The sequence below is a fragment of the Rousettus aegyptiacus genome, unplaced genomic scaffold (genome assembly GCF_014176215.1).
Source record: "Rousettus aegyptiacus isolate mRouAeg1 unplaced genomic scaffold, mRouAeg1.p scaffold_m13_p_3, whole genome shotgun sequence".
Taxonomy (NCBI): domain Eukaryota; kingdom Metazoa; phylum Chordata; class Mammalia; order Chiroptera; family Pteropodidae; genus Rousettus; species Rousettus aegyptiacus.
In genome coordinates this window covers 42,546,625-42,607,572 of record NW_023416306.1, presented here as the reverse complement: position 1 = coordinate 42,607,572, position 60,948 = coordinate 42,546,625, and the positions used below count along the sequence as shown (strand labels likewise).

Below are 60,948 nucleotides of genomic sequence, written 5' to 3'. Positions count from 1 at the left end.
GAATTGAATTATACATGATAAAATTCCTCATTGTTTTCCTGTAGTACATGGGCTAATACGATACCCTTTAACTTTCCAAAGTTTTAAGAATTATTGCCAGTATGCCTTTATAAATTGAAGGAAAAGGAATACAAATAATATCTGCAGGCTCAGGAGGAGCCAATATAAAACAGATATTTTACGTTTAATCCTGTAATATTTATATAGTGAAGATTTAATTTTCAAATATTTGAGCTTGCGTCTGGCTTTTGTCTTGTTCTGTGTTCAGCTCTCTTTGTTATACATTTAGTCAATGTTCTGGTGTGATGCCATTACAATATTAACTTGTCTACCTATTAATCTATTTATGCATGATCTTAAACACATCTTTTAAAAATGCAGACACTGTCTGGTTTTGGGAAAATACAACGTCCCTCTGTATTTGGATATTTTCCCTTCTCAATGTCCAAATATTTTTCAGGTCTCCCTAAGACTTTGAGTCTTCCAGTTTTCAAAATGGTAATAATGTCCCCAAACTTGCAAGATAGTCTAGATTGCAAATCTTGTATGGCTGCACAATTTTGAGAAACTTATAACCCGAGTTAAAATTATTTCAATTCTAAGAAGCTAATGAATTTCATTCATTCACACATTGTTGCACGCTACTGTGGCAGCTATTATAATGTTCTAATAACATTTCTACTGAAGTATCTATTAATGTAAAATGCCAAACTTATTTATATAAAATCCAGATCTGGAAAATGTTATCCTAATGATTACTTACCTTAAAATTTAAGCTGCCAAACTAAGAATAGTTTAGAATATGCATGAATACAAAAAAATGATTCACTTATTTTGCTTCCTACATAGCAGCACAGGCAGAAGCTCTTTGAACGAAGGCATAAATATGTAGGTATGGTCCAGTTAGTTTTACACAGAAAATACTGTTCCAGCTGCTCCCTCTTGATCTCTGGATCTCTTCTCAGAACACTCAGTGCTCCTTCATTGCATAGAAGAATATCTTCGACATGGTAATAATTGGTGTTAAATGAGGGTGGGGAAAAGGCAAATTCTCTGGTTAAATAAATTTGGGGGAAAAAACTATATTAAACAAAACTAAACAGGTTATATAACTTCTCAGAACCTGGAATATGCCATGCGCAATTGAAACTCCAAGAGGGGAAAGTAGTACACAAATAGAATTTTTCCAAAATCATTTCCAGTGGAACATTTTCTGAGAGACTGTGTTGTAGAACCTCTCTTCCCCTTATTCACTACAAATCAATCATCAATTAAGGTTCATATCCAGTCAAATTTCATTTATGAGACCATTCCCAGTTCCCTCAGTTAGAGGTTATCACTACCTTGTTGGTGCTCTTGTGGTTCTTAGAAATTTCCATTATACACTCACTTTGTCTTTCTGTCTGTCTGTCTCTTTCTTTTCTCCCTCCCTCTCTTCCTTCCTTGCTTCTCTCCCTCCTTCCTTCCTCGTTTTTGTTTGTATGGTGTCTTTGTTCTCTACTAAAGCACTTTGAGATAATGGGGCACCTACTATTCACCAGTTTCCTGTAACACCTAACACAAAGTTCTGTGTTCTAATTCTAGAACTTTGTAGGAACTCAATAAATGCTTGCTGAAGGACTGAAACCATCTATCTCATATGTTTGCTATTGATTTCAAGAATTCTTCTGGAAAAATAAAATATATTTCTTTACCTATTCGAGAATGACTAGATTAGACTTTTATTTTTAAATGCATCTTTATGCTTAATACTGCTTTTGAGTGACAGAGAGATCACCATAGCTAAAATTTCTACTTAAAAAATTCAAATTTAACAAGAATCATGCAAGGTTGTTTTTATTAAGCTTTATGTTTACATTATAGCTAAGTATTTCAGACAGTACTTAATGTGAAAAGCACACATGACATTCTAGGAAATATGTCAATAAACTCCAAGGACTTCACAACTACTCTAAATGGTACACGTCTCTGCAGTTAACAGGTACATTAAGTATTTCAAGGCCATTATTGAAAAAACATGGAGTGACAACTGGTCCTCTTCTATAAAATGATTATCCTGAACAAGTAGCTACAAACAAAAGCACATGATTATTAGGAGCTAGAGAGATCTTCCATCTAAATCTATCCTTTTTATTACAGATAGGATTTGGGGGTTACATATCAGAAGGTAAATGGTTTGGTATCAGCTATACATCAAGTTTTCTATGTATAGTATTAATGCTAATATGATTAGTTTAAAAAAAATCAAGAAAAGAACAATTTTGTTTTTAAACACTATCATAGATTAGCGACTGTAGGAGATGCTTAGCCATTGAGGATTCTTCTCTTCGTTTTTGTAGTTTCTTTATGAGTTCTTCTGAGAAATCTTCATTGTGACTGTTTTAACCTCTGTGTATTCGTGGAAACCATATTCTCCCCTAGAGAGAGCGGGGTGAGGGGAGGAAACCCAGAGAATTTAGCACGGCAGTACAAATGTACTATAGTTCGTGATTTGGTATAAATTTGTTCTTGCTTATCTGTTTAGGGACAATGGAAGATATTTTCTGTGTACAGAAGCATTTCAAAGAGTAGCTAGCCAACCATAAGATATTTGGTCTTATATAAATCTCCATGTGTGGAGAATTTTCAAAAATTGTTTTTGCATTTGAAATAATCATGTTCACTCAATTGATTTTTACAGAAATTGTCCATTTTTGCCAGTATTTTACTTGATTATAAAAGAAGTCACCACACATCCACACACACAAACACACGTACGCACACACACGCACACACAAAATTCAGCCTAACACAAATTTTATTTCTCGTTTAGGTTAAAATAAATAAGACATATGTAGTACAAAGGAAAAGTGGTAATAAATAGTCACTCAAATAGCATAGAAAAACTAGCAAATTCAAGTATAGCTTAGCTTAGTTATCATGTGTTATTGGCCCAGAAGTGAAAAGGAGGCTAAAAATGACCATGCTGCCATTTTCATTCTAACATTCCCTAATAGAGCTTAAAGTGAAATATTTTCTAACTGTAGTTTTACAAATATCTTTTACTTCTTGATTCTTGGCAAAATTTTTTAAAAATCTGACCTCTTGTTAGAGGTTTTTCTTTCTTTTTTGTCTATTTTGTTTTTAAGAATGAAAGAGAGTTCATTAGCCTAAATTCAAGCCTTTGGACATTTTGTGGTTTTTCGGTTTTCATATTCATACAATGCCTGCCATTTCTTTATATAACTCTTAAAAAAATAAATGGTCAGGAATTAGCTGAGTCAACCAATTAGGATCATGGTATCTTGTTATAAGGCTTATCAAGACCTTCTACCAGTTTTGAAAACTGACTGATTTATCCTTTGTTAAAAAGATAACTAAAAAGATTAGTCTAAGTTATTCTTTATATTGTTTTGAGGAGAAGATTAAATTACATGTACCTAAGAGTACTCTTCAGATCATAACACTAATGCACATGTAGGCTTACAGAGGAATAAGATCTTGATCTTTTTCTACCTCTCTTGTCTGATGATGTAGGCAGGTATGTAGAGAACATCTTTTTCTCCTGGGTAACCTAATCCTCTTACACTGATTATTTTCTTGGGCCATTAAGCTTCTGAAAATGCCTTCTAAAAGCTTCAATGAGCATGTTCTTCAAAGTAATTAAAGGGTTTAGCCTCAGTTATCTGAAACCCATTAAAGGATAATATTTTAGTAAGTATTTTATCTCACAAAGTTAGATATATTAACCCATGATTTTTGCCAATAAGCTTTCTATTCTATTTTGGGTTTCATGGACACTTGAAACTCTCAGAATAGCACTAAGTGTGATTATTGTCATACTCAGGGTGAAGTAAGTCTTGTTCCTTAATATTCCTGTGCATATGTTATGTCTATTACACAAAAACATGTTTATACTTCTCTCTCTTTATAGTACTCATCCATGGGTGATTAGTTCTGTGCTTCTTAAATCTTCGATATATCAATAACTTGGGACCTGATTGAAATGCTGATTCTATTTCAGTAGTGGAGAAAAAGGCCTGAGGTGCTGCATTCCCAACAAACTTACAGGTGATTCCATGCTTCTTATTCAGGATCTACACTACAGTAACAAATTGCATCTGTTTTTCACTCTGGACCCAGAAATGAGCCTGGCACTAATTAAGTGGCACAGAGGAAATGTTTGCTGAACTGACTTGGCAAATATAATCAAGCAAAAATATTCATGAGTTTTTTCTATAAGCCCAATAGTTTGTAATATTTCCATACTCTCCTTTTCCAAAGGAACGGGAAGAAATATTTTGTGAGGTGCTGAAAGTCAATTAAGTTTGAAATGGCATACAAATAAAGTCTCAAGTGACTTATTGGTACAATTATACAAAGGGAGAAATTTCTGCCATTTAACTCATTCCAGTGCCAGCGCCAAGATATGAGATGCAAATCTAGGTTTGGGTGCTCATCACCGCCACCACGTTTTGGTCTACATAATACTATTTTTGGCTTTTTGAGGACTCTGTTGCCAATTGATTAATTCTGCCTTTCAATTTTTGTGGATAAATTGTTAATGAGCTCCTGGCAGTGGTTTGAGGTTATCACTTCAATAATTCTCTTTGAACATCTTGCAGCAAATGATGCTTTTATTAAGTTTGCCAAATTTGAATCCAGGTAGACATTAAAAGTAGCATTCTCAGCTAACACCTTGAAGCAAAAATTTAACATATAACTTTTTCCTTTTTGTTTTAAAGAAGGAAATTATCTATGGCTACATTTCGGATTCTTAGAAAATTACTGAGGGTTGATTCCTGTTTTCCATTCCTGTCTTATTTGATTTCTTTATACCTCGACCTTTAAGTTTGACCCAATTGAATTAAATAAAATTTACATGTTTGGTCTACTTTAGTTATTTCATCCCTTTTGATTATATTATATTCATTCTTCCTAGAGAAATGTGTTAGATAGTTGGGCTAGCAATAAACTAATTGTCCTTCAGAATAATCTAAGCTTTATTATAGCTTTTTATACAAAGTAATTAGTTCTGCCAAGGGAATCTTCAATACTGGATATTATAAATAAAAAGAACTAGAAAAGGAAATCATTTTGTTGAGTTTATACTTTGTGACACTTACTATGCTAGAGAATGAACATGCAGTATGTTGTTTTACTCTCGTATCTAAAGAGGAATGCTAACATCACCTTAAATAGGAGAAAACAGAGGCTCAGAATTATACAACTTGAATCAAGCTGTGTGGCTAGTGAGTGGTAGAACCAGGATTCAAATGCAAGTTGGCTAATCTCCAATTATATTTTCTTTACTATGTCCTGTACTTTTTATGGGTTGATCTTTTGCTATTCTTTACCTCCTCAACATTTTAAAGATATCCATGGCTTTTCACGGCTCCACTGATAAAATGTAATCCAATTTTCTTGAATTCAAGACTCCTTTATCTGTCTTCTTCTTAACTCAGACATCATACTTCTCACCTCTATAAATCTCCATCAGCCTACCAAATTCTCTAGCTCCTCAACATGTCACATGTAATGTTCTGTTCAAGATTACCTCTTCTCCACTTACTGACTCTCTACACTTGTTTCATCCCTTAGATCAAGTTCCTATCCTTTCTGTGATGTCAGCTCCTATTCTAATTACTGCCATTAAGTTTTTATCCACCGAATTCCCACTGAGATTACACCATAGACTCTTTAGCATGGAAAGAAGTTCTTAGATCATCTACTTTCCTCTTTCATTCCTGCCCCCACCACAAATGCTGATCTCATAGGACAAATGACAGCTGTGAGTTAGAGATGCCATAAATTTTATATTCTGGTAGCATCCAGATTTTCTGTCCTTTAATGCTGTGGTCTACACTTTAACTGCTTCTCCACCTCTAGGAGGTGTAGACTCCCAGCCTATTACCATTTATTTCATTGTGTGTGTAGGTGTACTATATATGCTTTTACATATTCTTCTTGCCACCACAATTATACGAAGGATGGGACATGGTATCATGTTTCTAGGGCTTCCTGGACCTTACATACATTTGAGTACTTAATGAATGTACATTGAGAGGAGGACGAATCATATTATTATTTCCCTTTTTCTGGCTGTCCAAAAACAGTTGCTTCATTTTAATTTTGCCGATTGATTTATATAATAAAGCATGTGGGTATTTCATGCAACTATAACATTAGAAACTAAGACTCATTTTACTTGGCTATTTATAAAATGGGCAGGTTTACTCTGATCCCATAGGTTTGTATATGATCTATCTGTTTTCTTTATGATTTTTATAATTTATTGATAAATATAAGAAAATTCTAAAAGATTAAGTAGTTAAAATGGATTGAACAAAAATAAGCAAATATATTGCCACTACCTTCTATGTATGTAAACATAAAAAAATCTATATAACTTGATTTAAAATGCAACTGAAAGCTCATAAATGCACTTTTATATATATTCTCAATTTAATCATGACTATACAACATGTTTTTCTTAGTCAAATTTCGCTTTCAGTTTAGATTTTAGTACCAAAAATAACTCATTTAGGTAATTTAAAATTTTAGAGTCTACATCAATAATTTTTCAACAAATGAGAATCATTTCTCTTACAATAAAACTTTTTTTTTTTTTTTTTTTTTTAGGTAAAGGCCACCTAATTTACTTATTTAAGAGGCATATTCAGATAACTAGAGTGTTCTTACATTTTCACACTAGCTCCTTTCTGGAAACGTTTTCTAAATAGATTATAATTATATATACAGTAAGCAATTCTAAAAGTAGGCAATATTTCAATAACCAAAGTGTTTAGTATGGTCCCTTATGAATAGTAGGAGCTTAATAAATTATACTTCTCTTCTGCCATTACCTTTTTGTACTTATGGGGTAAGTCCAGCTTTTAAAAAGCAATTTAGCAATATGAATCTCAGGAGAGAGCAGAGACAAGTTTTAATTCAAGTAGTGACTATGGATTAATTCCCTGGGAATGACAACCATTTTTATTGACACAAGTGTTTATCTTAATAGAAAGTTATTCTTACATTTCTCGTCCATTTCCAGACATCTTGAATCCACCAAAGGGACTCTGGGAACTTACCACGCTATAGCAATTCACCCTGAAAGAAAAGAAGTGCATTATAGATCATATTTACCTGTAAAATAAGTCTTAAAACTAGAATTCTAGAAATTCAGAGCTCTTTAAGGACTCCATTAAGTTCAATATAACATATTCATTGAGATAAAAAGCAGCACAATGGATTAGGTTGCAGAATAAAAAATGTATGAATATACACTGCCTGGAAATAAATGGAAGGGTACAGTTCTGTGTGTGGATGGCCATTTTGGGTTGGGTATTATGTCCTTCAAAAGTTGTGCTTTGAATTATAAAAGATAAATTAGCCTGTATGCCATAGGAGGAAGAATATGGTTTATGAGAGACTGAGTTTGTTGGCTGGGTGTTCTTTACTGCCTAAATTCAATAACCTTTGCAATTCTCCTGAGAGTTGCGTACTTAGCAGGCAAGAATCAATTTTCTTTCACAATTGGAATACGTATCATATTACTCAGTTCACTTTTTTTTTCATTAATTGGTTGAAAAACTGTGTAAACAGAGGCATTGGCAGGAGTTGGATTTCATTATTAATTTGTTTACTCCTTCCTATATTTCTGAACAAATATAATTATAAAAATATGCGTAATTACAATTAAAGAAAAAAAATAGTGTAAAAGATCAAGACAGAAAAAAAGTTAGAATGCAGTTAAGCAGGGCATGAACAATTTGTTTAGCTTTAAATTTCCTAGTGGCCAAGTGAACAGAGAAATCTATCTACACGATTCTCATTATATGTAAGAGGGAAAAAATATTATTTTAAAAAAACCAATGTTCTTTTAAAATACTCTTCCCTACCTTCATGCTATTATAATAGGTAAACAATGGTATGACATCTAAATAAGTAGTATTATACTTGGAACAGTTTGGTTATTAATTTTACCCTGAGATAATATTCAGACATTTTCTCAGTTACAGCATTTACTAATTTCCAGAGTTCCAAATTTTCATTGAACCACAGAGTTCTTATCCAGCCTCTCCTCCTGGAGGATAGTTCCTTAAATAAACTCACACTTTCAAAAGACAGCTTGTCTCAGCTTTGTTTAATTGCTCTTTCAACTGCAAATGGAATCATTACTCTGAAATTAAGGGTAAAATTCCAAAAACTCTGGAATTCAATACTTAACTTGAAAACATTAAGCAGCAACTATGTATGGAACAATGCCAGGACACTATTATGTTCTAGGACACATTGTAATAAGATTATGGTTGCTTCTGTTTGGACAGTAGAGAAATGCTTGACTGGGGATTCCCACGCCACTGAGTGGAATGAAGTCATAACAAGCTTCTTAGTCAGGCATCTAATATTCTGTTATTCCAAAGTCAAAAACCTGAGACTTATTTTTGTTAAAAGCACAGACAATGTGTTTGCCCTTTTGACTCTACACTGAAAATGAAAATATTTTCTTATAAGTAAATAGAAAACTGAGAAATATTCATTAGAGAAAACTGTAAGTTATAAATGATCAGCCTTGCCAATTGATTCTCTTTCTTTGATTCTTTCTTGTTATAAGGCAGGTGCTAGGCCCACAAAGCCTGGCTCTGCCTCTTAGAACCTGGGTGATATCAGGAAAGTTATTTAGCCTCTCTAAGCAAATGTTTCCTCCTCTGCAAAATGCATGCGATAATATTAATGTGGTTGTGTCATGGAGTGAGATGATGTATAGAATGTGCTTCACATAGTGCTTGGTACATAGTGAGTCTTCAGTAAATGGAGATAATATACACACATACAATAGCAATACTGATTTTATTAACAATTTTATCACAGGATAATTCTACATTAATCACTAGCCATACCGATTATTTATGAAGAATTCATTCCATTTTATTTAAGAGTTTCTGAAAGAAAACATCCTATTATAAAAAGAAACAGGCTTTTGAGCAGTGGTACTCAGTCCTGGTTGCACACAACAATGATATGGGTGCTTTGAAAAATACTCTTTAAGTAAAAGAGCTACAGAGATTGATATAATTTGTAGGTTTAATGTGCACCATCCCCAACCCCAAATCATTTTATATATGTTTAAAGTTCTTCAGACAACTCTGATGTACAGACAGGATTGAGACTCACTGCTTTAGAGTCTGAAATAGGTCTGAACCTCAGCTGTCATTTATTGTGTGTTCTTGATCAATTCCTTAACCTCATTAACCTTTTTTTTTTTTTTTATCGATGAATTTAGCACAATTAAATAGTTGTAAGGTAAAATAAGATAATGAACTTAAAGAATGCAGTGCAATGCCAAGTATAGAGTATATGTTAACTAAACAATGACTCTCTCTACCTTTGGTTAGGAAAAGAGATTATGAAGCTCTCAAGAGGGGCAAGGATTGCTTGGCTGTCTCTTAAGGATAAATACTTTTCGATATCTAACAAATTTTTAACTGGAATAAATGTGACATTATTGGGAAGAAAAATAATCTTAGGTTGTTGCCAGGACTTAAAGGGGCATAAAGTGAGGTTTGACCAGACAAAAATTACCAATAAAGCAGTCCAGGGATGGAGGACTGAGCAGGGCATGAAACAGTTTGAGAGGTACAGCCTCAGCATTTAGATCCTCTAATTTAAAGTATAAAAATCAAAGGTTTAAACCAGCTTAAAACTCAATATGTTCTTCTAAATTAAGACCTTCAGAAATCTCTAATAATTCCAGAGTAAGAAGCTGCTGTAAGAATTAAATGTTTGCACCAAATACATATTGTCTTATTATCTAATTAACCTGATTAAAACACAACTTTATCTCCATAGTGCCTAGAGATTATTTAGTAACACTTAAACTATATTACCCAAACATCAATAAAATATTTTGGGCAAGCAATTTGAGGGGGATGCAGAGTTAAAGAAATACTCTTCCAAAATGCTTCTGATATGTCAGAGTATTTTTGTTCTGTTTGTTTGTTTGTTTCTTTATTTAAGGTATAACTATTTTTCCAGCAGACCATGTGATTCCAAATGAAAAATCAGTCTGAAAGGTTCAAAGTAACCTGTCAATGAAGCTAATGTGGAGAAAGCCAACATTTATAGGCTTGACTTACCACACTGTCCCCGCCTGCAGAGCAGAGGAGACTGTTATGGCTTTATCGAGGTCTTTGGTAAAGATTCCTGCTGCTAAGCCGTAGAAAGTATTGTTTGCTCTCTTGATCACATCATCTAAAGATTTGAACTTCATGATTTGCTGTACAGGTCCAAATATCTATACCACAAGGAATGAATGAATAAATCAAAGTAATAGGTTAAAACTAAATATTTCAAATGATATTGTAGGTTTTTTTCCCTATAAACTACCCAAAATTGACTAAGATTTTGCTTTCAAACCTATGCTTAAGAATCAAAACAATAGTAGCTGGACTGTTAAGACATGTATAAAATCTCTTCGGAACAAGTTGAGATACACATAATAAGGCAACATTTGTTTTCTAGAATTGGAATTAATCTTCCAAGAACTTAAATGATTATGCATGAAATCATTAACTACAGAGTTGCTTTAGGAATATTTAGAAACATTTTAAATTCTCTCCCTAGGTTTCCTCATTTTCCAAGTCACTACATAAATAGCAAACCTAAGAAAGCAATGCTTGTTCTACTGGTTAAATGAGTAGGCAATGACTGCTAATAATAACTATGTTTTAAATACCAGTTTACCATCGACTGAAATATCAACTATTATATTGGACTTAGATCTTTTCATCGTCAGCCAAGTTAGGTGAAACAGCATGCATTTTTGTTCAGATTCCACTATTCAGCCAAATCTTATTCAACTCACATATACCAAAAAGAATAATTCATTACTGCAAGAGCTTAAATCCTCATCCACTCTGTACTAACCAAAGTATGAGTTCATCGGTAATGACTATAATCACAGAGTAGAAAACAAAAATCACAATTTTTCACTCCAGCCTAAACACTCTTTCACTTCCGCTAAACTCTTTAGTTAGCGAAGCCCCATCTTGACTCGTTCTGTATTTTAACTCCCGGTGGGAGAAAAACAAGTGGGTTTTCTCTTAAAAACTAAGCTCCTATATTTTCCCATAAAACATACTAAAATTAAATGAAAGAGAGGTTCCTCCAAGTGTTACCAGGATTTTTTTTTTGAAATGTAAATTCGAAGAGGCAAAAATCAGAAAAGATAAATAAATAGTTTTCTGGTGTTCATCATTGATCTAAACGTAGGAGGGTGACAGCTAACATTTAATAGAGGCTAAGTATAAATCCTAAGGTTGTAAATCTAATATTGATACTATAACCTGGGAACCACATATACAGCAGCTACTATAATAAATGTGTTAATATGTAATTAACACAATTAAAATATGTAATTTTAATTGAACATAGCACATAGCTCTAGGCTCCTACTTTGAAGTAGCATACAACCTGTTATACTATGAGCATTGCAGAAATGTAATAAATGTTTCCTTGATTGAAGATTTTTCCCATAGTCCTTTCTATCTGGTATTAACTAAGATAAGCAAGAACAAACACTCTAATAAGACAAATCTTTATCAGTAAATACAAAAGTTATAATTCAATTGAGGGCTGAATCAATGTGCAGAAACTAAGTTGTTTGATTGTCCATATGCATTTGCTTGTTTTGTCCTTCCTATTTATTTTATGTTTGCAAATCTAATTCTACATTTTTCCTCTAATCGGATGACATTTTGGGGGGTAAGGACAATAACTCACTCAGATTCTCTGTAATTTCATAGGCATGAAATACAACTTTACTGAATGAAAGGATTATGATTCAGTATATCTGAGTTGCCAGTGCCTTCTTATTGTAGTTTTTTTAATGTAATATCTTCATAGACAAAAGTTGATGAATCTAGCTCTGGATTTATTAAAAGCTTCAGTGCCCATGAGGTAGATTACTGATAATTCTTAAATGTAAACTAAGTCTTCCTAGTTATGTGTCATATCTATGAATAACATTCTTTTTGATGTTATATTTGGTAGCTTGTGCTCACCAACTATTTAATTGCAATATATTTGTCTAGGAAAATTAGGAAGTGCAATAACTTCCAAGAAAACATGGAAGATGATAAATAATGTAGGGGATGAATACTATTTTCACATATATATATGGCTTTTAAATAGGAAAAGGTCATAGGGAAATATGAAACCAGTAGGTTGAATAAATGAAGAGGGGTTCCTAGGCAGCCAGAGGCAGAACTTTCTAATGCTTAGTATTGTCCAAACATGGAAATACCTTAGAAATAGTGAGTTACCTATTTCTGATGTTGTTTAAAAAGACACTGACTGACTACTTGTCAGGAGCAAACTGATGGCCATAATGGGGGTTGTAGAGGTGGTCTTAAGTAATCCTTCCAGCTATATAGTACTGAAATAGTAGCAACTCACTCAAGCTCTTTGGATCTCAATGACCTCAACTATAAATTTGACTTTTGGTCTGAATTATTCATAATGTTTCTTCTGGTGCTAATACTCTATCAATTTTTAACAGAATAGTTCCCACACGTTCCATGGGATTCTGTAATGTTAGGTTATGATGGGACTGAATGGAGAATGAAGTTAATTTGAGCAACATATGGTCAAGTAGAAACAGTTGGGGAATGGTAGTCATGAAAATTATACTATACTCTGAAACTGCCTTTAACTAGATATTTGACCTGATTACTTCTTTGGGCATTAAGTTTTCTTATCTACTATTTGGAATGATGACAAGAATATTTCTAAATCACAGTTGGCTCTGTGGCTCAAAGGAGAACTCAAGATACAAAAAGTTTCAAGAAAGCTTGACATGATATATTCACATGGGGAATAAAATAAATATAATATGTAGGCGCTGAGAACAATTACCATGTCTTTATTGAGGAAAGTTTTTGGATCAGAATATTATGCTTAATTATATTTAGTTGCCCAACATTAAAATATATCATAGGAATTATAGACCTTACAATTTTTTTGAGATTTTCATTAGAAAATAATACTATCCCAACTATGTAAAAAAATAAAATAAAATAGAGTATTTAACTGTTCATTGAAAGAAATAAAGAAGAGTATTTAACTGTTCATTGAAAGGAAACACTAGAGGCTTTTTTTCTAATTTTGGAGAGATTCTATGAAAAGAAAAAAAATACTCTTATAAGGTTGTTGTAAGAATTAAATGAGAATATTTAATGTTTATATTAAATATTTTATATTTATTTAAATATATTTATATATGTTATACATTATACATATTATAACATATATATTTATAAATGTATAATACATAATGTTATATATAATTTATATTATATTATTTATAATTTAAATTATTTATTTATTTATAAATTTTATTATATATAACTTTATATGTAAATACATATTAACAAGGATGCAGAGAAACTGGATTACTTATACATTGCTAATGGGAATGTGAAATCTTTTAGCCACTCTGAAAAATAGTTTGGTAGTTTCTTAAAAAACTACATTTACCATATGACCCTTGGTAAATTGTACTTACTCCTGGCATTTATCTCCAAGAAATGAAGATATACATTCATACAAAAAAACTGTACACCAATGTTTGTAGCAGCGTTATTCATAGAAACCCCAAACTGGAAACAACCCAAAAGTTCTTCCATGGATGAATCATTAAACTGTGGTAAATCCATACTATGGACTACTACTCAGCCATAAAAAGGAACAGACTATCCTTACGTGCAACATCCAAGGCAAATCTATGAAGAATTATGTTGAGTGAAAAAAGCCAACCCCAAAAGACTACATGAAGTATGATTTCACTTATTTAACATTCTTCAAATGATAAAATTATAGAAATGGAGAACAGATTCATGGTTAGGGGAAAGCCAAAGCGGAGTGGGAAGGATCTGGCTATTAAAGGGAAACATAAAGGATTTCATGGGGTGATGCAGTGTTCTGTTTTGACTGTATCAGTGTTACCATACTTGCTGTGATACAATGGTTTGGTAAGATGTTACCTCGGAAGGAAAGTGGTTAAATAGTACCTGGGGTTTTTCTGTATTATTTCTTAGAACAGCTAAGTCTACAATTATCTCAAAATAAAAAAGTTCAATGAAAAAAAAACTGCATATCATTTTATTCTTTTCCAATTATTTTCAAATACGTATTTCCAAAGGAGAAAAACACACTGAAGATACGAATTTTTTTTTTCTATTACATTAAATCTGTGAAGGAAACACGTAGAAATAGTTAAACATCTTGGTCTGTGTTTGGCTGGATATTCCTGGCCTGCTCAATGAATTCCTTACTATTTTTAGTCTTGATCACAACTTTAAACCTTTATCAATAACAGAAATGAAGAGTAACATTTACTGTGAAAGATGTTCAAAGAGCTAAGAATTTTAAAGGGACACTTTGTGTACACACATGCAGACAAAATATGCAACAAAGAGAACAGAACAGAATGAAACCATTTACCTCCTCTTTTGCAATGCGCATCTCATCTGTAACGTTAGAGAAAACCGTGGGCTGGATAAAGTAGCCTTTATTCCCCCATGGACCGCCACCACATTCCAGTTTGGCCCCTTCTTTCTTCCCACTCTCAATGAGGTCAAGTATTTTTTCATACTGTTCTTTATCAATCTATTTGAAAAGTACCACATAAAAAGAGGGAAAAAAATCAGCAAGTTGTAAAGATAATACATTGCCTGGCCTGTTAATAAGAGCTTCAGAATGCTAGAATATTGTTATTAAGTCAAATACTCAATCAAAACAGCCGACAGAGGCTCAGATTCATTCTTTGGGTATATTTTATTTAATGACTTTAATGGAGAGAAACCTTGAAAATAGAGATTTGTATTTAGTAATTGTTTTACAGTTATGTAAGAAAAACATATTGGCACGGTGAATATATGTAAACCTTTTCATATGATTGACATTTACACTGGAAGAAATGCCTATTAATAATTAAACACACATAATTGGAAACTGTAGTCCTAATGTAAATAAAAGGAGTGATAAGAGAAAAAGAGAACTTTGATACTGAGTTGAATTAGATACAACAGTTGGAAAGCTGATACTTTGGGAATTTAGGAAGACGTCTAACTCTCCATTTGGTTCTCCTCATGCCTGATTATCTCCTCTGGCTGGGTGCATGCTGACCACAGCCTGGTCATCCTCCCCAATTTAGGTCCTTCTACGGCAGTCAGTAGGTCTGGTTTCAATTTCTGGCCCATCCTGATTGTTAGTATCCTAGTCTATTAAATGGGCCACATCTAAATATGTGATAAGAATTAAAGAATTTAAACGGTTTGTTAAATAATATTTTTATAAGGAAAAAAGTGAGTTCATAGTTTTGTTTAGGAAAACCAGGAGCACATACCTCTCCTCCATGCACTGGTATTGGAGCTACCTATTGCCTCAATTCCTATGTTGGGACCCAATTCCTATGTTGGATCCAAACCACGGGTGAAGACTGTTTTGTCTCAGGTGCGGCTGAGGTTAAATTTGAAAGGAAAATCTTCAGAGATCGAGGAGTTAAGGTGAGGGCCTCTTGCCAGTTTAACTTGTCTCTTCTCACTACTTAAAAAGCGTTTTCTTTATTTTCTTCTTTGACTCTGCAATCTCCCCCATCTTCTAAGGTCCATTAAAAGGTTTCATAAAGTTCTAACTGCATGCTACCCAGCCAACCATAGCCAATTAGATTAAGTGCTATTTGAAACCAGAAACCATTTTCTAAAATTGGCACAATATTCAGTGCAATATTGCTCAGTGCTCCTCAGTACACCATATTTGATTGGATATTCTGAAAATATTCTTTGATTTCCAGCAAATTAAAAAAGTTGTAGTGTTGTTTTAATAAGAGGTGATTTTAAATTACTGCCTAATGTTTAATACAACCAAACTAAGAGGTGAGGTAGGTAGCTCTGCTTGGTTAAGATATTCTACTTTGTCAGTAAATAGACAAGGATCCATGTACCTCCCTACAAAGCTTCTCTGGCCTGTTTCAATATATTAATCTGACAATGCCTCCAACAATCATGATCTTTTCAGTTTTTATCTCATGATCTGTTTCCCAAGTCAGAACTTCTCCCTGCCTATGACCAAAGTGGATAATTGGTGACAATTAGATCCCTGTTATGCACTGAGGAATAGAGGCTTGACAGGATTTGTTTGTTTGTTGGAAATTTGAGATGGATAGTGAAAATTTGGATGGTTAAATTTAGATAATTATTCTAAAGATATGGGAATTTATATTTTAGTGTCTGGCTACTGACAATGTGGTCATACAACTAGCAGCTCCAGTACTATGTTATAGCATTGTGGATGGTGGACCCTGAGACAATGATAGCTACTAAGAAGGGCTCCTGGGGGCTAACTGGGCTCAAATTTAAAAAAAAAAGAAAAAGAAAAAAAGAAAAACAGTCTAACACTTGTTTCTACACAGAGGTGTCTCACGAAAACTGCACTTCAGGAAGAAGCCTGCACTAAAATCCTGCCTCCCACACTGCACTTCTTGCCTGCACTCTGTTCCTGCTGTCTGAGACAGCCCCTACAAAGGAGTTCTTGGAATTGTACGCCAACCAATAGGACTGAGATTTTCCCTGTGCAACTAGAACTATGCAGCTTTATCCCCACAAGCATTTTTACGTACCAATTAGCAGATCCATTCTGACTAATCAGGACAGTGCCCTTTGGTCCATTCAAACTGGGAGAGTTTGGAGTCCTTGCCCCCTGTTCCTGATGGACCAATCAGGAACGGGGGGCAAGGACTTCTTTATGACTCAGCTCCTTTCTGGCACAGGGAGTACACTTGCCCTTTCCACTAAAGACAGAAGACTGCATTTCTCTAGTTGAAGCTAAAACAGAGAAGTCTCAGAAAAAATGTCACTGGAGCAGAGCAGGTGGAGGACAGCAGGCAGAGTGGAGCAGACTGGCCAGAGCAGAACAGAGCTGTCTAGCTGGGTAGGAGCCTCTCCTGAGGACTGCCTCATCCCACATCTGCCTCACAGCCATGCTGTCCCACAGATCTGCTGTTTCATAATTGAGCTATAACACTATTAAGCTGTTCCACAGCCGTGCTGTTTCACAATTGAGCTATTGTTACTTAATAAAGTTTCCTTCTTCACCGCACCCCAATTTGAGGATTTCTGTTGGAGGTGAATTGGCATCAATGGTCATCAATAGACAGGCTCCACCCCAGACCTATTGCATCAGAATTTACATTTTAACAAGGCAATTCAAGTGTGCAGGAAAGATTGAGAACATTGCACTAGAGTTTAGGAGCAGTGAAAGAAAATTTCAGTTCTACTTAGGGACATATTCAGTTTAGTCAGGATAATTTTGATTCACCATAAATATGAACTTTCTTTAGAAGATTTCAAATTGACCGCATCTGAACTTGACCTTCTTTTTAGCCCTCGGGAACTTTTCAGTAATGCTAGGATGTAGCAGGGGCTCTTTACTGTGTAATGGGTCATTAGCTCATGGGCTAGTCTCTGAAATGTAATAGGCCATGGCATTGTTGCAACAGTCTCAAAATATACATTTTGATGTGTTTGAATGTGCAAATTCTTTGATTCCTGAGGGTCAGTTGGTTGATAAAGTGGACAGATTGAGAAATGACAGACACTTTCCTCATATTATTGGAAACCATAGACCAACGAGAGCAACAAGAGTAGCTATATGAAGTTATTGATCTGTGATGAGAATTGTCATTGTGAGTATAAATGGAAGCATGTAATTTTCATTTATTTAACAGGAATTTGAGTATGTAGTATGAGCCAGGTTCACAGATAAATACTTTTTACAGATTATCTCATCTCAATGCACGATGACCCCTCAGAATTGATATTACTGACTCCCATTTTACAGATGAGAAGATAGAGCCTCAGGGAGGTTAGATTGTAAATCCAGTCTCTGACGCAAGAGTCCCTCTCTCCACACAAGGACAAGATGTAACACTACTGATGACGTTAGCACATTTTATGTGGCTATCACCAATTCTTTGTCAAATAGAAATACTGATTTTTTCCAAGTTTTTAAGTAAATGCACATTTGGCCTATGAAATAAATTGGAAAACACTTCACTAATGAAGAATTTATAATATATATGTATGCTAAAGCTTAGTGAAGAAAATGTCTCTTTCCATAAGCTTTCTTATAGCAGATGAGTATTTTTAAGGGTAAAGAAGCCCCAAGGGTTTTCCGTCTTTTACTTTTCAAAGTCCCAATGTATCTACTTATTCTACTTATTTGGTGCAACCTGTGATAAAATCTATTCACTTATAGAGATTAAAGTTGTGTTAAGCAGTAAGATCACTGGATTGCTTACTTTAGAATCCTATGAATAGGAATTTTCTTAAAGTCTATTTTAATTTTCGTCTCTTAGAGATAATAAAATGTTCTAGCTCATTTTTTTCAGCCTCTGATTGAACTGTGCAGATACCTAATAAGAGAAAGTATTGCCCAACAATATTTAACATTAAATATCTTAGATATTTTCTTCCCTCCACTTTCCTCCCTTCTCCTTCCTTTCCCTTCCCTTTCCTCCTTTCCCATCTCTTTGTCTGTTTGTCTGTCTACCTACCAGTACATCATATAGGAAATGGGAAAAGTGCTTTACTTTTACATTAATAAATATATAGCTCTTAAGAGAGAAACAACCACAACTGAAAACTCAGAATCCTTTTTTTTTTTTTTTTTTTAGGATGGATGACCAAGTCAAATTGAATTTAACATATGTCTTGCTAGCTAATTGAAAAGTTTACAAATATAATCAAAATTACCAATTATTTCTATGTACTCATTAACTTGAAGATAAATACAAAGTATAATGGGATAAAGCCAAACAACTTATTATGTTATTTGCCAAGTGTTTTATGGATTTCATGTCTGAATATTTGGCATTGCCTAAATCCTAAGATTCTCCTAATTGGATATCTTGAATGAGAAGGATGCTACAAGACAGCCTCTTAACTTATCATGATTGTAAAGTCCATGAGGTCAGGTAGCATAACCTTCTCGTTTTGTTTTGCATTGCCAGGTACCTATCCCAGGGTTTAGCTGATAGTAGCTTTCAATAAATTTTGGTTGATAAAATTTATTTTTTACTTAGTTAATAAATCAAGAATAGTATTTGTTCCAAATCAACAGTGTGGAACAGTGATAATTTTTATTGTGGAAGAATAAAACCTCTAAGTTTATTTTGTAGACTCTAGAACAGGATTTCTCAATAGCGCCCCTATTGGTATTTTTCACCAGATAAATCATTGTGGGGTTCCCCTGTGCAATTTTAAGATGATCAGTAACATCTTTGGCTTCTACCCACTAGATACCAGTGGGTAGATACTACTGGCAGTTCTACCAGTAGAATTACCCCTCTCTCCGAGTTGCGACAACTAAAAATGTCTCAAACATTGCAAACTGGGGGCAAAATTGTCCCCAGCTAAGAACCACTGCTTTAGATCAAGACCCCAAAGGGCAAGAGGAGATTTAGAATCAAAGGTTCAGGAGCTTCCATAACAGACAATACACATGAACTGGGCAAGGAAGAATGAAAGGCGACCTTTGAATAAAAGAGAAAGAGAGACACTCTTATTGAAAATAGTTCTGAGTAGACAGAAGAAAATGGGAATCTGAGAGGAATAATTTATCTGTAACAACTAAAATGAGAAGTTTGCCACAAAATCAGGAATATCAGACCTTTTAGGGCATATCACCAGTAGAAGATGAGAGTAACTAAAGACATTGGGGAAAGTTTAGAGGCATGCTAGGTGCCTCTCTCTGTGGCTTGGAAGCTGGGAAAAAGAATGGATTCCAAGGAAGAAATAAATGATAGACTCGCATAAAATCTTACAAGTGCATAGAGAACTCACTGTATATGGGAATCAAGAGGCATGTAGTTGAAGGAAACTATAAATTTACATCATTTGTTATTTTTCCTCACATCTTCAATTCCCAACATGACTCACAAACTGTTCTTAGACATAAAAAGTAGGCAACACAAAAACAGGATGATTTTTTTACTGTTTTGGGTTAGATTAATTACTTTTTTAAATCATTGATATAGTATTGCCACCTAGGAAGATGCACACGTGGGAAGTAATCTTATTCAATAAAAACTAGGCCTAAAGAGAACACTTTATTCTTGTCCTCTGAGAAGTCTGTTCCTTCTATTATAAACCTACCTGTGGGCCATGATTGACTCCTGGGGTCAGAGGATTTCCAATAACATACTTTTTAGCCCGCTCGACACTCCTTCGAACAAACTCGTCATAGATGGATTCTTCCACAAAAAGCCGGGATGCAGCTACACAACATTGGCCCTGGTGGTAGAATAGCCCGATGTGTGCAGACTCAACGGCATTGTCCACTACAAACAAGACATCCATGTTAAAGAAGAAATAGTTTCCTAAGATTATATACATATCACAGAGGTAATATTGTGTGTTATAGAAAAAGCACGAGTTGTGTAGTCAGAAATCAATTCAATATATTCTACCTCTTATCAGCCAGGTGACAAATTAACCTTTCTGATCCTTTATTTGCCATGGGAATGGCAGCAACAAATAGAATCTAAATAAATGTGATTATTATTACAAGTTTAACATGGACATTACTAAAAATGTGAAAAGTGTCATAATATCAAATGTCACTGCAAATGGTTTTTACAAATATCTTTGTTTATAATTAGGTGACATCAGGCCTCAGGTTTTAACTAAATGACAAAGAAAATATAAAATATCCATTGTATTAAATAATTTCAACACATTCTTAGATACCTTGAAAAAAGAAAGGAAGAGAACTAATATTCAGAATTGCTCCCCCATCTTACCACTCTGTTCTAGAAGAAACATTTTTTTCAACTCTATCTAAACTATACCATATTATTTCACGTGTGCTTATAAACTCTTTTCAACTATGTATCTGAGTTGGTAGAATGAGCCTTAAAAGAAAGAAATAGTTTGTTCATTAGTAAATCCTAAACAAATAGAAGACAGTTTTCTTTGCATTTCAATTATTTAAATGCTAAAGAGTTAATTCAACACTGTAGCTGTTGGGCATTGTTACTTTTTTTGTGTGAATTAACCACATCTGCTTAAGTTTTAGTGGAGGCAGTTTATGGAAAGGTTTGGTAAAATCAGGAATCTTGTCATGTTTATAGACCATATAATAAGGTAAGGTGATCTAAAGGTTTCAGTTAAGATCACAATACAACATAGGCCAATTCCATTAGCCATTTGTGTTTAAAGCCTCAGACCAATGACGCTGCTGTTAAAGAGTCACATGAGTATTTGATCATATATTTCTGTTAATTGATTCTCATTTAGTAAATAATTGTGGGATTCTTCTTGATGTTTTATAGTGGAGTCACGTTATAACTATAGATTTAATATATGTTAATTCAACTACACTTGCTAGGAGAAAAAAATTACTTAAAATAGTCAGTGTTATTTTCTTCTGGCCATGTCAAATAAAATGAGTATATGACCTAAAATGAAGGGAAATGACGAATGTGAAATTTACTTTCATTCCACTTGGTCTCAGTCCAATATGTCTGAGGTTATCTCACTTTTCTTAATGGGATGCTACTACTTAAAGCTATGAAATTAAAAATATACATTATGGCCCCTAAATGTAAAACAGTTAGTTTACCTAAAATTCAGCTGGGAAAATAGAAATCTATTCCAAACCAGGAAGAGATAGTGTTTGTGTTAGACTTAGCTAGATGTTATAACTGTAGGATATTTTAAGAAATTTTTTAAGAGTAATACTTGACTCTGATTAACGCCTTACACCTTGACATGAGGAGCAAACCCTCTTGTAAACTTCAAGTTCACTGTATGGCATTATCAGACACCAAAAAGGATAAAAAGTAAAAGGAAAAAGAGTGATTTCTACTCACAGTCTGCATCAGCAAACACAATGCAAGGGCTCTTTCCACCGAGCTCCAGGGTCACCCTCTTCAGATTGCTTTTCCCAGCAGCTTCTTTGATTATTTTGCCGACCTGAAGTGGAGCATTACAAAATAGGAGGTTTAACCTGCTTTCGCGAAGGCATGTTTATTTAGCATTTTAAATTTATATATATATGAAGTTTGTGCCATAGCTGTTTCATGCGAGAGAAACATTAAATGGCAATTTTCAAGATCTGATACCTTCAGATATCAAAGGCTCTTCCATCCAAACATAATCATATAGTGAATCAGGAAAATGCTCAGGAGAACAGAGATACAGAATACAGAAGCTGATTTTGACGTATATGACTAGAAAGTTATATTTTCATTTTAAGCAGATCCTTATCCTTCTACTGATCAATTTGACATCTGACTCCAACTATAACTTACATTTCTATGAACTCTTTCAGAGCCTCCCTCAGACTGTATTATTATATAGATATCAATTTCCCAAACAGATGTCACCTGCCTGGTAGCAGTGACAATATTCTATCGCTGAGTACCTTTTTCTCAGCACTATCACAGTGGGCTTAACTGTTGGTGACCAAAAAAACCTCTCTCTTTTCCCCTCTCCCGCCACACCTTTGAACAGTGGAGTTAGAAGAAAAACAATGGATCTGTGCTCCATGCTGCTATTTCGGTTAGCTGGAATCCTACTGTTCTGATTTCTTCTTTAATGCTAGATGTCTCTCTTCAGAGAAAGAAATCGTTTGTTTGTTTGTTTGTTTGTTTGTTTTTGTTTTCCTTTGTGGATCATTTACCATCAAGATTATTTTCTGTAGCTTTCATTTTTCATCTCTAAAATCTGGCTTGTTTTATAACTTATTATTTTATTAAAGTCTTAAGGCACTAAAATGATCTTTGCATTTTTTAAAAAAAGATCATTTATTTTTATTCTCTGGATTTCTTTTCCTATTTGGCACCTCAGATTTTAATAAAAAATTTCTAGCCAATTAAACAAAAGTAGATGTTTGCTGAATATTTGTTTAAATTTTATGTGTTTACTAAACTGACTGCTATTGTGCATTACAGAGTAGAACATTAATTAATCTGCTGTTTTCATCTTATTTAAAGATTTTATGGGACTAGACCACACTCTTATTGTTAATAAAAATAAACTAAAAGTATACTTGCAGTGGGGAAACCCTGTCTGAAATTTCTCTTGTATCCCATTTTCTTTCTACAATATATTTCTTATGACCACTTTAAAAAAATGAATTTTAAGGGCAATTAAGAATTTTCTATTGCTAGATATTACTCCCTAGTTGCATTTTCCCCTTTGAAATCTCCAAATTCTTTCCACATTTTTTTCTATTTCTTTTTCTTTTGCTTAGAAAGATTGGAGAAATTAATAAAGTAGATAATTTTTGTCATGGGGAAAAAAGTAAGATCAGAGGCATTTTTTTCAAAAAGCTACAGATGTCAAAAGAACGACTATGAAGAATGGTTAGAAGTATGAATGGCTAGAAAAGTTATACTTTTGCTTAGTGATGGTTCAAGTAGCAAATAACAGGTTTGCTTGAGTTTTTCCCAAAGTTAGCTAAAGCCAAACAAGAAAACATCAAGTTTTGTCCTATAATTTTATTCCCTTGATTGGAAAAAATTAAAGGTTCATTGCTTTTCCCAAAGAGGTCTGCAATGAAGAAAAGAAAGGAACTATTAAAATTATGGTAAACAGTATATGCCATGATTTTGTGGGATTTGCAGAAGTAGCAAATGCTCATGAAAGTGCTTTAACTTATATCCTGCATGATGTGGGTTAGATACTGTTTTAAATGAATCTAATGGGACATAAAATTCATACCTTGCCAGAAGCATGTTTAGAATGGGGTTCATCGCTACAATGACCAGAAGAAATGTAGTTTGCCTCTTTATGGCATTTGGCAAGTCCTTACTATCTGCCAAGTAACAAAACTGAAGCTAAAAGAAAACTCAGAAAGATTGAGTTTTCTGTGAGGCTTATAAAATTATCTTAGTCACTCTTAATTTTTTTTAACACTTATTTAGAAGTATTACTGTACTAGTTTCTGAAGATAACAATGAATTGGGATACTTAACTTTTGGAAGACACACTGCTTACAGGGGTAGAGTCAGAATTTGAACCTAGATGCACCCTAGTCCTCTAATCTGAAGGTTTCTTTGGTGATAGGTAAAGTGCCTCCAAGAATGCTTTGGGGGCTCGGGGATGAGCCAAGACAAACAGGCAGTGATACTGGAGATAGGATTAGACAACAGTATAGCCTGTGGTCCAAATAAACTGAAGAAATGAGTAGGCATGAGAATTACAGCTGGTAATGAACATGAAGTCCCTGTTGGGGAAGGTCTAGAATGCTAGGCTGAGGAATTTGTGTCTTCTGGCCTTTACATAGTCTGCTAGGATTTCAACCTGTGACTTCACCATTTTTTAATTTATTGCCATGTCTTGAACATTCCCAATAGTTTTGTCCACAGATTCCTGAGTCAGGATTGGCTTTCTCCCAGCTCAATTAGGGGTTTGCACAATGTAAACTTTTTATTCTCCCTATATATGAAAAAACAACAAAAAAATACACTTATTTACCTAATTTAAAAAAGATAAAAATAAAATTTGTTTTTCCATTATTTTAGTTCTCTGTGTAAATTTCTTTTTTTAATTGGAGTGGCTAATTAGGACTATAGAGTAATCCACTTAGTCTTTCCTCACTATCTAGAATGTTTTTCTTGCTTCTCAATCTCTAGGGAGTTTGAAAAGTAACCATTCTTCAAAACCCAGAGCAAATTCTAGCACCCATTTCGACATCATTATTCCCTCCTGTGAACTCCCAGCACTTCGTACACATCTTAGTATCTATCTTATCACATCCTGCCTTGTTTCTTATTTGTGTCAGCAGCTTTACAAGAAAGGGCTATTCTCACTCTTCATCCTCTGTACTATAGACCTGTAAGAGGCATGCATTATATTTTGCCTTATATATCTAACAATGTCATATAAGCTAATAAAGTGACTCAAGAGTTTTTTGTTTGTTTGTTTTGCTTTGTTTTTGTTTTGTACAGTATGATTTCACCACTTGCTTTTGTTTGTGATAAAAATCATTTCAATAGGTAGGAATTCATTCTCCCAAATTCTGCCTTCCAGACTGCTCTCCTTTTCTCTTTCTTCTGCCTGTCCATGGCTGAGGCCCTGTTCTTTAACCTTCTAGGAGGCCCAGGTAGAGCCAGAGAGGCATAAAAGTTAGGCAGGACCAGCAGTAACATCCAGGGAAGATGAACTGCTGGCTCCTTTTCAGAATGTTCAGGGAAGAGAAAGCTCCAAATAAGGAGCTGAGAGTGAGACTCTGCTATTTAAGTTTTATAATCTACAGATTAAAATTACATTCATTCACACAAATCATTATAGCCTAATTTATATTTTCTATCACAAACTGTACTAATCATATGACAAGTTCTAATTGGTCATATTTCTCATCAGGGAAAGTAATAAACACACTGAAAACAATTTACACCAGTCACTCTAAGTTGGTAATAGGTATTTCATTTCATCTCCATTATATCTGCTTATATTCTATAAACATGCTTGAAGTCTAGGATGAGGAACCAATCATTAAAAAGAATTTTTGTTTTAAGAACATGTCAGCTTAAAAACAGTTACATAAACCATGCTGCTGACAGCTGGAAATGCAGACATTCTTCACTACCAGCACTAGTAAATGTTACCTCTGTAGATCCTGTGAAGGCTACTTTGTCTATGTCCATGTGAGAAGAAATAGCTGCCCCCGCAGTAGGCCCATAGCCAGGCACGATATTCACTACTCCAGGAGGAAATCCTGCCTAAAAGACACAAAGTAAAAAAGTTATGACAGAACAGAGAATTTATTTCTATTAAAAAAAAGGGGGGGGGGATATGGGATGAAAGCTGTTGCTTTTGCTAATTTTATGGGTTTCTCTACCAAAAAAATGCATTATCATTATTTTATTATTATTATATTATTATTATTATTATCATCATCATCATAATCATTAAATTTCATTGGTTACCCCATGCAAAATGATCTCAACGGTTGCACTGTTGAGGGACCATTTCTCCTCAGGGAAGTCCATATCTGACTTGTATGGATCAATGCTCCAGTGATAGCTTTCTCAAATTTTATAATAGTAGCTCAGAAAGATAGTATGTATAAAAGTATTTAGTAAATTCTCACACAGAAGGACAGCAATGTGCTTCGTATCCCATCAGCAAAAATAAGAAGCTAAAGAGACTCCACATTTTAGTTTCCCGCTGTTGGCAGTTCAAAGTATACCAACTGTGTTTCATATTCCAACTGGTATCATTTAATAAAAGGTTAATCATTCATTTATGGTTAAGCTTCACTGATTTCATTCCTACTTAAAGAGTTGTCAGGTAGAAAACTGTGACAATTGACGTAGGCACATTAAAATTTCATGTTATTTGCATCGAAATGCCTCATTTTGACATCTCTTTTGACTTTTTAAAATTTGAAGTGAAGAGTAATTTTATGATATGGGTTCAGTATTCTTAAATTTAAGTTCCCAGTGACTAAAGCTTGTTTTTAAAGGTTCTTTTTCAGTATTTTATTTTTAACTTTAATTTGGTTAAGTATTGGCAAGATATGAAGAAAAAAGGACAATAAATTATTTACGAGAAAAAAGACGTTAACATAGTCTGGATAGCTGATGAAATTAAATTTCATGTGCTCTTTTGCTCGTTTTTGAGCAGAAAGGTAAAATGCAGAGGAAACTATAATATAAAAGAGAATATTGACACATCCCTTCATGGGTAGATGTGCTTAAAAATAATGTGGCCCAATATTACAAGCAAGCGTATTGGCGCAGAGGCCTCCAACCTTTGAATAGAGTAGCTGAAACAAATTTTCAGAACCTTCCAGTCATTAGTGGCAGTTATAAAACAACTTACATTCCAACATTTGAGAGAAAGCTATCAATTTTAACATGAATTTGCATTCATGAGAATTGGGGTAAAGAAACAAAGAAGTGATGGTAAGGTGACTGTTTAACATGAAGCCTTTGAGTCTGGCTTCCTGTCTCCATTTGGGCCGAAGTTCATTTGGGTTGCCTACCAGAGATTCCAGCTGGCAGCCATACTAAATGTGTCTGCATCACTGGACAGAAACCATTGGCAGATAATGTAGTTTACGGTAGCACCAAACGAGATCTTCTTATTATAAATTAGGACTCCTGCATTTGGTGGAGTTTTTGATTTAGAAAACTTACCTCTTTTATTAAAGATGCCAAATGAAGAGCAGTGAGAGGAGTTTGCTCTGCCGGTTTGACAACCACTGTGTTTCCGCAGCTCAGGGCAGGCCCTATCTTCCAAATGAGCATAACCAACGGGAAATTCCACTAGAAAGCAGTAGATAACAATAGTCTTTGTATTGCCAAAAGCCACATTCACTAATCTAAATTCTACATTATACATTCCTTGTAGATGTTAAATAATAATTTTAGTAGTTTTCTTTAATCATCTGGTATATGTTAAAAGTATCTTATAAATGCTAAGAAGCTCCAAATAAACTAGATACAGGAGAGGAGCGAAGCGAGCCACAGCATTTTATCAAGCACTGTTATTTTGAGCTCTTTTTCTACTGAGAGAAAAAATATCACTGCATGGTTTGAAACTCAAGCCTTATTATTAAACATACATAAATTCTCTTGTAACTGTTTAAAAAGCGTGATTATTCTTCCCTTTGTATATATCATCTTGTTACTATTTACCCAATAAAAGTAGTAGTATTTATTTCTAAGACAAATATCTTGCTAAAGACAAAGAAATCTAGGGTCCGAAGGCTGAGAGCTTGGTTCAAATCTCAGCTCAACCATAGAGCAGCTATGTGGACTCAGACAAGTTACATGCTTTCTGTGCATGATGCCATCATTTGCAAATACTAATACAAGTCTTCTGTTCCTCAGGAGTTTGTCCTGAGGATTCATGGAGAAAGTGGGCCAAATGCCTAACATAGTGACTGGTTCATCATAGACATGCAGTAAGTATTAGCTATTATTAATATCAAAATTGTGTAGTTTTTATGGATTTTATTAATATTTTTTGAATGAGAAATTTCATTCAAAATATTGATATGTATACACTTTAATCTTGTTGAAACAGAAGATAAGTCATTGCCACTTCCTCATCTAAGAACTTTGGGACACTTTATCATCTTTTTATTTGGTCTTTTTGAATATTTCGGTTAAATTGAAATCGTTTCAATAGTTTCTATTTGTTAAGCCAAAAAGAAAATCTTCATGATTCTGCTTAAAATACTACCTTCTTTAAGAGGAATTTGAAGTATTAAGGCCTGTTATCTAAAGTGAGAATCTATTCCATCAGTACCCCAATAGTTCCTTCCATTTTAATTAAAACATCTCATTCAAGATTTGAAACTCTGGTTGCTACTATTCTCCATGATGAGAAGTCCAAATGAGGATATAAAATGTTGAAGCATGGTAGACCATACTATACTTCACTAAAATGGTGACCTGCAGCAGATGTGCCAGCGATGACCACTTTTCTATTTAGCTGTAAAGCATGAGACTTAAAAAGAGTATATGATACAGCATTTTAAAAACAAACAATAGAGTAAAAGGTTGAGAATTATTGATGCTGTAATATTAAAACACACTTAAGAGACATGCCGGGATATAGGTAGTTTTCTGGACTAATTCATATCCTAGGAGTTCAGTCACAGGGAGACCCGAGTTCAACAGTTGCTGCATTTGCTACCCATTTAGCAAATATCTAAGCATGGTTTGTGCTGAAGAAAGCTTCATTACCAAGTGACATAGAATTAGAACTCGTTTGCTTTCTAACATTAAAAATTATATAGGAGAACAACTTACAGGAAGGATTTGGCCACATACACCGATAGGCTCATGTTTTGTATAACAAAAAAAATTTCCATCTGGAAAATAAAATACACAATTATTTATAGATAAATAGGTTTTATATTCGTGGAATATGGTGGTTTGGTGCTAATGTGGGAGGCAGGTATAAACAACTTTAAAAAAACATATCTCCGACTATTTACAAAATAAAAAATTGAGCCATATAATAGTAATCTGAAATGAGAGGAACCATAGAAGTGAATGAAGTCAAAGAAGATATACAAAATTGGAAAAGATTGAAAGATATTTAATTCTATCACTCATCATATAGGGGGGTTGTTTTCTAAATCGTTCTTCTTCTCAAAGTTTTCTTTCTTTTATTAGAAAGGAAGTAAAAGATGTATGGCTAAGAAAATAATAGAGTTTTGTTTCTAGCAGCTCTAAGTTCTCCCAGCAATAATATAGTTTTTAAGCAATATAATTTAACAATAATAAAATTTTAAAATAATAGAATTTAAAAATTTCTTATGAGCAATAAACTTTTCCTGTTCTAAACATTCTCTCTCTCTCTTTTTTGTTTTTTTGTTTTTTTGTTTTTTTTTTTTTTTTGCCTACTAAACAATAAATACAAACTTTCTTAACACATGAAAAGATTTCCAGAAGTAAAAGACATTTCTTTTCCATCTGGATTTGATTGATTCATACGCCTCAAAGTTTGATGTGGTTATCCTAAGGGTTACATTGTACTTTGTTCTCTGTTCTGTTCTAGTTCCCATAAAAGCTTTTGATTATCATAGCAAAAAGGCTCCTTATCAAGATCTATTTCTACTTTAAATGCCTTCTCCAATTTTGTCAAAGGGTAAAGTAAGAGTTTATAAAATAGCCACATTTCTTGGTATCACCATGGTCTCACTTTCTCCTTTTATCTTCCTCACTATCACTCCTAATCTACTGGATGCTCTAATGACACCGGAAATGTCCATCAGGGCTAGTCCTGGAGGGTGTTGTTTAACTATAGTCATTAAGTTTATATGAGTTAAATTCTACCTATAATATTTTCAAAAATGACACTTTTTAAAGATTCCTATGCCATTTTGTACATACACTAATAAAATACTGAAACAAATATTGACATATTCACTCATACAAACTCTTAAATTGTGCTATAAACGCAGTCTCTTCTTGCTTTGAAGCTACTTGAAACAAATCAAGGTGAATTGGTTTGTTTTATTAATCTGCTGTAACTATACTGAGTTAGAGCAGGCACAGATTTCATAACTGACTCATGCTGAATCATGCAAAGAAATTAGAATAATTATACTTTAGAAAGTGTATGAATGCCACTATTGGAGTAAAACACAAGCAAATAACTTCAGAGGCCAGCTTTGAAAAGTTTGAGCCAAAAGAGAGAAAATGGCCTTAAGTCAATAATTTTGGCATAAGAATGTTTTTCTTTAATATTTCCTAAAACACCTGCATGATTAGGTTGAAACATTCTTAAAAGCCAGCTGATGAATCATAGTCAAACTTCCAGGTTCAGAACTGCATTGTCTCAAAGTCAAGTAGAAAACAATGTTGCCTTATTTGGCTGACATCTTTAAAATGGAAAGTTTGGAATTATTCAGCTCTACAGTAATTTCCTCACTGCTCCCCACACCACTGATTGTTTCTTAAAGCTACTTACCAGCAGGTACAGTGCGGCCTTGAACCTTGTCAGCCCATCCTGCACAGTAGTGTAATGTTTTAATGCAACCTCCTAAATCCATCATATATGCAGTGGAAAATAGTTTTCCACCATTCATGGACTCCATGGTCTGAAAAAGATATTAAATCTCAAACTTAAACTTCTGTCAATTTTTAGATTAAAAATATGTAGTTAATATTTTGAACTGCTATGTGCTGGAGAATTTTAAAAATAGAGATTTTGAAAGTCGTCTTGTCTAACCTTTTTTTTTTTTTAATAAGGAGACTAAAAATAAAGTTAAAATGGCTTGCTTTAATTTGCGTAAGGTCACACAGCAAGCTCCAAGTAGAGAGGCTAGTCAGATTCTGGTTTCTAAACCCTAGTGCTCCTTCTGTCTCATTCTGAATATCCTCTAGCAAACCAGCTTTTTAGAAATTAGTCACAATTTGATAAATGCATAGCTAATGAGAGTGACATCTACTCTCCTTAGTCCATTCAGAGTTTCAACAAGATTTCACTTGTCTAATACAACTGTGAATGACAATTTAGTGTCAGTGACTATTAATAATAATGCCTGACTAATTATTTTTTTGTTTTTGCATTCCATCTCCATATAACAAATCAATTTTCACACACACTTAAACGACCCCTGGACCTTTTATTCACGAGTTTTTTAAGCATAGGTTTTAATTGTGAAACTCCCAGTTTTGCTACCACGATCATAATTTTTATTTGAGTAGTCAGGCTGTAAAGTTCAACCTTCTCTGGTCTAGTACCCTAACCATTACAGAATGATCTCTCTCTTCTCATGTCTTTCTTAAGCAGAACTTTAATGAGCTCTTTGGGACCTAACGGTCTCCTGAGGCAGAAATGTACCGGTGAGAAATTATTAAAGCTGTTCCTCATCTGTTATACAATGTTCTGTCTTGGCATTATACTGTATGACGTGTCAAAATTTAATCACACATGGGTTTTGCATGCCTGCTCTTTTTGCTTCCTTAGGATCCCATGATAACAGAGGCAGTCAACACTATAGAATCCACAGATGAGATAAATAAGAGATATCAAGTTTTGCCAAATTCTTTCTTCCTACAGGACATTTTGGTAATGTAGTTTTAATGTATATAGCTCCTCTTCCATAGTTTTATATACTTTGAATTATGTTGAATCTTTGAGAAATTAATGAACTATAATTACTAATATTGATTTTTTTAAAATGTAGGCCTCTTTGTTACTTCCAGTTTAAGATTCTAAAAGTAATAAAAATTTACTCTGAAATCTGATCTTGGTATTGGCTTTTGTGAAATTGGTTTCACTGTACTGTCCAATTGAGAAGAAAATAAGAAAACGACCTTTCTCATTCATTTTATGCACTGACTCATTTGTCTGCTAAAATGTTTTTTTCAAAGCAGTATATGTAAAAACATAACTTCCATAAACACATGAATGATAGGTCAATGGTCTATAGCCATGCCACCCTGAACATGCCCAATATCTGATCTTGGAAGCTAAGCAGGATCAGGCCTGACTAGTACTTGGATGGGAGACCACCTAGGAAGACCAGGTGCTGTAGTCATAAATAATAATAAAAATAAAAATAAATGAACACAATTCAGAACCAGAGTGCAGATTGCTATCTAAGAATAAACTCAATGATAATGCGATAAAGCTCTTATACCAGAGCTGGTAGATGAAGTCTCTCTGATTCCTTCATAGAGAGCACATAGTGATTCCTAAAATCAAAACTTGCCAATCTGTACATTCAATGATTTCTAGAGATCTCACTGCCTGCCTGGTTTGGTTAATACTCACTGCTAGCAGCACACGATCTCTTTCAACTAAGTCAGCCAACTTGTATAGTAGCCGTCCCCTCTCTGAAGCATCCATAGTACGCCATGGAGAGCCAATCTGAAAAGCCTGTCGTGCAGCCTTCACTGCTTTGTTGACATCCTCCTGCAAATTGAAGGCAATTCAATTCAGTAGGCGAAACATTAGCAAATCCACTATTAATAATCCTATAAAATAGACTAAAAGTTCTCATAAGCAGGCACTGTGTGTTCATTAGCCCAAAGTCTAGCACATTGTGTCAACTCAAGTACTGTACATTGGAATTCCACCCACTGCCTAATCTTTAGAATGATGATGAATTCCCCACACATAGCACATGTTTGATATTCTAGAATATAAATATTACAATATTTTAATAGTTGCTGTCATTTGAGTGCTTACCATATGTCAAATAAGGTTATAATTGATATATATATATGTATATATATACACACATATGTGTGCGTGTGTGTGTGTGTGTATATAGTCATTTCATTCTCAATAATTCTATCAAATGTGTTTCTCATTTTACAAAGAAACTGAAACAGAGAATTTGCCCAAGGTCATTAGCTAAAAGTGGCCAAACTGAGTTTTAAAAGGAGCCAATTTGACTGTAGAACCTTTGCTTTTCACCCTCCATTTTAGTGCTTTGCTGACTGGTTTGCCAGAGTTCCAGAGAAAGCTCAAAATTTGAAATAGTGAATGTCTTCTTTAATCTCTGGTGACTCTATGTTCTGTACACTCTCATGAAGAACTTATTGAAGGGTGAATAAAAACTTCGTTTTGTTGTTGAAGAGTAGACATTATAAACATGTTGCCCATTCCTTTTGTGCAGAGGGAAAAAGGCATAGAGGTGACAACTGGTATAGAGAAGGGTCTGTATGTGACAACCTCTCACCTCCCGACTGGGTACAGAGATCTTTTTCGGTCCCTACGTAAGTAAAGCAGTCAGTTTCTCCTTATTAACAAGGTGTTGTTTAACATTAGTTTACTTCAAGTAAAAGTCAAATAATGGAATCATTCCACATTGTCTAGCCTTCTTGTCTTCATTTATGTTGCCTTTACTCACATACTTTTTTCTAAACTAGGTTTAATCCTCCTGTTCTTTCCTAGTCTACTTCAGTTTTATACTTTGCCATGGCCACCCCATTTCCTCTGGAGCCCTATTCAGACCTCTTCTGAGCATCTAAGAATTTACCTACTATAAAAATCACCACCTCTGTCATTAATTACACTTCATGTGTTACTCCCCGCCAAATCGAATCTTAGCAAGCACCTTAAAGGTACAGATAGTTCCAGTGTTTTTTGTATATAGGACTGGCCACTACATGGAGCTACATAAGCTCCAAAATTCATGGCTACATCTTAGGTTATTGGGTTGAAATTTTTTGCAGGAGACATAATTAACTTTGAGAATCTGGTGTGTGGGAGGGGAATTATCCTACAATTTTTTTTATAAGTCGCCCACAATTAAACTTAACCCCATTCAAGGATGGCAGCTCCCTGTTAAGAGGTATGGACCTCAAATTAATATCACCTACCTTAGGTTACATTCAGTTAAGAAGTCCCAAACTTATAAATTTGCAAATTAAAATGCAAACAAATAAACTATTTTTATAGCATTTATCACCATGTTAAGATTCTCTGTGGTGAGAGGAAATTCTTAGAAGTATAATCTGGTCTGATCAAGTGATAATATTTAGACTGCAGCCAAACATTCTTTCACTGTGATACATCACACGGTTGTATATCTCACTGTCAAATTTAAGAGAATGATGAATATATACAATAAAGTACATATATTATTACTTGCCCTTCCTGAAAAACATATGTACAGCCATATATTGGGCATTCAGTTAAACTCATTGATTGTTTATATTTGAAATTGTTTTATATCATATAGTCTAACCTTTTCTAAGTTATATTTGGAGAGCACTTTTAGAAAAAAAAAAGCAAACCACAAGAATCTGAAATTGCCGGCATGATATGTAGATATCACAGCTTATAAAATATATACTGTCTTGTGTTTAAACAGGTCTGTGTGACACAGCTTTCATTTGGATCCTTCTGCTCAATGTTTCACCATCGGCCTTAACTAAATATGGTTTATCACAGGCATTCTGGCCTCTCAAAGGGATATGGAAAAACTGGCTTCAAGACAAATAACTCTGCCATATGGAAAATATACCCCTGGAGAATGTAGTTTTGTCCTTTGAAACGTGCTTCCACTTTCCTCACATCTTCCATTTTATCTTTCAGGCAAAGAAATAGAGTAATAGTAGTTAATATATAGCTTTAGAGCAAAACAACCCAGGTTTGAATTCTGGTTTCTCTTTTATTAGCTATGTAAGCTTTGAGGCATCCATCCACCCACCTATCTAAATATTTGCTAAGCTATTCTGTAGCATTTTTATCAAGCTGCTAATGATAAAATACTGATGTATGGTGACTGCCTTTTTGAAAATTCCAATAGAATGGGAGAGATATATGACAAAATAATTATATCAATATATTATTATTAAATGTAAAAAAAATATTCTGAAGTAAAATATATTGTGATGTGACTTCTCTAAGTTTCAATTTTCTTACCTTTAAAATTGGGATGAGTTACCTCACAGAGTTGTGTTGAAGATTAAATAAGGTAACACATTTCTACGTGACAGACATTATGTTAAGTGTTCATTAAATGATGGCAATTACTATTGTAGTTGCAGCAGTTCTAGAGTATTTTAATCCCTCCTTTCAGTTTTTGTGGCTCTGTTTTAATTTAGGCCATTATTATCTCATATTGTAGCCAGCGTTCTCAAGTCCGTTCTCTTCTCTTCCTAACTGTCTTGCCTATTGTTACCAAGCTAATCTTTTGCAAATACTTTTATCTTTCCCTTTCAAATAATTGCCTATAGACCTAAATCCAAACTCATCTTTCTGATTTTCAAGGCCCAGCATTTTGGGGTCCCAACTCATTTATTCAAATTTATGTTCACATTTTTGTAGTCTATCTGGCCCAACTCCTTACCTTTGTTTTTGTAACTCTCCTTGTCTAGACCATTCTACAGACATACCCCAATTACTTTCAAAATCCTACATGTTCTTTAAGATCCAGCTGCAATATCACAATGTACCCAAACCCTTGCCAGATTAATCTGGCTTAATAATAGCTACTAGGTAAGGGCCCACTGAGCTCCAAGCACTAAGCTAAACCCTTCAAAAGCTTGCAGTTACGACTGCAGTGAAGCATCATGAACATTGTTTTACAGGACATGAAATTCAGCACAAAATCCATTAGTTAAAATTTTATCCCACCTCTGACTCAAAAATGCAGTTTTATAGCTCTGCAACACTATGCTGATGATGATCTCCTTTGCAATGAACACCTATTGCTATCTGTATTATAAACTATGATATTTCTTACTGTTCAGGGCCTACCATAGGCAGTTAACAAATATGTAATAATTTTGTTACATATCTTATAAACTCAATATGTTACATTGATTTTATATAAGGGTGCTCCTTACACAAATAATTGACTTTTATTGGCATTTAAATAATAAATCATATTTTAATTGATTTCATAAAATTTTTATATTAATCAAAACTATTAGGTATAAGTTTTTTTTTTTTTTTAATTGCAGGACTAGCATTTCTTGGATTTTTATTCTGGGATTAGTATTTCCAAGGTCATAATTTTAGAATTAACCAGAACACAATGTAGTACACTAAGTCAGATTTGCTACCATCAATAACACTTTTGCTTCATAGAGGTTAAGATGTTCCTTTATTGAAGTAAGAGACCAAAGTGAATGTTTAAAGATAATTCAAATGACAATGAAATATCAAATGCCTTGTGAACAGGTTAAGGAGAGACTGAACTCTTCTATGTCTCCCAGACTGTGCAATTTCTATATAAATTCATTCATATTTGGAGGAAATAGTTTTTAGACCAGTTTTAGTTTTATACCTATCCTAGGCCTTTACTTTAATGGACGTTTACTTTTATCGCAGACAATTATTTGTTATGTCATGCTTTAGTATTCAAAGTAGTTAAGGATTAGTCAATATAAGCTAAAAGAGCCACTGAAGTGTAAAGAAAACAGTTCCCACCCACATCTGTGCTTTGCTTTGTAACCTCCATTTGTTCTTGCCCCTCCTCCTTTCTTTATAATACCATTGAAGGGCAGTATATAGCCTATTGTTAGCTTCATTCTACTCATCAATTAAATCCTTAAAACTTCTTGGCTCATTTTCTAAAGAGTCAGTTTCAGAATATTAGGTTTACTGTGACTATATAATTTACTAGATTTGTACCTTTCATTAAGGGATGTTAGAAGTTACCAGACTTTTTCGCTGGCAAAAGCAAGAACAGCAATAATTATTATTTTTTTAAATGTTAGTAGGTCATTCCAAAAAAAGAATATGATGAAAAAGTGCTAGATGTAAAGCAAATGTTTACCAACAGTGAACAGTTTATACTATAAACAATTTAACTTGAGTGATCAATGATCCAGACACCTCGATTAGCATTGTGACCTGATTTGAAGCTTTACTGGATGTTAATGAGCGTCCTTGATCTATATTTGCACAGATTTTATGCTCTTCTTTGAGTAGGAATAATAGTCAAGTAACACAGAACAAGTAAATGACAAATATTTCTAAAGCTCAGGTACGATCATCAGCTCACCCTCACTATACTTGAGAGTGAAAGTAAATAAGAAAGTAAAAGATAGAGAAAGTAAATCCCACCCAAGATACCAAGACACAGACTTCTGAGTCTCCTAGAGCACATTACCAGGGTTTGTCAGTGTTTCTCTCCCCAAGTTTGGTTTCATAACATTTCTCGTAGGTGCAAAGTGATTATTACAGCACTGTTTCCAATCATCAGTTTTTACCTGTCAGTGTCCATGCCCTTTATTAAAAGCTAACACCTGAGAGGAGATACAACTTATGGTTTAACATCTTAATTTGGTGGTTATCAAAGTATATTTCCCCATTCCCCCCCCCCCCCAACCAGCAACATCAGCATCACCTAAAAAATTGTCAGAAATATAAATTCTCAGACTCCAATCTAGAATTATTGAACTAAACTCTAGGGGTGGGTGGAACTCAACAATCTTTGTTTTAAGATGCCTTCCAGGAAGTTTGGATGCATGCAAAATTTCTAGAATCATTGCCTTATTCAACAGTCAATTTAGTCCCAAATTCCTAAGATAAGGTGGTATACATAAATTCAAAGCTTTCCATAGGAGATGTTTGTTTATACCTTACCTATATTGTGTTAGATACTGAGGATATAAGGTGAGATGTAGTGTTAATTTCTACAAGAAGCATATTGTCTCAGACAAATTAATCAATAGCTATAGAACACAAAGGTTAGAATACAGGCAGATAGAAAGTTCTATAATGACACAGAAGAAAGTAATTCTACCTGGGAAAGATAGAGAAGGTGTTAAAGAAATGTAAAACCCTATAATGATTGGAGGTTTGTTATGTGCTCAGCACTGTTAAAACACTACATATTTTTAAATTTAATTTACCCTGTTTTTCCCTATCTCCTCATTTTACAGAAAAGGGAACAGAAGCTCAAAGAAGGTAAATACAAATGTGGGACTTCTGTTGTCTTACTATAGATGATTTAAACTGGGTCCTGAGGATTGCACCACAGCTGTGCCACAGAGGCAGTGACCAGCACACAATGTTTGGGTAGATGATATTGACCACGGAGAAGCTGGAACTCTTACATTGATGAGATGGGCTGGGATGAGGCTAGAAACAAGGGTGTTTCCCAGAGGCAATGGGAAGCCCTTGAAACCATGGATGAACTCTGATATATACAGAAAGTGAAACCTGAAAGCAGGTGACATGTGTCTCATTCCTTTCTGCTTCTACTTCTCAAGTTGTTGACCCCTCTGGCTAAACTCTATACTCTTGCCCTTGAGGGTATGGGTCTTCTTTTTTTTGAAAATACAGCAACCTGAATTCAGTGCTTTCCCTAAATGTCACAAAGTGGCCCTCAGGTGTCTTATTATATTACTATCTTGGAATAGGTCTGCACGTCTAATACCTTGAGATTAGTGGTCTCGTTGATTGATGTGAAGGTAATGAAAAAATAGAAATTGAACAGAAACATGTGAGTGCTACAATGAACTGAACATAGTGTCATGAATGGTTTTATTAGTGAGTTATTCTGACTTCATCTCCCAGTAGTCTTTTCAGGTAGCAAAATTTGTTTAGCTCTTCATATCTTCCATGACAAAGATTTAAAACTTGATAACATCTGGACAACTAAAGACTAGAGTCAGTTCACATTAGATTGAGAAACATATATACCTTCTAAGGTATGTGTTCAAATAAAAATTCTGAAGGTGTTTACTCTCTAAACTTCCTAGGCTATTAAATATCACCCCATCTTACTTTTATAATAAATACAAGGTAGGGCAGTAGTTCTGCCAGTCACAGGCTCTGGGGTCAAAGGATAGCATTTGAACACTGATTTTATTATTTATTAGCAATGCTACCTTGAGTAAATTACTCAACCTTTCTATTCTGCTATTACATTGACATTTGTAAAAGTGGCTATAAATAATACCTTCTCCATAGGAGTTGCTTTGTGTATTAAATTAAAATAACATTTAGGGTTTAAAAAAAATATCGCTAAATAAAAGTTTTTGTTGCTGCTAGTATTACTAGTTGGAAAGCAACAGCACTTTTAATTTGTGATTCAATTTAATTCATTTTAAAATTCAGTTTTAAAGGTACTAATTAATATTAATTCAATAATTTTTAATGAAATAACTTGGCAATATATTGTTCTAAAAGTCAATCTTATGTTGTTTTCTTAAGTTCATTTTACAACTTAAAAAGAACAATTTTATATGAATAAAGGATTTCACTGCTTTTAAAACCTATGATCAATTATTTCATATTCAGCCTTTCGGACCAATCAATCTAGGCACTATTTTAATTGAAAAACAAGAATAAAATAATAGTATTTTTTAAAAATCACTAGAACACTCAGAAACATAGGCTCAGCATCGTTATATGACTTTATGTACCAAGAAAGTTTCCCCAGATGGCCCCAGAAAACACATTTTTATGACATGTGTACTTGAACCTGAAATGGAGTTTGGAAGCTTAGAATGGTGAGAAACAAGGAAACTTGGCATAAAATAGAACTGGTGCTCACCTTATCTCCTTCTTCAACCTCACAAAGTTTCTCCTCAGTTGCAGGATTAAAGACGGGAAATTTCTTGCCACTTACTGAATTATGCCATTCATTGTTTATGAAGATCTGTAGAGAGGGAGAGAAAGAAGATAAAAAGGGCATTTATATATGCAGCAAATTTGGGGGAAAATTTTTTTTTATAATAAACTTTAAAGTATCACAGAATACCTAAGTGAAGCCAGTGAGTGTTACAATCTTACCTCCCTCAGGTACCCAACACGCAAAGGTTATTTGAGCTGTTTAAAACATTTTACACACACATATACACACTTACACACTTAAATAAAAAGATAATTTTAAAACACTAAGGTATGAGTTTATTTTGACGCTGGAAAATATAGACTAAACGATCTAGAAAAAGATGCTTTTATCTGAAATAACCATGAACTTGAGGCAAGAGCAGAGTCTTTGGCGGGCTTGATCTTTATAAACCATTGTCTTTAATTTCCACTTCAGATTCTGAACATGCTCATTTTAGGCTACCAGTGCTTTAGTATTATAAATGATTATTTTATGATCCTTTATTTACTGTTTTAAAGGTGGTTTGCGGAAGGCGGTTAAACAAAGTTTGCCTAGAAAAAATTGGCTAGTGTCATTTTTCGAATCGACTTTTAAAAGTTTCATTCTCCCTTTTAAAAGATTATCTAAAATGTTTTTCCACAGGTAAAATCGGGTACTAGAATACTTAGTGATATCTATGAGAAAAAGACATGTATCTAAAGAAACAGAGGGGTCTAGAAAATGTTGAATTATGTTCTGTGTACACAATAAAAGAATTAAAATATTGAAAAGTATTAATGTCGTGTAAAAAGTCTGAGTTTCAACTTTTGCAGCCCTGAATTTGCATTTCATTATGGTGTCAACTAGAGTTTTGATATCTCATTTACTGTTTAGTAGAGTAAAAATATTTAATGAAGCTCAATTAAGAAGTACTCCTTTTGCGATGTTCTGTTTCAGACAAAAGCTAGGATTTCCTCTTTATCCTTTCATCCTATTATTTATTTATTCTCCTTATTCAGTATTGAAATATAAAAATAATCATGAGTACAGTATTGAATGTTATGTAGTACAACATTCTGTTAGATTTATTTTTACATAAACTAGCTTAATTTTAAATCACAGGTGGGTAGTACATGTAATTTTAAATGAAGAGTGACACACACTATATTTATAATACATATTTTAATTCAGACCCTTCTCCTTGTTTTTTAAAGAAAAGTTATTAATAGTGCAACTCTGAGAGAAAATGTATTCAAATACTGTCCTCCAAGTTCAAATCAGTTGCTATACTAAATACAGACCATTTAGCTATTATGCCTTCTCTCCTAGGCTATAAGCTCTACAAGAACTGTGTGTCTGGATTTCTGGTTTATCCTCAATGTTCAAAACAATCCCAGCCCTCAAGTGATTTTAACCTCAGTATTCTTGAATATATAACTTAAAGCTGAATCAAAGCACCTACAACCCAGTAGCTACACATGACTAAGACATATAATACTCTGCACATGGGTACACTATGACATTTGTGATTTGCTAAAAAACAAGGGGAAACAGAAGCCTCTTTATTTGTCTCTTTATACCAATACGATTACTCATATGATGAAATAGTATCAACCTATGTATTTGGAAGAATTTAAAAGAATTGAAATCCTAGCCTAGAATTGACAGGAAAATGATGTGAACAAGAATAAAGGGGAAGGGGTGTAAAGCACTTTAGATAAGGATACTAGGTATCTTCATAGAAGTATCAAGAAAATCCTTGTTTCTCTGATAGGGAAATGGAATACAGATGAGGACCATAAATTCTTATTATCCTTCATGAAGAAAATGTTGGCATCTTAGCTTCACTTAAGGATATATAAATTTAGATTAAAATACTGACTTCCCCAAAGTCTTTTAGAGTGAATCAGCATTCTAACAATTAGCAACACATTTTATAGAATCCTATAATTTACTCGCAAAGAATATTTTCTTTTGCATCTCCAATGGTTACCTCTTTGTATTTTTTTCTACTTAAGGGGTGGCTGGGAAATACTTTAATCAATGTGTCTCAAACTTGGCTTACTGTCGTCTCAGCTTTCTGCTCTTAACTTAAAGTTCTAAAGCTTGCTCATGCATGCTCACTCTGTCTCACACACATGCACACATGCACATGTTTCCTCTACTGTTATTTACACATGCAATCCTTAATCATTCTTTTGTATGACTTTGTTCTATACTACCATAAAAAAACCTCTCTTATCTATGAGTTCATTTCTGTTTTGTTTGTTCATTTATTTTGTTCTTTAGATTTCAGACTTACAGATACAGAGAAGCAATAACTATGTACGGTGCCAGATGGGTACTAGACCAACTGGGGGGGGGGGATCACTTTATAAATTATATAAATGTCTAACCACTGTGCTGTATACTTGAAACTAATATCAAATAATATTAAATGTCAGTAATTGACAAAAAAGAGAAGTGAATAGAAAGAACCTCTCTTTGTTCTCTCTACCCCATGCCTACCTAATTGAAATTTAATTTTCACCCTGTTATAATTTTCCTAAGCCATCCCAGTTCAGATTTTGTCTCTACTTCAGTATATTTAGGTGGTTCTCCATTCACAAATGCCTTAACATGATAATAAGGCAGCTTATGATCTGGCTCTTCTAACCTTTTGTCCTATTATTTCCTCAGTTTATCTTTGTTTTAGCTTCATTCTACTGTCTCAAGCACCATGTCCTTCTGCTCCACATCTTTTACTTACGGTGTTCCTCAGACTGGTTTCATCACTATTTACTTCTCTTACTTCAAACTCTCACTTAAAATATCATCAATGCATGAGGATTTCTCTAGCTGGTCTAACTGGATTTAAATTCATTTTTTCTTTTCTAGCGTCATAGTTAGTATCCTACTATTAAATTACTTATTATGTTCTGTTTTGCAGTAAAGTTAGAGTCTACATATCAGCTCACCGAATTGCAAACAAAAAGCTAAAGATATCATGGTACATGCTCTAGATTTTTTAGCCAGCCTTGCAAAACTCTCATCAGATTCATTCATACATTTCTAATTCTTCCTTTCCTCCGCCCTAAAGATAGTATTACCTCTTTAGACTTTATATTTTTAAACTAAGAGAACACAACTCCCACCCTGTCAGAAATATACCCAGAATTCTACCTTCCACAGGATAGCTTCATAAAAAATCTAGTCAGAACAAGATATAGAATTAATTATAGTTTGTTAGGCCTGTGGTGTAAGGACTCATAAGAACTTTAATATCGCAAGTTGTGGCCCCAAATTAAGATTTTTGCAGCCTGAGCTCTGAAGCTGCTTGCAGATCATCACTGCCCTGTTGGGCTCCGGAGCTGCCTGTAGAGCCAGCAGCACTCCCAGTGCTGATTGTGCTGTTTGATAAATTGCACTCCTTGCATTGTTAATAATTCTCCCTGTACTATAATTGAGTGATCAAAGTCAGCCTTTTTGCTCTGCCGGCCTGGGCTGAAAGTAGGTCTTGATAAATGCTTAATCATACATTACCTATTGTTTTCACCTCCCAACTCCACTTGCTACTTCACTGAGCCAGCCAACCCTTGAAAGTCCAGTTGCCCCCACCAATCAGAAAACAAATGACATCTTTATGATCTCGTTTTTCTTAGCAACCCACCTCTTTAATCATCAGCTTCTTGCAAGTTTTGTCTTTATGAACCTTACCTATCCCCTCCATTTTGGAACGTATTCTCAGATCACACTGAGGACTCCGTTTCCTAATTTGCAAATCATTACCTGAACAAACTCTTTAAATTTCTTTAAAAAGATATCTTCAGATTTTTGTTTACAGGTGAAACTTTCCATTTCCTACTTGAGTCCTCCTAGGTCTGTGATAATTTAGTTTCAGGTTCTCAATAATATGCTCTCAATATAATACAGTTATTTTACTCCCTTTATATAATCTGTTTTGATGAAAGAACCATTACAATATGTATTTATCATATATATTATCTGACTTGTATCTGAGCTGTACATAAAACTGCACTTTCAGATGAAACAGTAAGTGTTTTGTAAATGAGCATTAATCTAAAGTAAGAAGGAAGTTTATCTGTCATTCTTTAGGCAACTGTCGCAGATGATCCCAAATAACCAGGTAAAGCTCTGCATTATTCAGTTTTAATCTTTAATATAGAAGAAAACTGTGAACTCAACTTTTGTTTGTATTTGTGCTGTTATTCACATGAGCTAAAGCAGTCACTTTGTTTTAAGTCTTTGTCAAACAATAAATAAACACTTGTCTTGGTTATTTGCAAGGTACTGTGGGACATGCGAGATGAGTGAGTCATGAGCCCTCCTCAAGGGGTTTAAATCTAAGAAGAGAGTATATTTTTATCAAGATGTCAGTAAAGAATTGAAGGTTGTAGAGTAAAATGACCAAAGCAATGCTTTAGTCAATAAATTGCAGAGCGGAACTCATGGAAGAGAGGGACCTGGATTAGAAGAATGCATTCTTGAAGGATAGGATTGGACTGGTGGAAAAAAGGAAAACAATGGGCAAAGGAAGGGAACGCCGTTGGTATGTAACACAGTGAAGAGATCAGCCCTGAATGGAGAGTTCCAGTGGAAACAAGTCATATATAAGTTCCAGCAATAAAATGAAGCCAGTTTGTGGTGGATCTTGGTCCCCAGTGAGAAGTTTGGATTCTATTCTTGATATAATAAGGAAGTGACAGAATCAAATGGATGTTTTTAGAAATATTGATTTCAATGTCTCCCAAATGGATTTAAATTAGTGCAAACAGAGTCCAGATATTAGTCAAAATCATTTTAACATTCCAGGCAAGAGGTCATAAGGCCTTAGAACACAGTGACATAGCAGTACAGTCTGCAAGTTATGAATTACATACATTCTTCCCAAACAGGGGCCAGTTAGCATGAAAACAGAACTCGGCACAAATAACGACATGATGGAGTTTATTATAAAGATCAGAAATTACATCATCCTTTCCTTTCCCCTGAACTATGGAGAATTTCTTGTTAGAAATTACCTTAATTGCTTTTTTTCTGTTTTAATTTCATTGGCTTTATTTTTGACATTAGCTTCCATCTAACTGTGAGGCCAAATGTCTTTGAATAAAAATCCTTCCTGTGGTTATATAAAATGGCTATAGTAGTTCCCCCCTTATCCGCGAGGATACTTTTCCAAGACCTCCAGTGAGTGCCTGAAACTGCAAAGAGTACCAAACCGACACATGCCATGTTTTTCTCTATACGGGATAAAGTTGAATTTATAAATTAAGCAGAGTAGATCAGCACTAACAACTAAACATAAAATAGAACAATTGTAACAATATACTGTAACAAAAGTTATATAAATACAGTATTATTAAATAAGGGTTACTTGAACACAAGCACTATGATACCCTGATAATCAATCTGATGACCCAACTGGCTATTCAGTGAGTAGTGGTGGGGGACAGTATATACAAGGTGGAGACTTTGGACAAAGGGATGATTCACAACCTGAGTGAGACAGTGAGATGGTGCACAATTTCATCACACTATTTAGAATGGCACATAATTTAAAACTTATAAACTGTTTATTTCTGGAATTTTCCATTTAATATTTTTGGACTGTGGTCAACTGTAGGTAACTGAAACCATAGAAAGCAGAGTGAGGAACTATTGTATATGGAGAAGTGTAGGCTAATGAATGTTTATTATAATAACTATGACACTCATTTTAGATCTGTTGAAATGATTTATCATTTCCCTTCCTTTGCTCATTTTCCACTTGCTGTTTGCCTTAGTAAATTTAGAGGAAAAGGGATCAGGCTATAAAGGTTAGAAAAAAAATTCTTGGGTCCTGTTTAACCATTATGTTAACTGTATTCTCATTATGAATTTTGAACTCAGGATAATTTTGACTAATATATATATACAGGAGACCTGAACTTAAACTTCATAATATTGATTGGAAATTATAGATACCTGTGCACAGTCTTGGACTTCAAATGCTTCTTATATGGGGAAACAATCAATGGCAATGTTAAGGGAACTTTAAAATTGATTTTTACTCTTTAAATTTTTGATATGTCAGATTTTAAGGATGTATTATATGACCTTCAATTTTAAAATAATGGCCATTTTCTAAATACAGTTTAGTGTCCAAGTCATAAGAAATAAAGCTTTCCCAGAGTAAAAGTTACTATATCTTCACGTGTTTGGTACAAAGCTATAATTCTAAATAAATAAGTCCTTTCCTAAAAATATTTCTAGCTTGGATCAAGGTAAATTTGACTAGTAGGCAAAATAAAACTTATTAGCGTTAGTCATTGGTATAAGATTTTGGAAGAGAGCCCCTGACTCCCTCCAACAAATATTCAGGGCCCTAAATTCAAATGATCTCTGCAGGGCTAGAATCAAGCCAGTATTTTCTTGGTGGCAGAGAGATTTAACAGATTACATTTTCAATAAAGAAATGCTAAGGGTGAAGAAGGGTGAGGAGATTCTCCATTTTATGTCACCTGTGTGAATTTTCAAACCTGAGAATCTGAGTCATGGCATGTGGAATGATGGTTGTTGTAAATGTATAGGAAGAGATAGATGTAAACCTGTAAACTTTTTCTCAGGTTTAGGCACCACCCCCTCCCTCCCCCCCCCCGCCCCCCTCTGACCAAAAAAAGAAAAAATCTTTGGAAGCTGCGCAGAACTTTTGAGGTAGGGGATGAATAATAAAAGAGAATGAACAAAAGTTAGGTGAGGATGTTAAACATTTAAAAGAATCAAAGCTAGATTTCTGGCAACTACTTTCAACCCACACCCTCAGGCAGCAAAGCAAAATGTTGAGAAAGTAAAAAAAATCTAAAAGGAAATTAAGGAGGAAATAACAGATGGGAGAAAAACATTTAACTGTAGTAAATGGAATGAAAACAAAATGAGAAAGTGACCCAAACAAAAGTAGGAGAGAGAAAATTTTCTTCGTTTGTTTTATATTATAGTCTAACTTCAGTGACATGAGTATATACTTTTTTTTCTTGTTCAAAAAATCTCTTCAGCCTTTTCAACTCAGGGAAAAAGAAAAGCATTTTTGTTTTGAGTGATACCTCTACTATGTTACTATGTCCCTCAGATGACAAAAATAGTTGTCAGCAATTTCTGTGTGTCATATATACCCTGTCTCAAAGAGGCAAGATGTAGAAGCATCAGTAAGTTCTGTGCATATTTAATATTTAACAATATTAAGATGCAACAGTATGATAAATGCATATAAACCTTCTTCCTTTTAAAGTAAATGCAAAATGTAGAGCATAATTAAGTTGTTATTTATATTCCTTTGACTTCTAAGAAAGTATTGAGAGAACACTGAAAATAGATTACTGGGACCTAGGGTGGAAGGTAGTTGTTCAGGCAGTTTTAAAAACTGTAATTTTTATGCAGATTTCTACAAATTTCCTTTAACAAATCCAACTTTACAATAAAGGTATCAAGTAGAGATATTATAATATCGAAAATCAAATATTAGCAACACTTACATGTCTTGTAATCAATGCTTCTGTGGGAGCTTTTAATATACACATGCACACATATGCACTCACACACATACATCTCAAAATATATCTTTGTGATAAAATCAAAGTTTATGTAAATATATACATTTCTAATTTGTTTATGGGTAGATTTCAATTAAATGTTCAATTATAAAATAATTATTGCTCATGTTCTTTTTACTTGGTTTTGTCTCTGTTGCCATTGATATCTGGTAAATGTGTAATGTATCTGGCTACAATTATAATAGCATTATGAACACCCAACCGCCACCACCACCACCACCCTTCCAAACCAAATAATTACTCTTTTGAGAAAACTATCATCATTTTATCAATACTTGTATTCCCATGATATTTCTTTTATGCTGACCTGTATTATAACACCATAGATTTTAACTTTGGGTTGATCTTCTAATGAGTTATTTCTCATACTCTAAGAGGTTTTTTTTGCAGTCCTCCCACTCTGGCAAGTAGTTAACAACAAATTCATTAGGCAAGGTCCAGCTTAAAAAAATGATGTGAACACTTGTAGTACTGGGAGCCCTTATAAAAATGGAGATAATACCCTCATGTAGGGTATGTGCAATTTATTTTAGTATTTTTGTTGATTAGATTTCTTGAAGCCATGTAGGTACCAAATGAAAAAACTATTTGCTAAGACTGCAGTCCTCAGAGATGAGCTAAAATATTGCATTCTTAGTGAATGTTTACTTCCTAGCAGCAAAATTAAAGTTATGTTCCATCACTGGTTTTGGGCTACCAACTGGTTTCTGATGCTTTTGAGGGGAAAGGTAAGTGTTTCTGACTTGGCTGAGTGCGAGTGAGGTTCAGGGGAGAAACAGAAAGTCAGGTCTTTAAGGGACTAGATGGTAGTCACTGTGGGTAAAATTATAAGGTTGCCCCAAGACCTTTAGACATTGTGTCTGGTCAACAAACCACATTTGAGTAGCATCAGCAAAACCTGGAAGTCTGTTAGAAATGCAGAATCTCATACCTCACCTCAGACCTACAGAATCAGACTCTGCATTTCAACAAGATCTCTAAGTGATTCTCTTGCACATTCAAATTCAAGAACCACTCTAGAGTAACATTTTCATATTGGTCCACCTGTTTGGGTATCTAGTGTCCAAATCATCCCTTTTCTCTCATCATTCAATTTTCAATTCTTTCAATCGTAGTAAGGAATGTATGATACAAATTAAGTAATAGGTGTGAAAGCACTTGTTAGAGACAATCCAGTGAGATTCAAATACCGGTGTTTTTAGTATTTAGGGGGGAAAAAACAGAATAATGTGGAAAAGTAACATATATGAAATGAGAAAATTCAGAATCCAGTTCATTTTGTCTTTGTGTCATAAGGTTTATGACCTTAAGTAAGTCACTTAAGTCTCTGAGCTCAGGTACCTCAGCTTTAAAATGTGACACTAAAAACATCTTTCCTAGTTCTTTTCCAGTGATTAATTATGAACCTCAAATGAGCACAAATGAAAGCAGTTTTGAACTGGGACAAGCAATGCAAGAATTCATTCCACGTACATTGGGAACTGAGTACTTTCAGAATTCTAGGAGTCATCTTGGGAAGGAGAGAGTTAAAAGGGCCTGGACCAAGTGGCTAATAAGCACCAGGGCCCTTTCCACAAATTACTTCACTTAATTCTGGAAGTCATTTCCCAAGGTAGATATTATTATTCCCAATTTATACACAGGCGAACTGAAACCCAAGGAGATTAGAAGCCTGGCCAAAGTTATATCACTTAATAAATAGAAGAACTGAAAGTTGAAGCTGGGTTTATCTTGTTAAGTCACTGCACCTTGCAGCCATCCAGCTATTCAATTGCTTCCAAGTCCAAAGCAAACAAAATATTGCTTCAGTCAGAAGGGGACTGAAAAGACTGCCCAAATGAAAGCAGGATCACCACACAATCAGCTTTGTCTTAAAATAAGTCCTGTCCTCTTTTCAGGATCCCTCAGTGGTTTCCCTTAAATAAAATCCACCAGGCAATCTGGCTATGGACTCTGTCTCCAGTCCCATCTTATCCATTCCCTTTTTATTTTACTCCAGCCACTTTAGCCTTTAGATAGTACTTGGAGTATACCAAGCTCTAAGCTCTTCTTCATAGGGTCTTTGCATGTACTGTTACCTCTGGATCTTTGTTCTTTCCCCGCTCTCCACAAGTATGTGACTACTTTATGCTCTGCATCCCTCAGGCTCACTTATCTGCCCCCTTTTTAAAAAGGCCTTCTCTAAAACCTCATTTTCTCTCAGCTTTGTTTTTTTCTTTTAAAATTTATCATAATTTATTATTAAAGTATTCACTTAGTTGTTTATTTTCTTCCCCACACATCCTCCAGGAATACAAGCTCTATAAAGCCAAGAACCATATTAATTTTCTAATATCATAAGACCTAGCATAGAGCAGCTGTTCAATGACTTAAATAAAGGGAAAATGGGATGGATATTTAAAAATATATGTGACCTGAATTTATTTGTTGTAAGAATCTAAAAGGAGATAATGGTGCCTAGCACATAGTAGTCAATGACTCATAACTCTTCTCTATTGAAAATACACATTTTGTATGAAAGTTCGTTTCAAAAACTTTAAAAAGACTTGCCTTATTTAGCATATTTGGGGAAAGAAAGCATTCTTATTTATTTCTTCTTCCTGGTGCCCTGGGAACAGCTGAGAAGCAACTGAAAAGGCTCAGGGTTATGTCACTTGCAATAATCATGGATGGACAAGTGAAAGTTAATAAGAAGAACAAAACAGGATTCCAGTAATTCCATGTCACAAAGTATTGATATTGATCTCAGAGAAGTCACTTGATGTGAGAGTTCAGACGGCCAGCATTCAGTCTAGCTTTGTCACATATGACTTTAGCCACTCTGCTCCACAGTTTCCTCATTGAAGAAACAGGAATAGCAACCTCCTCATAGGGTTATTGTGAGGCATAAATAAAATCATTATAAAGACCTTAAAATGGTCATTGGCACAGAGTGAATGAAATGAATTTTAGCTATAATTATTTCCAGGTTTTTTTGTATATATGTGCACTTGTGTGTGTGAAATGTCATTAGTGGATGAAGATCTTTTCTAGCATGAACTAATTATTATTTAATGAGTTAAGTTTAAGAACGAAGTTAAACATTTTGTGATTTGAATTGTTTGAGAAAGCGTGTCTTCTTGATTTTCCTATTTGTATTATTACTTTTTTAAGGTAAAAACAGTGTTGGAAAAGGAAAATGAGAAATAGTTACAAAATTCTGTACAAGAAAATTCTTGGCCCCTGAAGTCCTGGGTAAACCTTTGGAACTTTGCTTCATTGTGATTCTTGTCAGGTGACTGTGCATGACTGTGCAAGAAAGAATGACAGAAAAACTAGGAGAAGAGAATGAGATGAGAGGAGCACTTATGGGAAACAGATCTAGGAAAGGCTGAATAAAAGGAGATTCTGGAAAATTGGAAAGAATTCAGAAAAATAAATAGCACTAGGAAAGCTAATGTTAATCAGTCACTTCCCATGTGCCAGTAACTATTTCAAGTGCTTTATATTCATTAAACTCATCTAATGCTTTCATCTACCTTAGGAAATTGGTACCTTTATTATTCCAATTTTACATATAAAGAAACCAAGGCAGAGAGAGGTAATGTAGTTTGCCCAATGATCACATAACTTTCAAAGAAGCTCTTCATTTAAAGATTCAATAAAATGAATGAGTTGGCAGATATATGATTCATTTAGAGTTGGAAAGGAGACAAATGAGGATAGAGATGGGATCTCAGTTTATGTAGATTTATAATGATGTTATTGAAGTTTTAAATTCTTTGTATCTTTTTAGAAAGTAATTCTTAACTCTGATCTGTTTTATCCACCCCAACAAAAAAAAATAATCAGACTGTACTAGAGAACATCATAAAAGATATGCAACAATGAGTTCTTTTGTTCAGATGAAAAGCAGTCTCAAGTTTAAGAGTATGCAGTTCTACCATAGTTATAATAATTTTTTTTATTACTCAGCCCTGCTTGTTTCTTCCCTCTACCTTGCCCCAAGGACCAATATACTTCCAGCAATAATAAAGGACATTAACATAGTAAAAGAAAAATAATCCAGAGGTAAGGAGCTGGCCATAGAAGGTAATTCCTTGGGCACTATTCAATATTTGTTTACTTGGTTTGCAAGCAGGAAATGATGGTTAATAACTATCATTTTTCCGACTCCTCTTGCAAGTGCAAATCCAATACAATTCTTCAGTGGGGCACAGTAAAAAGAAAATGCAAAGGCATTTGAAAAGGCTCACCCACTTAGATTTAATTACATACATAACTGGTGTCCTCCCAAGTGTGAAAATGCTGCTAACCAATAAATTAGACAATAAAATTCTGTCTGAGCAGAAAAGATTTATAGAGAAGATGTGTGAGCAATCAAAATTCACTTACTTACATTGGATATTTTTATTCTGGAAAGTTTGCAGATGAAAGAGCAAATAAACGCCTGTTCCTTCAATTTTGTCTTCTTTTGAATTCTTACCAGTCATGTTCCCTAGAAGGGTGTTCTTGTGTAATGACTTTGAAAAGAACAGGAGATTTCAATCTGTGTTAAAAGATCACTAGATCTGTGTTTGTATATTAGATTAACCACCGTCTCATTTTTCTAGTACTGTTTCTTACATGTTTAATAAATAAATACTAAATGAAGCTTAAGTAGAAAGACTATTTCACATTAAAGTTTCCATGAGACATATGTACAAGAAAGAATGCAAACTTCTTCAGAGCCAAATTCTAAAAAACGTGACCTTCGGATTACCAAATATTTTCCCAGGTAGTATCATAGGGAAAAAAAAAAAGACTCTGTAATAGTAGCAGTGGGGTAATTCAATCATTGCCAATGATTTTGATCTTTATAAAACGTATTTTTCAACGTGTCTGCTTTGGATTGAAATTTCTTGTGACCCACTTGGAATAAGAAAGTTGGGAAAGCTGAAGAAGTTGTGTCATCTCTTGGGCGTACCTTTGCCAAATGTAAATTGTTGGAGGATATGGACTCATTGCATTTTTTAATGTTCTCATTTGGAACAAAATTAAATGGAAAAATCGTTTCCCTTTAATACCTTATGAGAATAATTCATTAATATACATAATAGCTGCTGGTCAACCATGTTAAAGGTACAATCTTATCTCTGCAGATACTTTCCTAAGGAAAAAAAGCCAGTTAGTTAAGCAGCTTCTTCATTTTTGTGCCTATGAAAATAAAAATGTATCTGACCTTAGGATTACAAAATCATCCACGGTTAAGTAAGGAATTAAATAAATAATAGCAAAGTTTTTACTGTATCATTAAATTATAATGCTCTTGATTTTTCATTGGCTAATTCAGGAACCAAAATAGCTCACCCCAAGTTGAAACAGTTCCTTTCTTACCTTACTTTCTCCATCACACCACAAAAATAACTTTAAGTGATTTGGTTAGACTGGTTTCATCTGTTTTATTCATTTGGGAGTTCTAGGCTCTGACAGGAAAGCAGGTATACAACAGTGTGAACCAGGCAAAGTTTAGAGATACTCATGAACAATTCAAACAAGAATCATTGCCTTATTCTCCCTAGCTGTGAATGTCTAAGTCTGGGTCTGGCTCTTCCTCATTTCTCCATATATTTATCAGTTAGCAATTAAACAACTGCTTCAATGGCAACAAACTTGACTGAAGAAATAAATAAGAATGCTTTCTTTTCCAAAATATGCTAAATAATGCCCAGTCCATTTGAAGGTTTTGAAACAGGAATTTTCATCTAATATTCAGACTCAGGTCCTTCAATTTTGACACTCATTAAACATATAGAAATATCATGTTACTTCAGCATGCTCTGTTTCTTTTTCTTTGTTTTTCTTTAAATATTTCCCATTTGTTTGGTCCTTTAAGTATTTGCTTCTCTTTACCATACATACTGGGTTATGCTGAAATTAATAGGATGGCTTAGTAAAGTCCACTGAATCCTGGTACAAGAACCTTCCATGCAGAAGAGAATGCCTTTCATTTAAAAATATTTGTAAGAAATAAATTTATGAAAAGTCTCCTGATGTGATTTAGAATTCATTATTTGATCAAGACACTAAACTCAGAACTGCATTTTACAAGCCTTTTATTTTTATATTCGCAAAGGACTCTTTACACGAGTTTACTTAAATCGACCTTTTATGCTTGATATAAATGTAGTTTTATAAACCTGAAGCAAAGCAGCAAATATAAATTCTACTAACCTTAGTATATTGAAACTTCAAATTGGCAACTGGGACAGGTAAGTCTGGCACGCCTGAGGATGACATTTCTGGTTCGGATCCTGAACCAGGAGACAGGCTCAGCGATTTAGTTCTGATAGAGCACTTGGCTTTTTTTGTTCCTTTTTATCTGCACAGGCTAAAGTTTATTTGCATACTGGGATATGATTGGATGAACAAACTCCGGAGAAAAAAGAAAATGACACTACTTGTATAACACCTAGTGCAGGAAGCCCTTGACTTTAAAGTTAAATCCTTAAGAAGCTGCATCTGGAGTCAGAGCACTATTTGCAGATGAATTTACAAAGCCGAAATCTGTGATGAGAGTACACAGAGCAGCTGTTCTGGCAACTAAGGCCAATTGTTGTTTTTTTTTTTTTTTTTTTTTTTTTTTGGCTTTTCATGCTTTTTAAGCTACTGTGAAACTTTCCATTCTCTGATAGACTTGAAATCAGAATGTGAGAATTGAAAAAGTCTAAATGGGAACTTATTCTCAGTAGAAGCTGGTGAGGAAGGGACCCTAGCCACATGTCTTTAGGACAATGCCGGCAGGGAAGCAAGTTGCCGTTTGGAGAAGAAAGGTCCTCTATCTAGACACTACCCCAAGCTGGTTAAAAAAAAAAAAAATTATACCAATCAAGTATATTTTAAGTCTGGGTAAGCAGACCTACTGTAATTTCAGAAGCTCTAAATTATCTTTATTTTATATAAGGGAATAGAAAAGTCAGCAGGAGTTTTAGAGAACTCAGGGTGCAGTATCATATACACAGTTACTCCAATAGCAATATGGCAATATAGTCTGTTAAAACTCATCTAAAATGAAAGTAACCTCTGGTTTTGGAAGTTATATTTATCAATCACTGATACGGGCAATTGTACCAAGAGTGAATTTAAATAGGACTGTGAAGTAACTCAAATTCTTAAAATTAAATTAATGTTTCAAGCTGGAAACATTCATAAAGGACAAATATTAAGTGCACTACTCCCATTGTAAGTACAATACTACATTGTATTGAAACTCTAGCAAAAGTCACAGTAAGAACAAGATGGAACACTTTAGATGCTCTTAATTCTGATTACTAAGAATTGAGAACAATGATTTTTTTTTCCAAGTAAAAATTGCCAGCTCCCTCAAATATGAGGTTAAGGTAGAAAAACCAAGGTTTATGGAACAATTACTGCAAGTCAGATGCTGGAGCCTTGCTTTCTCTTTCCATCCTATTTTACGGACAGAAAGAAAGTAGCTTGCTTAAGATCACAGGCATAGTAAGTGCATGACAAGAACTTCATTTCCCAGAGAATTGGCTGTTTTGGTTCTCAAAGTGAATAGTTATTTTCAAAGGTACTCAAACTTAGCCGTTTATTCATCTCAGACCGGGGATAGCAAACATTTTCTGTGAAATGGGACAGATATTTTCTGCTTTCTAAGCCAGAAGGTTTGTTTTAACTTACTTGACTCTGCATGAAAGAAACTATAGATAAGAGATACATTAATGAGTATAGGTGTTTTCCAGTACAGTTTTATTTACAAAAACAGGAGGCAGCCCGGATCTTGCCTACGGTCCAGCCCCCTTGATACTAAAGCAGCTATTCCCAAGATCCTTGCTTTCCCTGTTCCTCATGCTTGAAGACCGGATAAAACCTTCTGTGTTATTTTGACATATATATATTTTTTTTCTATCTCTTTCTCTCCTCCTCTCTTGCTCTCGATTTTTTTCTTTTTGGAAAATTGAATTGCTTTTTCTTTTAAAAATGTGTTTTGAGTTAAACGCCCAATTACACAACAGCTGTTACATAACTTGCAGATTGGTGCTCTGGTCGTGCCCAGACAGCTGTGTTTTGCTTCTTTCTTCTACTCTCAGCATAGCAGTTTGTGCATTCAAACACTGGTTTATTTGATGTGCAGGCAGTGTTGTCTCACTACTTTTATGCTCACCCTTGATCCTATTTTATTGAATAATTACATAAGAACAGGTCCCTTTATATTAGACATTACTGAATGTAGGTAAAAGGAGCAGCTTTGGGAATATGGTACCACACCTGCCCATTTAATTGCAACAAATATTTGCCAAGTATCTTTTATGAATAAAGCAGTATGATTAGAATATCAGGAACTTTTTAACCTTAATCTTATATGAAGGGCTGGTCTTTCCTGCCCGGAAACCAGAGGGCCTGAGATCTCTATTTCTGAGGTCAGCTTTGTCCAGCTCCTAGACATTGTCTTGGAAAACTATGTTCTAGGACTCGTTGCATGGGTAGAAGGTTTTATCAGACCACTCCCCTCCCTTACAGAGTGAAAATGGCTTTGGTGCAAGCACAGCAGCCAAGAAGGCACACCTGAAGACTGGACCGACGGTTGCACGTTTTTATTGTATGAAAGTATTATGCTGCAGAGGAGAGGCTGGCATTTTAACTTGAGGGTAATAGACAACGGATGTATAATTTTCCTTTCCTTCTTGAAACATGTTAAATTAAATACACACACACACACACACACACACACACACACATACACACGGTGGTGGAAGCACAGTTTGTTCTTTTCTTGATTCTGACTTCTTCCAGCCTTTTGTGAAAACTGTCATTATACCAAGAAAGATATAGACCATGACTTCAATCATTGCTGAAACCACTGTCTCATTTTACAATGAATATTTCCAGAACTCCATTCGTGCCTCAGTCTCTGAAAAGATAATGGAGTCTAACCTTCTCCCACACACAAGAGTAATTGAAATAAAAACCATTCAAATTTATTAACAAATTTAATTGTATGGTGGAACAAAAATAGCCTCTTTCCACATTTTCTGTTTTCAAAATTCAGGATCGATTTGTTGAAGCTAAACCTCTTTTGTTCAGTCACATTCCCCGCTCCCTGACTCCTCAGTGTTGCCTTAAGCATGGCTGGGTGAGTCTGCTGGTTGGTTAACCCAGCAATGGATATATCCCTTTGCTTTTGTTTACTGCAATTTTAGCAGACATCACATTTCTCGTATGCCTATTTGGGTTTTAATAATTTGGAAAACATCGATCTTGATCTTGTGTAGGGTGAAGAAAGCTTGGTGTTAAAAATGGAGGTGAAAGGCAACATTTGAGTATATGAACGTATGTGTCTGTGAGCTAACTTCTGTTCATCTGCCATTCTTCTCCAATTAGCAAAATTTTCTCACCCCTGATTTCTCTTGCTTCTCATGTGTCCTATCATTTTTTTCTCTTTGTCTTGCATAACTAAGATATGGCAAATGGCCCTCTTATCGGATACAATTAGGGCACTAATTAATGAGGTTGCTACAAAAAAAAGTAGATTAAAGTGGCTATAAGATAATCATTTTAGTTTAAATAGGTTTTTGCTAAACTTTATGAGCCAAAGCCATTTCTTGGAACTGGGGCTGCTGCTGGAGTTTGAAGTAACCTTAAATAAGTAATGTTCACAGTGAGTTTGTTTCTTCAAAGTAGAGAGAGAAATTAGACACTAAAGACATCTTTGAAGCAATCTGAATGTAGACTACTCTGAGATTTTTATAATTTTCCCATTTTTTTTACAGTTGTCTTTTGCACAAATTATACAGCAATATGCTTAGCAACTTGACAAGATTGAGTGTTTGCATAGCACTCAATTTAGTATTCATAGAAATAACTCTTTTTTTCTTCCTGATAAATCTACAGTTTAAATAACATTTATTTCAATCAAGTCACTGAAATACTAGATTCATGCAAATGATCAGGATTTGGAGCAAAGAGACTTGACTATTGGTAAGCAGAGGAAACTGCACTCTAAGCTGAGCCATAGACACGAGTATCAGTACTAAGTATTTTTTCACTTTTTACTAATTTTTTAATATTTAAAACACTTTTAAAGTCAAATATACCATATACAGAAAACTGCAAAAATTATAGTATACATCTCAACAAATAGTTATAAAATAAGCAAAACAAAATAACTACCACTTAGGTTGATGAATAGAACAATATCATCACCCTATAACCCACTTTATACATCCCTACCCTCTTATTCCTCACCCTAAATTACCAGTATCCTCACTTCTAATGCTACATATTCTTTTCCCCTGATTTTGAACTTGATCTAAACAAATCATACAGTCAGAAAACTTTTACACAGGAAATTTGGACATGCAAGTTAATCTGGCAAGTGAGTTAAATCATGGTTGTAGGTAAAGTTTCACAGAGAGTATTCCCCACCCCCACATATCCCAGTAAACATAAATATAAGTGCAAAAAAAAAAAAAAGCAGCAATGTATTAGCATTTTTGTGAGCAGAGGGTTAATTTTTCATTCCAATCACAGTGCATGTAAAAGTGCAGAGAAACGGCTCTTTTCCTACAGTGTTGAACAGAGCTTAATAGCATTTGGCAAGTTATGCCAAAATATCAAAAATGTTCAAAACTTCGATTGGGTTACTTTACTTCCAGAAACTTATTAAGAAGCAATTACACATGTGTAAGTTATTGACAAGTATCTTTAATATAATATTTATAAAACAAAAAAATACCAAATGGTTATGTAAATCAAGATTTAGCGGGGGGGGAAAAAAAACACAAATACTTAAGGAAGGACCTGGTAAGCTTTTGTAACATATTGTAAATTAATAAAAAAGCAGCGTATAAACCTTTGTGTAAGTATATTAATAAATTGTGCTTTGCTCTTAGTATTTGGTCAAAATTTGCAATTTGATTTTGATCTCAGCTTTAACATTTGGAAAGCTAAATAGTTGAATTTTGACTTCAGTGTCATTTCTGGCATCCTGAATTTATTCATGATCAAAACTCTTGTGATAACCTTGATTACGTTTTATATAATTTCCCCAGGCTTAATAATGACCCCCAAAGATATCCTTGGAAACTGTGAAAGTTACTTTTTATGGAAAAGGAAAGTTTGCAGATGTAATTGAATTAAGGATTTTTAGATGAGAGAGTATCTTAAGTTACCAAGTGAGGCTTAAATGCAATCACAGTGTCCTATGAGAGGCAAGCAAAGGAGGTTTGACTACGGAAGCAGAAGGCAATGTGACCACTGAAGTTGCTAACTCTGACCATGGCCAGGATCCAAAGAATGCAAAGAATGCATCTCTAGAAGGAAAATGCAAGAACATAGATTCTCTCCTGGAGCTTCCAGAGAGAGTAGGCCCTGACCACTTCTTTGATATTGGCCAGTGAGACTGATTTCAGACCTCTGTAAGAAATCTAAGAGAATAAATGTGTGCTGTTTTAAACCACAAAGTTGTGGTAATTTACTTTGATCTCAGCTTTAACATTTGGAAAGCTAAATAGTTGAATTTTGACTTCAGTGTCATTTCTGGCAGCCATGTCAACTAAACACACTAATCAATGAAAACACAAGTTCGATGACTTCAAAAATAAGTGCTACCAGTGATTACTCATTCTGAATATTTTCCAGGCTTGTTTTTAATCACCAAAGATCCAGGTTCATATTAAGAAAAGACTTTGACCTTTAGAATAAAATCTCTTCCGGTGCTTGACTTCTTAAAAATTTTCCAATTTCAGTTGTAATATAAATGAATATTTATTCAATTGCAAAAGTAAAATACAATAGATAATTACGTTTGTGAAAGCTATTTGTTTTTAAAATTATTATTTTATTTGGACAAACTTGGTTTGTATTTGCTTGTTTGGATTCATTCCCACATTTTAAAGTTATACATACCCTGATATATAAGCACCATCCAAACTTATTTTCCAGGCCCTGGCTTTATATTTCAGTGGCTTAGCTACCTGAACTAAATAATTCAGGTAGTCTTGTAGCTGGGTTTGCAAACTTGAAAGCCTGTATATTTGTTTCATGTGGACCATGCAGTGTTAAAAAATCAGAAACATTTATATAAAGTCCCAGATTTTAACTTCTTAAATATCAGAAGATCTGAAGAGTGGTTTTAACCTGCATGCCTTTTGAAATCACCGAGGTAGTTAAAAACAAAACAAAACAGATTCTGATTCAGCAGTGATTTGACCCCTGGTGTCTGTATGAAGTTAAGGCTCCACAGGTAGTTCTAACGTGTAGTCAGCTATGAGAACCACTGAAGCAATTCTGTCTCCATTTCTCATGGTGCAACCAACTGCTGCTGAGTAGTAGAGGGTGTTCAAAACTGGAACTATAGCTGCATTACCGGGAAAAATTTTAGAAATGAAAATTCTCAGGCCATCTCAGGCCTACTGAATCAGAATTTCCAGAGATGGGGCCCAGCAATATGTGTTTTAATGAGCCCTCCAGGTGATGCTGAGTTGAGTTCAAGTTTGAAAACTACTGCACTGCAACTTAAATCCAATCTATCTTTGTTATTTAGTCCAGCTGGCTTTCAATAAATAAAGAATCTAAGCCCACATTTCATATTTTAAGACTCAGTGTTTCCTTTATTCTGTTTTCGTTAGGTTTGTTCTGTTCTTTTCTAACTTCGGATATTTAGATCATTTGATTTTCAGTCTTCTTTCATCTAAAGCTCTAAATTTTCCTCTAAGCAAGTCTTTGGCATCATCTATAAGTTTGGATACAATATTTTCATTTACACTCAATTCAAAATACTTTCTAATTTTCGTTGTGATTTCTTCCTTGACTTGTGTTATTCTGATGTGCATTTCTCAATTTTTCTCTTGGTAGGCGATAAACAACCCGAAAATCATCGTAGCTTACATTAGTACGGCTGTATTTTCATGTGCTTACAAATTTAGCATTGTTATAACTTTCTAGAGAATCGAACTTTTATTATTATAAACTATCCCTGTTTATCTCTATGCTTTTCGGCTTAAAGTGTCTTTTGTCTGCTAAATTATACTTACATAGTAGCTTTTCTTTAGGTTGGGATTTGCATAATATATCTTCTTCCATCTTCTTACTTTCAATCTTTGTGTGCATTTCATATGTCTTTTTAAATGGCCTATACTTGAGTTTTATTTATTTAAGTAGTCTAACAACCTTTGTCTTTTTTTTTAATTGGGTTATTTAGTTTTTTGACATGTATTACACGTGTTGATAAATTTACGTGTAAAAATTCTACCATCTTATTTTGTTTTACCTCCTCTATTTTTCTTTTTTGCCTTTTTAAAATTGATTTTAAATTAGTTAAGATTTTAATTTTAAAATTAAACAAAACAACTAAATTTAATTTTACATTTAGTGGAAATTAATTTTAATTAGTTTAAAAATAAATTATTTACTCTCTCTATTAGCTTGGGAATTATATGTTGTCTTTACCATTATTTTAATGGTTATTCAAGAAATTATTTTTGTTTATTGAAGTCTAAAATTAATTGGTAGTTTTACTCTTTTTCTTGGCTAATCCAAATACCTTAGAACACTTTAAACTCCATTTACACTCCTTCCAATATACATATCATTGTTAGTAGATGTTTCTTTAAATGGTTTTGTACATGTTAATATTACTGGATATTCTGTTTGCCACCCCAGATACATTTCATCTCTTTGCCTCTTGACCTGGGTCCTCTTGTTCTCTGGCTTCTGCTGTAGTTCAAACAGTAGGAAAAGGAGAAGATTGGAGTGTAGAAGGAGAGAAAGGTCAGGTTACTTTCTCTTTTGTCTGACTAGCATTCTGACAGAGTTTCGACAGCTGTTTCTTTCCTTTGTGACTGCA

General features: G+C 34.2%; 1 protein-coding gene and 1 pseudogene across 1 annotated transcript; one reads left to right on the top strand and one right to left on the bottom strand.

Annotated features, from left to right (window-relative positions):
* Nucleotides 1-1,819: 1,819 nt before the first annotated feature.
* Nucleotides 1,820-53,442, bottom strand: ALDH1A1 (aldehyde dehydrogenase 1 family member A1). The gene is made up of 13 exons (XM_016146192.2): nucleotides 53,313-53,442; nucleotides 39,496-39,600; nucleotides 32,301-32,441; nucleotides 30,489-30,618; nucleotides 28,820-28,881; nucleotides 27,197-27,325; nucleotides 25,661-25,774; nucleotides 21,917-22,019; nucleotides 20,199-20,383; nucleotides 14,488-14,652; nucleotides 10,122-10,279; nucleotides 7,018-7,092; nucleotides 1,820-2,417 (listed from the first exon to the last, which is right to left on the bottom strand). The coding sequence occupies exons 1-13, from the start codon at nucleotides 53,376-53,378 to the stop codon at nucleotides 2,345-2,347; spliced, it is 1,506 nt and encodes a 501-aa protein (XP_016001678.1). The 5' UTR covers nucleotides 53,379-53,442; the 3' UTR covers nucleotides 1,820-2,344.
* LOC118600625 lies at nucleotides 31,949-32,064 on the top strand (annotated as a pseudogene).
* Nucleotides 53,443-60,948: the final 7,506 nt, after the last annotated feature.

What these genes read in the sequence shown, in the direction of transcription:
- ALDH1A1 (XM_016146192.2), bottom strand. Translation starts at nt 53,378, where the DNA reads ATGTCATCCTCAGGCGTGCCAGACTTACCTGTCCCAGTTGCCAATTTG. An exon ending in CTGCAGGCGGGGACAGTGTG is followed by an intron (nt 7,093 to 10,121) that starts GTAAGTCAAGCC and finishes CTTTTCTTTCAG; the next exon opens with GGTGAATTGCTATAGCGTGG. An exon ending in TCTGGAAATGGACGAGAAAT is followed by an intron (nt 2,418 to 7,017) that starts GTAAGAATAACT and finishes CGCTCTCTCTAG; the next exon opens with GGGAGAATATGGTTTCCACG.